Source organism: Centroberyx affinis, unplaced genomic scaffold, assembly GCF_046629955.1.
Source record: "Centroberyx affinis isolate AG114_WGS23_722 - 3 ecotype Tasmania unplaced genomic scaffold, CSIRO-AGI_Caff_v1 ptg000820l_1, whole genome shotgun sequence".
Lineage (NCBI taxonomy): Eukaryota > Metazoa > Chordata > Actinopteri > Beryciformes > Berycidae > Centroberyx > Centroberyx affinis.
The window spans coordinates 29353-101441 of NW_027279422.1; the positions used below are offsets into that span (position 1 = coordinate 29353).

A 72089-nucleotide genomic window follows, 5' to 3' on the forward strand; every position below is an offset into this window, starting at 1 on the left:
TGGTAATGTGTTTGACCTTTGGTCTTTGTCAGGATTAGAATTAATTTGACAATGCTAAAGCAATTAAATCATAAGCAGTAGGGAGTCTACACTGAGCTCGCCCCTCTATGCAAATCTATTATCCGTCTTTCCCCATTCGCCTCGAGGTGTGACGTTAATGAGGCTGGTCTCAGTTCACTTTCAATGCAGCAAGTGGATTTTCTTCAAAATTTGAATATTGAAGACCTTTTGGCAGAAGTGTCATATCCAGCCTAATGAAAAATAGCTCTATCATCAACATTTTGAATTGACCGCACTGAAACGGAATTATACCCAGCTTTAGTATTTTCTTTGTATGAGACTTGCAGAGTGTTTAACTGTGATGAGGTTAACAACTAGATTCACTTATCCTTATGTTCGCTCCTAAATGTTTTGCCCTCTTCTGTCCTCGATCTCCCAGTCCAAGTCTTTTTATGGCTCATAACTTGGTAAAGAGAAGAGTCTCCTGGCTCTCACCTATCTAGACACACTCTCTGTAAAGTCCTCTGAGACATGCTTGTGACAAAGGGCTATATAAATAAACTTGACTTGACTTGACTTGACTTTTATCCATGGTAGATTTATAATTTGTAGAGCCTACATTTTGAATATGTGATAAAAGATTTGGTTGGATCATTTGATTAACATTAACTTCCAAGTGCTATGTCCATTGTTTTTGAAGATTATTTTTTGGCTCTTTTGCCTTTATTAGACAGTTTTTTTTTGTTTGTTTTTTTAAGTTGAGAGAGACAGGAAAGACTGGGAGAGAGAGGGATGACATGCGACAAAGGTCCTGGGCTTGATTCTGAGCCACCAGGACACCCAATGTCCATTATTTTTTACATTTTTTTTTTACTTTTTTTCCCCCCAAACTAAATCCATTGAGCATACCAGATAAGATCAGAGAGGCTTTCCACTTTCACCTTGAGACTACTATGTTCTCTGGAGTTCGATCACTAGCACAGATGTAGTCTGAATTGGGGGCTTGATCTGGCTTTTTTGTGTGGGTTCCGCTGTGAAGTTCGAAAACAAGAACAACTTTCACAGTCCAGAGAGCTGTTATAAGAAAACAGGCAAAGTCTCTCAACTGACCCGAATCTGAACCTAGAAAGGCTCCATTAAAGGTGTTAGAGCAGGCTGGAGCGACTAAAGCGTGCGAAGGGGCCGGCGGAGGCAAATGGACCCAAATGCCCCCATGCATGCTGCATCTAAATGTCCTGGAAATTGATAGGAGAATACTGGGCTTTCTGACGGATTCCCCCGAATGAGTCTCTTCCCCCACAGAGGGGATGATTTAACGCTGAGATGGCTTCTGAAGAGGAGGAAAGGATTGTTTGAGAGCGACAGAACGAGCACCTGATGCTCGCCGCTTCCAAAGCCTCCAAACAGTGAGCGGACGTGTTTGGAGGGTGCAGAGCCCTCAGTCATGGTCGGGTAGAGAAAGGATGAAAGTGTCCCAGCCGTTATCCGCCTCTTCTGGCCTCTTCGGCTGGTCGCAGACTCACCCCGTCTCTCCTACTGCCTCCCTCACCCTCACCCCCGCCTCCCTGGACAACAACACCTCAACCACAGTCATAGGAAGCTACATTTCTCCCCGTCTATCGGCCCCACCAAGAGTCCCACCGCTTACCAGGTGGTGGAAATTGAAACCAAGCTTCCATCAATCCTCGCCAGCAGTTAGAAAAGGTCAACAACACCTGCAGGTGCAAATTATATTGAAGAACGAGTTTGAACTTTTGAGAGTGAGCTTTAAATTTCCTCTCAACTTATCATGAGACACAGGAAAGAGGCCGGTGATGTCAGGTCGACTTTTAGATGGAGTTTGGGAGCTTTAGTTATTGATAATGGAATAACTGCCTGTTATTCTAATCTGTTAGTCTTACATCTGTCTTGGACACACCTTTTGATTGTACGTCCCAAGGGCTTAGCAAAAACAGACCTAAAATAAACAATTGAATCCCTATCAAGATCAGGTATAGAGATATTGGTACAGGCATAGAATCTCATTGATATCCAAACTAACTTGGATTAAAAATTGGTTTAGTAAATGTCAGATTCCTCAATAATGAGTGGTTGACTTGACAGGAACCTCATTACTACCAATACTTATCACATTTTCCAGCTTGCAGAAACCTGGCTTAAACCTTTTTGTCACCTGGCGGGTGGTTTGCCCTCAGTTCATTTTGTTATGCTAAGCTTCCCAGGCAGATGTAACTGCTGGCTATCAGATGTCAACATCCATCGCCTTATACCCATAATACCTTGCGTTTTGGGGTCATTCCCTTTAATTGGTTCAGATTCCGTTCACTTGTTCACTTGGAAGAGGACAGAGACCTGCATTTTCTCACTGTATTTCCTCCTCCTCTCCCTGTGTTGGTCACGGTCCCGCCCCCATCACCTGTCACTCATCTTGATGAGCTGTCTACCTTGAAATAGCATCTATCCTGAGGCTGAGGTAACTGGCATCTGTAAAGCCTCCACAGGTGTTGAAGAAGCAGATGGCGAATGCAGCCAATCTGCAATAAAAGAAGCAATGCCAATGTTCACAACATTTTTTTAAAAACTGGTCTTGTCTGTTGCATGTTTGGCTTTGCTTTTCTTTTGTTTCTTACTGCTTTCCTCCATTGCTGTTGTTGCTGTGACTTCCCTACTTTGTGGCCGCTAGCCTCAACTTGATAGCCTCAACCCAGCCACAGCTAATGGGTTACGCCCAAAAATGTCCTGAAAATCATTGAAAAGCCAATTTCAGGCAAATGGGATATTTAGGCATGAGCACAGGATCAGACACAGACTGATAATGTATAAAATATCCTATTTATTTATAACCTATTTAGTTATTTTAATGTAAAAAAAGTTGCATATTGTGACTCTAAGTTTCCTGTCTTTTGACCAATCATTGGCTTTGACCAATTGCTAACTTTTCACTTTTTTTCTTTTTATAAAAACTGTCTGATAACTACTATTTTAAGGCCACATTACTTAAGAGGATGAACTCATTGCTCTAAATGTGTGATTTAAACACCAGTCTTGACAATGTGACTTCTACATTCACGGCTGTTTTGTAAGGGACAATCAGCAGCCTGGGAGGCTCACACCTGTTTATAAAGCAGCTTGGTAAGCAGATTGGAGGTGGATGTGTAGAAACAAACAAGGAAACAGGCTCTATGTGTCCTCATTACTGAAAGACTCCTTGGGGAAGGGAACTGCATGGTGATTGCTGATTGGGTAAATATATGAAGCCAATTAGTTTTTCATTGATTTTTTTTTTTTGTTGTGGAACCCTTTGTATTAAGGCTGTAATTACACTCGTTTTAGTTAGAGGTGAGACCATTTTGCCACAATGCACTGAAAAATGGATCAGTCCATTTTGTGTCCAACTCAACAGGGATTCAATTGGGAAACAAAAAAAAATCTTGAAACAAATAAACAATTTAATCTTTGGGACCTACTGTACAATTCCTGCTGTTCCAATCTCCCACTGTGGGAGCTATTACAGCCTACATTTCTAGAGTGGTGAATTTTTAACCCAAACTTCACAGCATATGCTGATGATTGGCTTTTGTTTAGAGCCACTCACCACATCTACAGCTCAGAGCACAGTATGTGAGTCCTTTGTGCTTTCTTCGACTTAATAGCGGCTCCAGTTTCAGAACGAAGGATAATGATCCTCTTGTTTCCCACGTCCGATACAATAAAAGAGGAGCCAAAGTGAGAGGCGGCTTCACAATCACAGCGCTGATACAAACAGACAAAACAAGAGCCAGTGTCTTGGCTGGCAAGCTGTGTTTGTCAGGTTGAGTGTGTATCGCCTCCTCGTTCTTTGTTTCCATTGACTTTTTCAGCCTTGCGCTCAATGATGTTGCCTTTTCCATCCCCTCTTCACATTAATAACTGAAAGATCATGCATCCCCTGCACGTTGTTTATATATTTTCCCACAAGAGCGTATTCATCGCACCAGGACCTTGCTGCAGCCTCATACCAGCACACACTCCCTCTAATTGAGACGTCACCTTGGTCTGTGTGATTAACGTTACAGCACAATAGTCACTTGTCCTTGAAATTAATTCCTTTCATAATTATAATTACAGGTCTGCGCAATATGCCCATGCATTCAAACAAGGATTGCAGTCATTGTATTCATAACCTGCAGCTAGAAAACCCAGTTTGGTAACATGCAGCATCTAACATTGTATGGCCCCGAGGTGCTACAGAGAGAGAGGAACTGGAGATTCATACTATATATATTCTTTGAATATTAGATGCTTTTTGCATAATGACTAGCCAAGTTTCAGGTTTATTTAGAGAGCGCTTCTACCAAACCTGTTAGTCACAAAGTGCCTTAAAGAAAACAAAGGACACAAATACAGGTAAAAACAAGGAAACAAAAACAAGAGAGTGAACAAATACATCACAAACCCCAAGAAATGAGGCAAGTGATTGTGCGTGTGTTTGTGTGTTTGTGTATGTGTGTGTGTTTATGGGCACCCTACCTGTGTGAGAGCATATGAGAATGTAAAGCAATACCAGTGCAGTCTGTGAGAGGAGAAAGTGAATAAAGGGCTGCAGGGAAGCAGATAAAGACTAACAAGTATTAAGCCTGGAAACTGTTCATTATCGCAGCTGCAAATGGGATTTTCTGAAGGGGGAAACAGGGGAGTGAGAGGCAAAGGAAAAGAGAGGAGAGAGCAATGAAAAAATGAAAGCCATTTGTAAAATTGTGAGCTATTTCCAAGCCTTTGGTCCTCTTCACAAAGGGAAATTGAAAGGAGATGTGCAGCTGTGATCCTAAAAGCATCCACAGCTCTTTGAGGCAAATATGAAATGGTCCCCCCCTTCTTCTAACCTGAGGCTGATTCACACACACACACACACACACACACACACACACAAACACACACACAAACTCACGTAGAGGCAGATGTCTCACTCCTGACTCGTAACTGGCAATCAAAACAATCTCCTAAATCTGTCTGACTTCACTGTGAACCTGTATGTTTTGCAATTCCACTTGAAGAACTCCTTTGTTTAAAAGCACAATCCTTAGTCTAAATGTGAGCACAACAAAATATGGCATCATGGGATTTCATTTCCTTTTAGGATGCTTTCACACCAAGCATGTTTGGAGCGGTTTAAACTCTGAGGCGTTTACTCCTTTAGTTCCTTTAGTCAATGAAAAAAAGTGCGAAAATGCATCAAAGTTAACTTTTCCATTATGGTTCAGACCAAATAGAAAAGGTGTGATCACACTCTTATTCTCAAATTGGTCGACAAATCTCTTGACAGGAGCACTGACAGGACAGTTTGACAGCTACAACTAAAACTTCTTTGTAACTATAAAAGGTTTACTTAGTTAAAATCCAAATCTTTAACAATCAATACATATGTCCTCCACAAAATATGTTTGGCCTTGCTGCTAGTGGATGATACACATATTTTGATTAGAATTTGACTTATTTTAATGTAATTTAACTATTGGCCCCTTTGGACGTTTACTACATTAAGGCATATAAAAAAGAGCTTATGTAGGCGGCTGGGTGTTCAGGGTTCATAAGACTACATATCTTTTATTTCACCCACCTCACATGAAAAAGTTTGGACATCCATCCACCAGATCAACTAGAGACTTAATGGAGGGTAAACCCAGCTTTTTAAAGCTGACATAAATCTTCATGATGTAAATTCATAGCAGCAGTTGCATCAAGGATGATATATGAGGATAGAGTCTTTTAAGAAAAAGAGTATAAACTACTGCTTTTCTGAAATTATAATTGATTTTTGTTAATTTTGATGGTTGTCTGCCTTATGGTCACCCACTGGAGATCACAGTTCACCCACCTTTTATTTTTACTGACGTTGGGATTATGTGGATTATGTGAGAGAGAGGGGCTTGGTGACGCATTTTGCTACTTTGAGTTTCTACGGGGGCATCCGAGGTGGAGGCTGCACTGCGCCTCCACCTCCCTCCACAGTAGGGATGCGTTTGTTTCCGCGATTAATCATCCAGTCGGCAACAAAGCCGTTTTGTGACCAAACGATATGATTCACCACCCCACTGCGCCCTTATAGAGTCCGCTTTGCGCATCGCCCGAGCGCACTGGGTCTCTGCACGGACAGTCAGTCTCCAACACAGCTGCGTCAAGCCAGCCAGAGATAGCCAAACAAGACCAGAAATAAGATAATTTGCCTTCAAAATAAAAGTTTTCTTGACACACGGTCCCATTTTTATATCCCTTTGGAATAATTGTGCCACAGATGTGATGGGTGAAAATAAACTTTGCAAAATAGTAGCCATAACTCCAACTTCTCTGGCTTAGGTTTTGCACTTGAGCCTTTTTATATTTTTCACAGTCATGTAGTTTGAGTCTTTTTTGTGTATTTTTGGTGGCTTGTACATTAATTTCCTTATTAAAAAGACATTAAGTGATCTCTGACCTTTATTGAACTCTACTGATGACCAGTAGTGATTGCAGCAACATTGACAGAAGTCTCACAGTAACCCCCCCCCCCCCCCCCACCACCCCCCACCACCACCACTACCACCACACACACACTCCTCCTCCTCCTGTCCCCTTGAGCTACGGTGGCCTGTAATTGAATAATAATCCTGCAGCGGAGATCCTACAGAAAGCTCTAGGCTAGTGAAGAGGTAATATATCACTGTGCAAAAATACTCTAGCAATAATAATACCGATAGGTCACTTGCCTCCTTGGGTTGAGAACGAGGCTTTTGCAGCTTTCGTAGCTTAAACGTCTTGCGATCGCTCGTACCACCATCCTTCACTGAGCAGTGGAAATGCAAATAGGTGGAGGAGATTGGGAATGTCTTAAAATTACAGTGTTATTGTACCAACAGAGTCTGGACCAGAAAGTGAGTTCTGAAGGCTGGAAATCTCAACACCTGGAGAAGTAGATGTTGAGTCATTGGTACTGATCACCATATCAATCCCCTCCAGAGTTGGTCATTATGTGGTCTGGGGCAGTAAAAATCTTACTTATTGACCCTTTAAAAGTATTATTATTATTTTCACTTTGGTAGCTAATTTGTATTACTGCTGTGCAGCTTGACCACTATGCACTGAGTTTCTCCAGTGGGTTTTAAAAAGGTTTCATATGACCAAAGGTGGCAGAAATAGCTGAACCCATAGAGGAGCATGGAGTCCCTCAACTGAAGTTAAAACATGGACATAATCGAAATTGGAGTTACAAGGCTTTCACATGACAACAGAGAAAACTTCGTCCCTGGGGCTTTTATTTTGAAAGGTGAGACAGGAAGTATTTAAATATATATTTTTACCCTGGCTGGCTTAACACGGTTCTCCGACAGTGGAGGAGCAGAGTGTTTCTGCGCTTCACTCTGGCCGGAGTGAGTCTGGAGAAGAACTTTCACCAGCTTTCCCCGGGGAATATTACAAACCATCTACCAGGACAATCTCCTATTTTCCAGCTTCCAGCGGAACAGTTTTACAAACCTGTGGGAATTTAACTTCACTCCGGAATGACTGGTGACCGATGTTAAAAAGGCAAGTGACAGCTAAACCTTCACCTTAGAATAAACTGTTTTGTTTTTCTCTTTATTTCCTCAAGAAAAAGAACTATGGAAATCCTATAATGACTTCTAGAAGAATATTATGCAAATATCATTACAAGTCCCTATAGAATATTATATGATTATTATAGTGATACTATAGGAGAGTAATTTACCATAAAGTACGATAAGGTGACTATAAAGTCAGTATTGAGTATTGCAGACACACTATAAGTCCCTATAGGAATATTGGTGATACTATTGGGAAAAACATACCACTAGTAATATAAGGTAACTGTAGCATCCTACTGTAAGTGTAATAGGCTACCACAGACAACATATCCCTACCTTTCATTGGAGTTGATGTCCTTCAGATCTAGTTTGCATGTTTACTTATCCTTGCCAGCTTGGTTACTCTGCCTTCAGAAGCACTGAAACCTCTATGCAGCAACAGCCAACTGCCAATTTAGTTTAATTACATTTAAAACAAATTTAGCTGGTTTAGCTCCTACATCCCCCCTTCCCCTCTCTCCATCTGATCTGATGCTTGTTGTGAAAACTGTCAGAAGAAAAAAAAGAACTAAGTTAACACTATAATACATTTTAGAAGGCTACTGTGCAAATTTCACCGCAAAACTATTGCAGGCTATAAAATCCTATGGGAATATCATGTGATAAAAGTAATATTATAGTAAAACCATAGGAGATTAAAAAAATACCATAGAATACAGAGACAGATAACGGGCTATATAAATTTTTGTGTGGACAATGTACTCACTAAAAAGGACGTAATTGTGTACCCGAACAATAAACCATATATAGCTAAGGAACTGAAGGACTGCATTAATAGGAAAAAGGCAGCATTTAGAAACAAGGACCGGGTTGGGCCACCACTATGAACTCTAAAAAAACTTTGGGATTCAATGAAAGCCATCACCAATACGGAAAGACATATTTCTACTCCTGATGACCAACAGAAAGCTAATGAACTGAACTTGGCTTTTACCTCAGGTTCCAAACCCATGATTTTTCCAACAAGTGAAATATTGTTTTAGACTCTCTCAAGGACGACACGAGCATAAGGCCTGAGGTGGATAGCTTTAAGGTGCAGTCACTGTTCCGTCAGTTATGCACTAAAAGAAATCCAGTGGACCAGATGGGATTTCTGCCTCCTAAAAACCTGCGCTGAAGAGCCTTACCCCAGCTTGGTGTCCACTCTTTCAGCGCTCACTGGACTCGCACACTGTTCCTGCAATATGGAAAAAAAAAAACTGTTATCACTCCAGTTCCAAAGAAGTCCTGCCCAGTTGAGAACAATGATTACAGGCCTGTAGCATTGACCTCAACTGTGATGAAAAATTCTGAGAAATATATTGTGTCTTTACTGAAAACTGAGGTAAACCCAGAGTTAGACCCTTGGCAGTTTGCTTATAGACAAGGAAGGAGCACAGATGATGTAGTCAGCAGCACCATCCGCTTATAGTCCTTAAACACTTGGAGGACACTAAGGCAGTGGTTCTCAACATGGGGTCCGGAGACCACCAGGGGTCCTTGAGAAGGTTCCTGGGGGTCCCCAGCAAATTGATGAATTGTTAAACTTCACCATTACCTCATTAACAAGAAGTTAACACAATTAGAGAATGTAGAAGAATAACTGTTTTGATCATAATTTCACTCTGCCTACAATACAGATAGTCATGTAATTCTGGACAAAATCATATCTAACAAAAATATTCTCAGACTTGGGTCCAAGAGACAAAATCTCATCAACTGGGGGTCTGTGGCTCTAATGTGGACTAAATTAGGGGTCCTTGATATGAAAAAGATTGAGAATCACTGCACTAAGGCATATGCACGCTTACTTTTTATTGATTTTAGTTCAGCTTTTAATACTCTTCAGCCGTATTTATTACTGGACAAATTGAAACAGATGAATGTAAATTATTTTATTATCAAATGGTATTTTTTGTGTGAGCTCCCCAGTTCTCTTCACATTATACACGAATGGGTGTGTGAGCAAAAACCCACAAAATTACATTGTGAAATTCTCTGATGACAACGCCATTCTTGACTTACTGTACAGAGATCAAGACACATCACTTTACCACTCCGAAATCAAACAGTTTGTGGATGGGTGTGATGCTCACCACCTTATTGTGAATGTGAAAAAAACTGAGGAGATAATATTCGACCCAGTCAAGTCAATTGGTGACCACAGTCCAGTACTCATTCACAATGTACCCATAAATCAGGTTCTTTCATATAAATATCTTGGTGTTCACATTGACAGTTCGCTCACATGGCATGTTCATGTTGAAAACCTTTGTTCTAGGCTACAACAGAGGATGTACTTTTTGATGGTGTAAATAGTAAATAGTAGTAATATAGTTCTTGTTAGTTCTTGTTCTTCTCTCGTAAAATAGTTCTTGTTTTATCAAATGATTTTAGAGAGCATAATTCGATATGGCATACAAGTATGGTATGGTAACCTGTCAGCACAGTCTAAGTCTAAGCTCGCACGTCTCATCCAAACGGCCATGAAGATCATATAGGGAAAAAAGAACATCACTATCTTCAGTCTTTATATGAAAAATCTGAATGACCCAACACACATCCTGAACCCAGAATTCAAGGTGTTGCCCTCAGGCCGACGGTTCAGGATGACAAATTGCAGACTGAACCGGTACAAGAGTTCATTTATTCCATCCTCCATCAATATATTAAATAGCAACAAGTAGGAGTACTATATTATTTTATTATTTTAAAGAACCACTGGTTGATTATACCTGCTTTTATTATTTGAAACTATTGTGTTTTTTATTACCTTTTATTATTTTAAAGAACTACTGTCTCATACTCAACATGTGTGAATTAAAGCACGTTTTGCATGAGTTTGTATGTATGATCTATGTACTTGCGTGCATGTGCATTGTGATGTTGTTGACAAATCTGTTGTGTGATGCGGTGGCTACACAAAGCTCAGTATACTTCTACTGATTAATATTTTTTTCATCTTTGTTTCAGTTGTTTCATTTACAAGTTCAGGTAGCCTACAGGTGAATGTTATTATTCTCAGATGGGAAATTGTTTGTTGAATGTTTGGTCATATGCATTAAAGGATGATGGACATTCACATGAAAAAAAACAACGAACAAAACACAGTATACACAGTAATCTAAGACAACAATTTAACAAAGTACACAAGTTAATTAGGCTATGTTCTGGGCCCACTGCATCAAACCCCTGTTCATTATTATCAAAATCAGTCTGAAAGTATGTTCAAATGCTGATCCCAGAGACCTTAGAAAGACATGTAATAATGTTTAATACATTTCCCCAATTCCCAGTTTCAGCAGAGGTGGAAAGAGTACTGGACTGTTTTATTTCAGTAGAAGTATTACTACTTCAGTTAAAGTAAGAGCTTGAACGTTATTCTAGCTGCTCAGAAAAATATACTCAAGTACTTAGTTACTTTCAAGCAACAAATGTCAAATCTAATCAGATTTTGGTGTCTAAAAAGAATGTATAAACATAAAACATCAAGAACGAGGCTTTTGCTCTCCTCTACATTTGCTCATAAATGTAGAGGACAGAAACACAGTGTAAACACTCGTATCAAGTACTGTAAAGGGAATATTTATATGTTTTGAAGTTACTTTCCACCTCTGGATTTCAGGCCTGAAACTTTTGCCTAATAGATGAGAGTGTAGGCTTTGTATTTGAGCAGAAACAGAAAGGGTTTGGGTGTATTTTGTGGTCTTCGACTTTTCCAGAAGTTACACTAAACCAAGAAAGTAGAACACGACTATGTGAACAGGCAAGAGTTGAGGACAGTAAGGAGATGTATGTGTGTGTCCATGGTTGTATGTGTGCATGAGCATGGATGTGGTCTACTTTTCATAGCTTGCTTCAAGCTTTCTTTCCCTAGATATCAACTTTATGATCATCAGAGGCTCATAAAAAGCACAACACCAGCTTCTGTCCCCAGTGAAATCTGTTATGGTTCTTAAAGGAGCGATGAGTCAGATTTTACTTCCCTCAGAGACTGTAGGAGATCAATTCAGTCAGTGATTCCTACTGATTGCTGATATAGGTTGTTGTGGTGTTTTTGTGTTTATTTGATAGTGCATAGTAGAGAGAGAGACAGGAAAGACAGAGGGGGACCTGAGACAAAGATCTGAGGTTGGACTTGAACCACTTTTACCAACTGAGCCTCCAGGATGCACTTGAGATGTTTTTTAAACATTACTTATCCAGGGAAATTATGTTGGACATGCATGCTTTTTTTCAGCAACGTCCTCCTTCACATCCATAGTTAGACGTGGCAACCTCAGTCTTCTACTGTTGGGACTGAGCAGCTACACTGGAAGGACTTAGTCGTAGTTGTTGAGGGAGGGGTGTATGTTTCTTTTTCACTTTCCCCACCCAGATCATCCCAGCCGGTCCATGGACTCAAACCGGCGACCGTCTGTTCACAAGCTCGTTTCCCTGGGTTCTACTTTAGTTGTTTGTTTCTGACTTTTGTTTGTCTCGAGGTGAGATGTTGTTATAAGTCTCTTGTGTTTTTTTTTTTTTATCTCACCTGCACAAATTAGTAATTTATATCTGTTTTATATCATCATATTTTGTCACTGTTTTTTTTAATCACTTTGCTTCTATGTTTATAACTAAACTAACTACACTACATCATATATAAGTAGGTCCACTGCATACTACTGTAGACTAACTTGCTTTAATCTTTCTTTGTTTTCCTGAAGCTCAGCAAGTAAAACATTCGAGAGCAAACAAAAGTGTGTGTATATGTGAATATATAGTTTGGTACAGTCTAACTATACTGTCATTTCAATTATTACCAATGGCATCTGTAACTTTAATCCAATACAAATCTGCCATGTCCATAATTCCTACAGTTATGGAAAGTAAAAAATGAATTGCTGTTTATTTTCAAACTCAGAGGTCTTGTGATTTCCAGTTCAAACTGACATCTTCTTCATGTAAAAATGCTTAACGACTTTGGTGTAGATCATGACATTTTGCATTTTGCAGGCTAATTTTGCGGAAAATCTCAGATCCTTTAAATGTATGAATGGTTCTCTGGAACTACACGCATAGAAAAAATACTTTACAGGACCACAAAACAAACCAAGTTCGACTCGTGCTTATGAGACGTTTTATAATGTGTCTTCAGTGCTCACAGCATCCAACAACATGGCCCTTATAGTTTCTATATGTCAAGCATCAGGAGGCACAGTAGCCTGCAGGTACAACACATGAATCAACAGCATTACTGTGTAGAACTGACAGAATGGACTGCTGCTGTTCTGCAGTGATGTAACGCAGGGAAACATATCATTTCTCTCCATGCAAACCAAGCTATGCAATCATGTTTGACATGAAAAGACGCTGTGGCCTTGACTTTTAAAATTCCATTCTTGTGATTTCTGTTCTGATGTGTTTGTGCTTCGCTCTGCACTGTTCTGTTCTGCTCTGTTGTGTTTATTCGGCTCTATTCTCTTCTATTCTACTGTGTTTTTCCTCTGTTCAGCTCTGCTCTGTTCAGTTCAGTTCCCCCAAATAAATAAATAATCCATTGTAAAGCTTTGCAACAGGGCTAGACACTATCCTCTCGCACATTGAATATAGTTTTATATAGTGTTTGAAGTGATGGGGATTTTGCATTCCAGGTCATGATTTTCTGCGTGGCGAACATTTCACTTTTGATGTTTGATGGAGTATTGGAGGCGATGCTACGACGTTCGGTCCAGCCTCTGTTAGATCTCCTCCTCATTTCCACATCACAGAGTGTCTCACACTGCATTAGATGGTCATGGTATTGAACAATCCTCATAACCAGACTAATTAAATGCACTGTGAAAATGCAGTTCCTTCACTTGAGAATAATTCTACCCAGTGCTTAATTTGTGGATCCTGGATCCTGGATGCTGGATCCTGTTCCTGCCGGAACAGGATCCAGCACCTCACGGTTTTGGACTACCTGCATTCCGGTACTTATTTGCGTGGACCCGGCACCTCTGGTGGCATGAAAGTTTTTTTTTTTTTTTTTGTCTTGCCATGTAATAATCCCAATAGTTGACTCTTCCTTTCCCCTCCCTTCCCAAAACCTAATTGGCTTATTTCCATATGAAGACAGGTCTCCCGAAAAAAACACTGAGAGACTTCAGCTCATTCAACACTCTGCAGCTCGGCTATTAACCAGAACCAGAGAGGAGAGAGCACATTAGTCCAGTTTTAGCTGCTCTACACTGGCTTCCTGTAACATTTAGAATTGATTTTAAGCTCCTCCTCCTTATATACAAAGCCCTTAATGGGCTAGGACCAAGCTACATTGCTAACTCCCTTGTTCACTACTTGCCTTCAAGAACACGGCGATCATCTGCTGCTAGTTTATTGGAGGTTCCCAGCAACAGCCGAAAGAAAATCGGGGATGCAGCCTTTGTCAATTCTGCCCCAAAGCTATGGAACACACTGCCTATAGATATCAGGGAAGCCAGCTCACTAAATATTTTTTAAAAGAAAGCTAAAAACTTATCTCTTCACTTTAGCCTTTAACTAGCTATGACTTTCCTGATACAGGCGCATAGTAATCACATCACATGAGTGAGCTGCACTGCAGAGTATGTTATGGTAAACTTCAGACATTGTCATGGCTAAAAGACAGTTGAATTTGCTGTCCATGTGTTACAGTTCTCTGTTGGGATAATAACATCTAAATTCATATTTACATAGATGAAAACAGAAATTATTTGTTAATTAATTTGTTAATTATTTGAGTGCAGACCTGTTAGTCCCACAGTTAAATGGCAATTGTGCATGTTATGTTGAGTGTCCAGAAATAATTGGTAATATAATTGGTTGACGTGAAGGGCAGTGCATTTCAAAACCAGCGCGGTCCATCTGAGTGTCGCATTTAGGCCTAGCTGCATGGCATGACCATGACACGTTTTATTTCTGTCATTTCATTATTCGCTGACATTGTTTCCTACGTTCAAAATAGATATCCTATGAAAGTATTTGAGCTGAATATTAATGCGTAACCAGAATTTGTCCACTACTTGAAGGGCAGGTTTGTAAAAACCCATCGATTTGGACAAAATGAGCATTATGTAGCCTATACAATAATCAAATATTGTTATAGGTCCCCAGTAGTCAGAGCTCTAAGGTCATATAGTCGGTCATTTAGTAATGTTTAGGCTGTCTACAGTAAGCTATATGGCTGTACTGAGCACCACCCTGCCTCCAATGCGCTTGTTGTCTTGATATTGAGGAACCTTTTCCCTCCACACTGACTCACGGGAACACAGACCCCTTGGTGTTCCGGGACCTCATCATTTACAAATTAAGCACTGATTATAACCGAGTGTTGCATAAGAAAGGAAATTCGACCCAGAGACTCACTTCTTTTTAAGTTTTAGGATCTTCCTTTAGGAGTTTTAGGTATCTTACTCTTTGTTATAGTGGACATTGAAAGACTTGGCTGTCTGATTAACAATAATACATCACTCTTAATGAAGCAAATTTAAGCCTCTTACTAAATAAGAGGCATTGTCATTGGCCACATTATCTACTGCAACACAGAGTCTGTTTATGACCTGTATGCAGTGTTTTATTTCCATGTTAAAAACCAGCCGAAAAGGTCAGATTTGGACAATTTAGGGCTTAAAATGAGATTTTGCTTTCCATTCCATGTTAACTCCAGGCTGATTGGAGTGAGACCACTTAAGGAAAATAAAATGCTGTTTGGTAATTATGTGCAGGGAGTTCACAGCACCTTTGAGGCTTAGTGAACTGTTGCTGGGTAACCAGGAAAGAAACACCTATTTAATTGATCACCATCTGCCTACTCAACACCCACTTGCTCTGTCGTTGATCAAATTCAGTGGATAACTGGCCTATATTATATGTACTGAGATATTCCAGGTGTTTCTAGCAATTAGAGTAATGTTAAGGCTTCTCTGCCTGTCACTACAGTGAAATCAAACACCAAACATAACACAAGAGAAATGACAGCTATTATGAGCCTTGGGGATGTTTGTTGTTCTGTCACATGCAAGTCCACAATAATCGTTTGAATCGAAAAACCCAGCCTCGGATAGGTACACTGTTAGATATCATCAGTGTGAGTGCTTTGACTGGATGAGATGTTTCATTCCAGCGTTCAGGTTTTTTGGAGTTGGATGCTTTTGGTAGTAGGTGGATATTTCGATGAAAAGTCCTCATAACCACAGAAACGACTTGTGACGAGTTCCACAAGCCGCCTCCTTCTGACGTTCACAAACTGTCCCATTAACCCAGTCGCCTGTAGATGTGTCATCAGCACTTCCACCCTCACACATACCCACACCCCCTCTCATCAAGTCCAGCCAATGAATGGAAGGTGCTTGTGTTACTGGAGAATATGCTTGTTACTCAGTCCTAACTGTGATGTTCAGTGCATTGTAGGATTTTATAATAATAATAATAATAATAGTAACTTTATTTATATAGCACCTTTAAAAACAGAGTTTACAAAGTGCGTTGACAGACAAAATAAAAATGGAATACTCAAATTATGAATTCAAAAGGCAATAAAACAATAATAAACAGGGATTAAGTTCATAGGAGGACAGAGGTAGAAAAGAGCAAACATTCAAGTAAATAGTTTAATCGTATGATGAAAACCAAAATAAATAAAATAATAGAAGAAAAGTAAGATTAAATTAAGATAGAGTTAAGATAAAAGATAAAAGACGTAAAAAGTCAATAGAAAGTTGATAAAAAGATCATAAAAAGACAATAAAAAGCCAGTAAAAGATAAAAAGACGATAAAAAAATGATAAAAAGATGACATCACATAAAAGCAAGTCTATAAAAATGGGTTTTAAGAAGGGATTTAAAAGAAGTCACTGATTCTGAAGAAATGTTGTAATTTGCTTTTTCGGTGAACTCACTTTCCCTCAACCTGCCTTGTGTACTTCTACTTCAGTTTGTGATTTCCCAGACTGACTTACTACAACGTCCAGAAAAGGGCCGTGAACTTATTTTCAATCGAAAGTGGGTGTATGGGCGTATATGTGTAGATATAGTAAGAGAGAGCAAGAGTTGCGCCCCCCCCCAAAAATGCAACAACGTCTTGTGGCTGCATGTCTTGTGGCCCGGAAAGATTCAGTTACTCTGCCCCCTGGTGCTGGAACCTCCTTCAGAAGGATGCCAAGTTAGATACTCTCATTCCCATAGGTGACTTTAAAGGCCTGCTCCAATCAATTAAGTCTGAAAGTTGCCCATGTTTCAATAATCCTCGTCCCTAGTTCTCCCAACCCATCCTGCTGTACTGTTCTCCCTGTTTCTACACCATGCTGACCACCTCCAACAAAAACAAACTTACCAGGATCACACATGTTGCCTCCAAAATCATCCACTCCCCTACACCCAATCTCTCAGACATGAATGACAGAGCCATCACACGCGTTGCACTCACAATAGTGAATGACACCGATCACCCCCTCAATCCATATTCCACACTACTGCCGTCAGGCCGTAGATACAGGACTCTGAAATGGAGAAGAGCGCGCTTTGGGCAGAAGTTTTGTCCCTTCCGCCATAGCAATACTGAACAAACTGCCTCGCTGACCTTGTACAGAGCCAGACTTATCTGTGAATGTGATATATGTGCTGGGATACAGACGGAGGAGGGATGGTATGTGTTTATGTATCTGTATGTATCTGTATGGTGTGGTTATCTATGTTTCTGTGCGTGTGCTGGCTGTGAAAACAAATTTCCTGTGGGACAATAAAGACTATATCTATCTATCTATCTATCTATCTATCTATCTATCTATCTATTCTATTCTGTGTCTTTCTCCTGCTCTTCTGTCCACCCTTGCCCTAGCTTTCTCTTTCCCTTCCTCCTCATTTTACTACAATAGGTCACGCTAAATGGATATAGCATAATGTGATACAGCTGTTGTACTTAATGTATGTATTATTATTATGTTATTTATTGTTGTGTCTTTGTCTTGTTGCTCTTTGTCATTGTTGTGTATTGGCTGCTGCTTTTGACTCGCCCCAGGGCTCCCTTGAAAAAGAGATTTCGATCTCAGTAGGACTCACCTGGTTAAATAAAGGATAAATAAATAAAATTTAAAAAATTGCTTTTTGGTCTGTTGAGGCTACTGTCAGTGGAGAAATTGGTCTCTCTCCTCTTCTGCGATGGATATCTCCCTGTATGATTGTTGAACGTCAGTGCAAAATGGTGAGTCTAGAAAGAAGCCCACGTTCTTTGATTCTGAGGGACTGACACCAAAACCTGAAGTTTACTGTTAATGTTTTAGATCGCTGAAACATCTTCTGTGATCAAACTTCATCGTAACGGAGCTGGAAATATCTTGGGGTGCAGAATTCTAGACCTTAAGACTAGAATCTGACTTTTGTGATAGTATGTCCTTATGTATGTATTTCCTTGTTTCTCTCACTTGTGATGGCATCAAACTCTGATGACCGATGGCGTGTAGGTCAGTTGTTTTGTCCATTTTAACATTATATTGAACACTAACTGAATCTTTTGCTGCCTGTGAGCCTGCTTTACATCCCAATCTGCAGTCAGATGGCTTACTGCCTGTAGGAGCAATACATGTTTGCAAATGGAGAGTACCTAATAAACCATTCACTGAGTGTAGGTTTTCTCCTTTCTTATCATTCAGTGTTTGAAGCTAATATAGTGTCTTGTTAACTCATGTGATGTTATCACACATATGAGACCAGACAGAATTGGAGGATCTGTCTTGATTCCATACACCTTATTAGGCTGAAACCAATCTTTTATAGAAGATGTCACGCAGGTATTTAGAGCATGCAAAGACCAGACCCAGTGCCCCTCTGCCCCTCTGCAAGGTCCCTGGTATCCCTTTAAAATTTCTATATATAGGATATATTTACCTCAGAAAACTCTGGAGATAAGCATTCAGAGGCTACTAAAAGTCACCTTTGCTGCCAGCTGTGGCTGGGTTAATAAATTCACTTTGCTGTGAGCTGCTGACACTGACTGCTGGCATTTTGGATAAAGGTCCATCCATCAAATGGCATCAAATCACTCAGGACTGCACTGAACATCATCTCAGATACGAAAAACACCACTTAACTATTTAAAGTTCATGTCTTGCATGTCCTACAGTCCATCCATTAGGCAAAGATTGTTTGCCTTGTTTCATATTCCTTTATGTCACCTCTTATCATTAAATAGATTTGAATTTCTTGTGTTATGTGTCACAAAATGTTGCTGTGGTAGATCGCATGAGGTTAGCTGTGTTACATCACCCTGCTGAGTTATGACACAGACTCCATTAAGTATATTAGATTATGTATAGTATATAATCCCTGAGGGAAGGGAACAATGTGCCTTCACAGACGCTACAATCACACCTATTGCGTAAATGCAGTCTCCCCCAGGATGTAATTATGTGATATACACACACCTAATTCCTCAAGTTCAACCCGACAATTTTCTGAGCGCTCTCTCAGGTGTCAGAGAGACCAAGCATCATTATATTTTCTTCCTTTACATCAGGGATCCAGGATTTTTATACATAACCTATTTTCACTTTCCTGCCAATCTGGTTACTTGGTAGCACTGAAGTCATATGGGGGGGATATAAAATCACGTTTTGACAAAACCGGCATATGCATGTGTCACATCCAGACGGCGGAACATTATGAATGTGTTAGGAGCGGACATCATTCACTGACTGACTCTGACTAATGCCCAGGAGGCAGCCATGTCCCTCACCATGTCTCAGTGCTGTAGGCTCAAGTAACACTATAATGATAACATTTGTTTATTGACATTTGTTTATTGACCTTTCAGAATCATTACAGGTTCATAAAGACAATTGTCATTAAAAACACTGAATTATTTTGCTGTTACAATAAAACATCAACACTAAGTAGACTAAAAAATTCAAAATGTTGCAGTTATCTAAGCTAAAATCTAATATCTCATATCTCAAATCTAAAATCCGCTGTCATTTAGGAGTCTGCACATATAGGGGATTGGTGATCTCCTGTATCTCTCAGTTCGACATCTTGGGATGGCCAGTTTGTTTGAGTTCCTTGTCTGACGACCTATGAGCTCCTCCCTGAGGGGGGGAAGCCAGTCTCTGAAGTTGGACTTTAGCAGCTTTCTGGCAAAGCCAAGACACAGTTGAGTGCGTCTCTCTGATAGAGTGCACAATGCGAGAGTGCAGAGAGCCTCTGTGTATCCTCTGTATACTCTGGCCAAGTATGATTTTACAAGCCCGTTTCTGCTAACTGACTTAATAATAATACCTTTATTTACATAATGCTTTTCAAAACAAAGTTACAAAGTGCTTCACAAAGGATAAGACAATAAAAGTAGAGAATACAGAGATTCAAATATTAAAAAAAAAACAAAAAAACAGGAACCGAATATGGTTGTTCCATTTCTGGTTCCACAAAGAACCTTTCAGACCAAGGTTCTTTAAAGAATAATTTCTACACTCCTTTGCTTAGACACCTGCATTGTGGTTTTGTTTATCTGCCCTTGTATAGCCTCATTTGCAATTGCACAATATATACTATGGAGGGGTTTGGTTATTTTCCACATTTACACCATCATCAACCATCCAGCAACTAAGAATAAAGACGAAAGATTCTTGAATGGTTCTTTGTGGAACCAGAAATAGTTCTTCTCTGACATCACTCCGAAGAACCATTTGCGGTTCGGACCTTTATTTTTCTGTGTGGCATTCAAATTCAAATTGCTCCCCCCAGGAGGAGCAATTTGAAGAACAAAGGGAGTCTACATAATTCAGGTAAAAGCAAGCCTAAAAAAAGTGTGTTTTTAAAAGCAATTTAAAGGAATGACAAGGTCATTCCACAGTCTAGGGGCCTTGATGGAAAAAGCTCTGTCCCCTTTTGTTTTCATCCTATAGATTGAGGACCAACCAACAAGCCCCTGCCTGAGGATCAACAGGCTGAGCTTGGGCTCATAAGAGATTAAAGGTCAGAAATATATGAGGCAGTCAGCCCAATGTGAGCCTTAACCTGCACAGCCAAATGGAATAAGTGCCGTTTCAACAGCAGCTTGCCCTGAGCTGCAGGAGGGAAAAGCGTTGGTACGGGTCATTTCATACCAATAATACCCAAGAGGGCATTTCTGTAATTATTGTATGACAGTGACGTAAAAGGTACAAATCTTGTAAAGCTTCATGGGAATTATCAGCTCAAGAGGAACGCATCTTTAGCCCCATGGGACAGATATTGCCTGGTGATGTCAAGTGATTTGTATTAACAGCAGAGAGGCAGAAAAATGGAGGCAGCAGTGGATTATAGAGGAAGGTTATGAATGCATTTGGGCACAAATTTCAGGTTTTGCTTTTCTAAATCAGGAACTAACGCAATGTAACATCTTGACCTTATGTAATTATATTTGGGGCATCAGTGATGTCAGCGAATGACATTCTCCTGTGCGAGGTCGGGGATTAATTCATTAATTACATGAGGTCCCCCACATAATACCGGTCCCGTGTGATTAGGGCTTTTTGACCAATCAGATGACTTAGTTGTTGGCATGTGGTATCCTTTGTGGTGCCTAAGCAAAAAGAGCAGGAGAAAAGGCATCCAAGTCAAAAGACAGTGCTTCATCCAGTCCAGTGGAGGGTTTGCCCAGGAATGCTGTTTAAATTGTAGATGAATGGTTGTCTTTTTCTCTGGCTTTAGTGTGGTTGTTCGGAGTGAGACAGTATCCAGATTATTTAGACAAGGAATCAAAGTAGGCTGTCAGCAATTGGACTAAAATCTGCGTGTCTTGCTCTTCCTGATGTTGATTGTTGTTCAGTTAGATCTAGTTAGGCTCATTCTCTGTGAAGTCTCTGAGACATGCTTGTGATAAAGAGCTGTAGAAATAAACAAACTTGAACTTTTGAACAGATTGAATGGACTGAAAGAATTTCCTATGATCGATGTGTGTTTTTTTTTTTGCATGGGACAGAAAAATGGTCTGCCATGTTCATTAAATAACTAGAAGGCACTTGATGCACTTGATGGACTTAAATTAAATCAGTTATCAGATTTACATAAAACAAGGACAGTACAGGTACAAAGTAATTTCCTGGTATACGTTATGTTAATGTGCTCATTTAGAAAAGCATTTCCATTTAATAGAGTGACAGAAATTGATTCTTAGTTTAGTTTAGTTTAGTTTATTTATATCAGGGACCATGTACAAAATACATTAATCTCAAACAAAGAGAGAAGATGCTTTGGACCAGATTTAGCTGCTAGCTCATTTCCATCTGTAGTCCCTGGCCAGGTGAAAAGAAACAATATAAAACCTATCATCTCCACTACAAATGGACCAACAACCTATTGACATCCACGCAGGCATATGCACACCCACACACACACACAATAGCACATTTCATAGGAATAAATACAAAGCAGAATACAAATATCAAAGTATTACATGCATATATCCAAAGATATAAAAACAGGTTGTCAAAATGTCAAATTAATGCTGACAAGACTGGCTACTTAAAATCAATTTTTTAACTTCACGAGAGAAAATATGGAAATCTGTGCAGGTTTTCAGATTGACAGGGAGCTTATTCCATTCTTTAATGGCTTTAAAAGAAAAAGCAGCTTGTGCAAAGGCAGAGTCTGAAACAGACCTTGAAGCTCTGCTCATTTGCTCAGAGCCGAGCTGAACAAAGTTCTTCAGCGGTGGAGGAGCAGCATTATGGATTATTTTATGCACTAAATGGACTTCTGAATACAACATTAGGACAAGTTCCCTTGGTTTTGTAAGAAAGGGGATGGACAAGTACCTCTCAAAAGGAAATGGAGTTAACATCAAGCTTTCTGGCATGTGTGTGTAGTGTAGTGTGCATGTGTCTGTGTGACTATAAACATGTGCTGTTTTCTGTGCTTCATATTGTTGTCTTTTCCTCTGTTGCCTCTTGAGATTATTTATTGTATTTCTGCTTTATTGGAGCATACAACAAATACAGGAGCAAGGCAATGCATAGGTCATGAACTGACTCAAGCGTATAGGACAGCAAAGAAAATTGCAATTTCTGTATCCCATTGTTTTGGTTTTTGTTGTTTGCTTGCTGTGCAGTGTGTTTATCTGTGTGTGTATGTGTGTGTGCGCTCATGCAGGAGGTAGGTGTGCATGTGCCTGCATTAGTATGCATAAGGTATACATCATTGTTAAACCAGATGCTCAAAAACGGTTTCATGTGAAGGATTCCCAAATAGCTCCGTATTAGACCTGTGATTCACAACCAAGTGCCATCGTGACTTCAGAACAGTGGTGGGGAACGTTACCTTTAAAAGTAATTTGTTACTTTGTTACTTATCTTAAAAATTAACTAGTTACGTAGTTACTTTTTATTAAAAGTAACTAATTAGAGTAGAATGAAGCTAAAGGAGCGCTGCTTTGCTTACCAAGTTTCAAAAAAGGCGCTCGTCTGAGTCAAGGTTTAGATATCAATAGACAAAGAAGGGAATACAGCTCATCTCTAGTGGCTGGGATGGCTGATCCTCCAAAAAAATTCCAAGGCAGACTTCTTTGCTGAATTTGTATGTGCTTGTATGGGCTACACCAACACGTTTCAACTATACAGTCTTCATCAGGGCATATAGAGCCAAGTAGAAGGGCTTGCTTATATAGAGCTACCTAGTGATAACAAAATTGGCACCAGGTGTGGCTCAATCAGCAGCAGAAAAGTGGGTGGAAATTCACTGACACTCATCTGTTAAATGTATATAGCAAATAAAGCAAATAGAGCTGCAGTTCACAAAAAACATCCCACAACCATTATTCAAAATATCTGAAAAATCCTTAGGAAAAATTCCATCTAAACTGGAGAAAATTCTTTATAATCTGGATACCCCAAAAGGCCAGTCACCTGTAGATAAAGGGGGCTGCAAAGCATACACAGAGAGAGAGAGAGAGAGAGAGAGAGAGAGAGAGAGAGAGAGAGAGAGAGATTCAGTTACAGATAAGGGACAAATTTGCAACAGCTTTTTCAACTCCTCCCCTCTTAGTCACTTCTATGGCCTCTATACCCACTATACCCACTGCCCTAAGTGAGTCTGAGTTACATCCATGGTGCTGTATATAGTGCTTTGCCGTTGGCTAGTCTTCAAAAATCCACAAGAGCAGTGTATAGGTAGTAGATCACATGGGTTGTGTTGCAACTGATAAATCCTTTAATTCTGTAGATCTTATTTGTGTGGACATCTTTGAACGTATTCGTTTGATGCATAGTGGCACAGTGGTTGCATCTTCCACACTTAAAGAAACCCTGTGGTCTTCGATCAAGCCAGGTACCTTTCTTGTCTCCTGGTAAGCAGCTGTGGACTAGTTTGTCTCCTATAGTGGGTGCTCTTTTGTAGCTAATGGGAACACATCTTGAAGGAGAGGGTCACTTTCTATGAATTCCCAATTATCATTGATGATCCGTTTGATTTTGTTCGCTTTAGTATTATATTGTGTCACAAAGTATAGTTTTTGCTGGCTGTTTTTTGGAGGATCAGCCATCCCAGCCACTAGAGATGAGCTGTATTCCCTTCTCTGTCTATTGATAACTAATTAGAATACTTTTACATTACCCACTTCCAAAACATACCATAGCAATCTGGCTTGTGCTGCCAAGTGTATTTTTGATCCTTTTTTAATTAAGCAATATTACACTTCAGTGATGCTTACGGACCTCGGCGCGTCGTGCCAATCATGATGGTAAAGCTCACCCTCGGGTGTAATATTGCGATTATACAACGGTTACCAACAAAATAAAAGATATAATCAAAATGTATTCATATTGTGGGGCAATTCGCTCTCAAAATAAAAAACTTTTTGCTAGTGTTATCTCCGTTTCCCTGGAAATACATGGGGTCTGACTAATAACTGGAAAACAATCAGTCACGTCAGTAGACTCCTATGTAATGGAACCTAGTTTACTACTCCAGCAAGTAGGCCGACCCTTAGTAACGACCTAGCAACAGAGACGATTTCTAGTCCCTGTTGAGTCAGCCAGCCAACTTGAGCTAATGCTTTCTAGAGATCGTGGGATTTCCCAAACTGAATATATACCACACATATAAACACAAAACTGCCTTGGTAGCTCAATCTTGTTGTAACTAAGATATCTGCTGAAAAAAAAAAATGTCCAGAGCGTCTAGTAACATCAAGGCTGAACAGAGTTATATTTAAATATATTGTATAATAATATATGGTGGAGTAGTATTTTTAGTGATGAGCACGGCTAGGTGTGCTGTCATGCAGATTTGATCACGTGCTATATGTCTAGTTGACCAGTCAGATTGCTTGGTTGGAACTACCTGATCTGTTTTTAAAACAATGAGCCAATCTCATTTGTATCAAGCATGCTGACACCTCTGACATCTGTTTCTGATTGGGGGATCTCATGATGTACTGTGTGCTTGTGCTAATGTGTGTATGTGTGTTTATGTTTGATTATGTGTGTGTGTGTGTGTGTGTTTCCATACCTATGAGAGCTAAATGTCCTCACAAGGATAGAAAGATGTGGAAAATCCTCCAAAGTGAGGACATTTTGCCGGCCCTCGCTTTAGGGTTAGGACTTGTGTTTAGGGTTCAGATTAGAATTAGGATTAGGTTAGGGTTATCATTCAGGTTAGGGTTAGGGGTTAGGGAATGAATGTAATCAATGTAGGTCCTCACAAGTATAGTAATCCAAGTGTGTGTGTGTGTGTGTGTGTGTGTACCTGTAGTTCTATCTTTGTGAAAACCTATTTGAGTTTTAAACCTTCAGATATTTTTGCAAAGTGAGGTAATTTTGGCCGCTCCTCACTTCTTCAAGGGGCTGTTTTAGGGTTCAGACTTGGTTTTAGGGTTAAGGTTAGAATTAGGATTAGGTTAAGGTTAGGGTAAGGGTTAAGGTTAGGTGTGTAGTGGTGAGGTTTGTTAAGGTTATAGGATTAGGGGATACGGAATTAATACAGTCAATGGATGGTCCTCATGAGGATACACTACGAGGATGTGTGTGTGTGTGTGTGTGTGTGTGTGAGTGCATTTTTTCCTGTGTGTATGAGTACAAATGTATATGTGTTTATGGATGCCTAACCCCGTGTTTTTTTAAGTTAAGATAAGATAAGATAAGATTGCACTTTCTTGATCGCCTAGGGGAAATTCGGTATCACAATAGCAATTGACAGAACAGTACCAAGGCAGTACAGGAAAGGTAATAAGGTAATAAACATAGTACAGGAAAGTTTCTGTGCATGTATAGGTATATTTGTGCCAGTATGTGTGTGTCCTGTTTACCTGGCTGCCTGTGTGTGATTGTTATCCAATTTCAATAAGCTACCACACTGTCTTATCTCTTCCTCCGCTCCACAGGAAGCCTCCGACATTCCCCAGCGATGGCTGTGATGGAGAACGAGACGTGGCCGCGCCCCACGTACGTCCCCCACTACCTCCTCCACGGCGACCCCTTCGCCTCCAGACTCTCCAAAGAGGCCGACATCGTTGCAGCCTTCTACATCTGCATCATAGGTTAGTCGGTTATCGTGGAGAGAATGCATTCACCCGCATCTACTCAGAAATGATTTATGCTGTCTTATCACTGAAAGAGAATTTAAGTGTCGCCACAATCAGATTGGATGCAGAAGGTCTCGGGGCGCTGTGTTTGCATCATCGCCTCACTGTGAAGTGTTTTTGCAAGTGGATGCTGATAGCTAGACGGTAACAATGACAGTTAATAAAAGGCATGTGGCATGAAATAAACACTTCAGATATGCTTTTGTTATTCACAACATATGTTTTGCGACACAACCTGCCTCAGTTTGCCATTAGATTGGTGTCAGAATAGATCAAAAAATTTTCAAATCAATTTCCCAGGTCATTGAGATGCAGTTCAATTCAGTGCTTCCCTTTATGTTTTTGTAGCAGTCATAATTAACGATACATTCATTACCCGTTTGGTTCCAGCTTTGGTTCTTGTGCTCCTTTCAGCATTAAAACAATTCCTCTTTGGATACTTTAGCATATAGATAAAAGCACAAGTGTTTTTTTTAAGTACACTAGTGCAGCGCCCGTTCGCACCGCTGCTGCACAGAGCGCCGTTCGCTGTTTATTCAAAGTTTATTAATATTGAATGTGTCGTGTGTCCAAATTGCACCAGATCCGACACTGCACTTCCTTGGGTCCCCAGCAATACACCCGCCAAGTGTGAAGTCGATCGGACGAACGGTTCTCGAGATATGCGACGGACACACAGACAGACAGACAGACAGACAGACAGACAGAGATTCCTTGCTTTATAGTATGATACTTTGGGGAAAAACTGCTCTATTTTTTATGTCATTTATATTTCACATTTTCTGTAGCAGCGGTGGTAATTTAATTCACTTGTTGAAGTTGCAGCCAATTATTCTGAGTCTGAGGGGAATTAAGTCGCCTGATATTAAAAAGATAAAATCTTTGAAAAAAAACCAAGTATCTTTGTGATAAATTATTCCAAGGGATCTGAGATCATATTTATCTTTGTCCTCCCTGATGCTTATTTAACCTTCTAGACAAGTTACACTGTGCAGCTGCTGCTAGAGGGTTTTCACAGTCCTCAACTGCAACAAACAGGCTTAACTTTGTTTCTGTCACTTTGCCCTAATTGTGTCTCTTCGTAATTTAGACATAAATTAAATCATATTTCATTTTTTACATTAGGAGACTTTGTTATCAAAATGAGCTACAGCATCTGATCTGTTGGAACAATGAAGCCTGTGGTTCACTTTTTTCCCACATATTTTTTATTTTGATATTTGTATTGGAAGAAAATGTATGAGAAATAATCCTGTAAGGCATGGGCCTGGTCTAGAATTCACTCTGGGGTCTAAAAGAGTTTAAAACTTTCCTGAGAGTCAGTCAGCGGCCTGCTGGTGTTGTAGACCAGCAGCTTACTGTGGTTTGACGCCACATGGCCTTTCCAGGCTGCTTGGGGCCATGAGAGACCACAGCTTGAGTCTGACACACACAGAATAGATTGATAGAACAGACCAATGGATCAACGTCTCTACACTCACAGTGTCAAGGGATCATGTTGGTGAGTGACAATTTGGATTATGATTATGAGGATGAAGCCTTCCCATGATCATAGATTATTATTGGCGACCTGCTATTGACGTTTCATTTAGCGAGCCCAGTTTTTCAGAAAGGTAAAATCTGACTTTTACGTATGTGCAATGAATTATGGTCATTGTAGTTCACTAACACTCTTTCGGTGCTCGGCAGCGTTAAATCTTGATTGTTTGAAAACGCTGTACGCTGTTTGTTTACCTGCGCTGTCTGCCCAAATATGAACATTGTATGGGAAACACTGGAAGTCAGTTATATTCGGGTGGATTAGTAGACACCAAATGAGATGCTTTGTTGAATTATAGGAGAGAAATTATTATTTTCTGAAATAAGCTGTATTTGTATGTGCTGTATTTTGAGTTAACTCTGGGGTCCTGGGGTCATTTTAATCCTGTCTGGATCAACGCGTGGTGTTTCACGCAATTACTGATTTGCATACTGGCTCACACTGGCGAGGTAGAGCAGCATGACTGTTTAGACTAGATGATTAAGGATCCCCATGGGGAAATTATCTTGTTGCAGCAGCAAAACTAATAAGATTCAGTAGGAGAAAAGACAAGTAGAATATAAAATGAGCAATAAATGGAAGAGAGAGTGCATTTAAGCACAGTTTGGTGCCAAGAAAAATAGAGAAAATAGTGGAAAAGAGTGCAGCATCTGCATCTGGCATTGTGTCCTTGGACTACAGTCCCCAGTAACTTCTTTAACATCTGGATAATTGATAAAAACATTACTGATGTTCATGGGCAAAATCAAATTACTGACCTCATCTGGTAATACTCATGCTGTAAGGAAAGGCCTTAGGTCAGGAATACAAAGGGTGTGATTGTTGAGGTCAAGCTTATTATTGATGGTACTGGCACACCCACAATCATGAAAATGCATGAATAAATCATTATCACATTAATATTGAGAAAACAAACAAACGATAAACAAACGAGACCATCGACGAGAAGACTGGCAGCCTCTAACAAACCTCCACTCTGCATTTTATATTGCGTGTCACCAGGTCGGATTTGGCAGGAAAGCGGCTAGATTGCTTTACGGCACAAAACAGGAACCATTTTACTTTGCAAGTACTACACAACTTTATAACACTTTCACTAAAGCAGTTATCGGCTCTTATCCTTCTTCTCTCTCTTCAAAACAAACGCATGGGAGAACAACACCAGGGAGAGGGAGGGGGGGCAAGTACACAAATCGTCTTTGCAACAGGCAGCAGGGTTTATGGCTAATGTTTTGTAAGGGAGTACAGAGGCTCTTCACGCTCCTTAAGCATCTGACCAGTTTTCCAAACAGCAGCAGAAGAGATTGCAATGAAAGACGGTTAAAAGAGAGATGGACAGCATGAGTTACATGCATTTTCAAGCAGCTAATGCATTAGCAGACTGAGCTTGTGTAATTCTTATATCCAGCCATAAATATAAACATTTATTCATAAATATATCACATTAATTCAAAACCATTGAAGTGGCAAAAGTAATTACCTTTTTTTTGCTATCTGTCTCTCAGGTTCAAACTCAACGGAATGATCTGGCTAAACTGATTGTGAAGGATCTGGGGGAAGAGTTAACAACAAGTCTGTTATTTGTTTTCTCAAGATCTGTTTAGGTTTATCCTCTGCTGTCTTTTGAGGGTTTGACTTTGCATGCATACTTTATCTGATTTTAATTGTATTTTTGCTCATGTACATTGTGGCACATTGTGTTTGTCTGGACTTTTATTAACCCACATGAAACATGACTCATTCCGTCTGCAATACACAGATAGTGCAGTTAATCCCCCAGATTGATTTAATCTGATTAGAAGGTAATATGGATTGATTTTATCTCACCAGCAAAGATGTGTTTTCCCATCTTGCAGGTCTGCTTTGGCCTGCTGATGTATGATGACTATCTTTAACTGAGGCTCGGTACATTTTCTATTTCTGAACAGAATTTTTTTTTTTATTTCCCATGTAATTTAAAAAAAAAAAAAAAGTTTTATGGAGCTGGAGCATCTTCAATATCTCTCCCTTAAGAAGTAATCTAATTTTGTAAATTATTTTTTGTAAAAATGCATTTTGGAATTTAATTTTGGTACCCTGATAAACACCTGTGAGCTGAAATGCTTTGGTATTTTTTATCCACACACCATTTAACTCACCATTTCTCTGTGCCTCGAACATCTTTACGAGGTTTTCTTCTCTACAGCTCCAAGATCAGTAAGTTAATTACTCCAAAGACAGACCTCCTTGTTTGTTGGTTAATGTAATTTTGTAATTACAATCTTAGGATGATCTCCTGTGTAATCATAAGTGACGGAGAGTGGTTCATAAATCGGTTCTAACACCGGGACTCCTGATGAACCAATTGTTTGGAGAAATTTCATTGATTTGGGTGCACTGGGGAGTAATTTGGACTGCACAACGGAAACATCAGCACCAGAGTCAACCAAAAAGGGCACCACTACATTTCCTACTTTCAGATCTAATTTAGCTGCTTCCTGTTTCTGCAGGTCTAATTTAGTATATTGACATAAGTTATGATAGCTTCAGTGTCTGTCTGTTCATCTGAGCTATGCTGTATACCTATCTGACCTGTCCTCGCTGTTTCCTATGGGTTAGCTGGCTGGAATCCTGGAGCATTCACAGACAGTCCTAAGGTTTGCATGTGGCCAGGATCCATCAGGTGTATACCCACGTCTTTGTAGGCCAGACTGGCGATTCAATTCAATTCAATTTTAATTTATTTAAAAGGGACAATGTACAGTTAAAACATAAATGTTGCCATTTGATGCACTATACCAGATTATAGCTTTAAGCTAATTTGCATCTGTAGATTCGACCGACAGTCACGAGCCATGTGGCCATACCCTTCACAGCTGTAGCATTGGGGGCGTCGCTGGTTAGGAGGCTGTGTGGGTGGCTGTCTTCCATAGCCTCTTCCTCCATGTCCTCGTCCTCTACCGCGTCCTCTGCGTGCTTCACTGCCCCGATTTCCAGCCTGTTGATAGAACATTAACTGTGCAGATTGGAGTTTCTTGCTTTGTTTCTGCTCGATGTCAGTCTGGTTCCTTTTCAGTGTGGCGGACATGAGCCCAGACTTCGCTGAGGGGTTTGGTCCCCCCAGGCGATGCACGTGGCCACGGTTTGGCGCTTCAGAGTTGAATGGAGGCCTTGTATCAACACATTCTTCAGCAAGTTGTCGTAGGCTTCATTATCCTGGTCAATACCAGAGTGAGCAGCAAACACAGATTTCCTATGGGTTAGCTGGCTGGAATCCTGGAGCATTCACAGACAGTCCTAAGGTTTGCATGTGGCCAGGATCCATCAGGTGTATACCCACGTCTTTGTAGGCCAGACTGGCGATTCGACCAACAGTCACGAGCCATGTGGCCATACCCTTCACAGCTGTAGCATTGGGGGCGTCGCTGGTTAGGAGGCTGTGTGGGTGGCTGTCTTCCATAGCCTCTTCCTCCATGTCCTCGTCCTCTACCACTGCCCCGATTTCCAGCCTGTTGATAGAACATTAACTGTGCAGATTGGAGTTTCTTGCTTTGTTTCTGCTCGATGTCAGTCTGGTTCCTTTTCAGTGTGGCGGACATGAGCCCAGACTTCGCTGAGGGGTTTGGTCCCCCCAGGCGATGCACGTGGCCACGGTTTGGCGCTTCAGAGTTGAATGGAGGCCTTGTATCAACACATTCTTCAGCAAGTTGTCGTAGGCTTCATTATCCTGGTCAATACCAGAGTGAGCAGCAAACACAGATTCCATTCTAACACGGTAATCAGCGGCAGACTCGCCATCATTCTGCTTGGTTCTGTAGATTTCAGGCCAACTGGTGCGCAGGGGAAAAGCGGTTTTCACAGCAAAGTAAAGCTCATCCATCTGGTCTCTGTATTCCTGGGAGCCTGGACCGTGGTTTGTGTCCCAGCTGGCTGGCTTGATGTTCGCCCATCTTAACAGGAAACACCTACGGCATACTGCTTCTACCTCTTCCAATGTAGAGTTACACATTGTCAACAACTGTTTCAATGCAACTTCCCATTTCTCACCTCCAGTTTTGTGGGGGGTCCGGCAGTTCTTTGGCAACTTCCTTCAGCTCATCAGGTTGCCATGGCCTGTAGACCACCACATGCGGTTGCCAGAAGCCTTGGTTTCCATCTGCAGGTTCTGGGCTGCGGGTTTGGGAACATCATCATAGGCATCTGGGTCACTGTGTTTGTCTCCTGCTTAGCTGTCATGCTGCGAGTCTGTGGGCAGTGAGAAGCAGGAGAGAAAGAGGCGGAGCCTGCATAGAAAGTAGGGGGTGAAGGCCCCGATGAGGATTCCTCCTTCTTGGGATCAGGCTCTCCCATTCCCGTAGGGGCGAATAGAGTCCAATGGGAGTCGGAGGTGGGGCCTGAGATGTAGGAGGAACTGAGGCTGCTGCCTGCAGGGCCGCATCATTGTCGCCATCATCCTCGTCATCACCACTTCCTGAGGATGGAGCTGTGCGGGGTAGAGCATACGGGGGAGGCAGGTCCCTATCTCTGTCCCTACTTCTCCTTTGAAAGCATCACAATAGCTGTGGACTTTTCTGCTTTAGTCTCTGCTTCTTGCTCCCACTTTTGGAATACATGCCAATTCACCTTTTCTTTACTTTTTCCTTTCCCTTTCTTCTTCTCCTGTTCTTCTCTTTACTCTAACATTGTCCTACATCTAGTTAAGCAATTCACGCTCAGAGTGCCTTTTATGGGGAAAATGCCTTCAGTGACATAGGGCCAGAGTGGAACATCCTCAACCATGCTTTTGCCCCATTTCTCTGCCATCACTTTAACAGGACCCGTTAGTGGGTCAGAAAGTTGTTCTAATTTTCCTAGTGCATTTCCCATCTCGCTCTCAGTTGTGGTTTATCCCTAGGCAAGAACAGTATAAAAGTTGGTGTGGCCACCGAGGGGCTCTTCCCATTTTCTCATAACCCTAGATGAGTGGACAATACAACAATATCTCTTATAGCAAATATTACTATATCAAAGTTTGTTTTTTTTACACTGAATATCACAATAAGTGGCTATTTTCTGAATTATATTTTGCTGTTGGCCACTAAATAGGTGATGTCTCTTCTCACATTTCTTTTTTACAATATACACTCTATTATAATCATATATTATTATTATTATCTATTATACACTATTGATTCTGGTATCTTAACAACTACTTCACTATACTCTATTATAGACCCATCACAGTTTTTCCTTTTTTTTTTCTTTTTTTTTAAAGAATTCACAGAAACTCACCACTTGCTCTTTAAAATGGATGGACAACCCACTGAACGCCACCCCCGCAGGTTTCAGGCGGGATCCAGACCTCCCTTTTATGGAGCGGATTTTCCCTGAGTGTCCCAGACACTCCTGCCGGCAGTTGACCCTCAGCTCAGTCTCAGACGGCGCTCAGTGCTGTGTCTATCCCATCCTCGTCGCCAAATAATGTAGGGGAAAAATGAGTCTCACCCTTGTGGGTCAAAATGAATGAGCAAAGGTTCAAGAGTCTTCCGTAGATTCTTTATTCAGACATGCATGGAGAGAAAACCTTAAGCACACACACTCAAGTGGGCTGCGGGATATTCTCTGACAATGGGTAGAAATGTCAGTTTCTTTATACACTTCAGTATGTATAGTTGCTTTGTTCATCCTTTTCTAAGAAATCAATATATGGCTAATGTAATATGCAAGCTTCAAACTAGTCAAAAGTTCTACAATACACCCTAACATGAAGTAAAGTCTATTCTTATATGATTGTCTCTAACAATGAACACTAGTCTGAGAGCTAAAATTCTAATATCCTATGGAAGTCAAGTCATACATGCACTCATGACAGCTTCTTCATGTGATTAGGACATGATCACATGAAGATCCTTTACTGAATACTCCATTGTAAGATATATAAGACAAACACACAATATCATGTTTTTTTTCCTACAACACACACACACACACACACACACACACACAAGCATGCACAGAGTCATCTATTCATCTGTCAGTGGGAAGGCTAAGTGTAGGTATGGCTACACGCTCATGTCAGCCATGGAATGTGAAAGGACAAATTCTTGGCTTTCAATGTACATTCAATTTCAGTTATCATTTGGTACCTGATGCATAGCCAGGCTTTTGTGCAAATTATCACTGCTTGCCTCATGTTTGGCAATGAGCCTCAATTTCCCCTATCCTCTGTTTCAATGTCAACGTTGCTCTTCAGCCAATATCATTATTTAACTCAGTGTTATGCAATTTGTAAAGAGGGATGACATGCAACTAAGGTCCTGAACTGGATTCAAAGCCAGGACATCGCGGTTACATGGTGTACAGATTATTAACACGATGTGTGCATGAAGCATGGTGACTGGTTGAACGGCTGCAGTATAGAGGCTTTGCAGTTGTGTCACAAATCTCCCAGCAACCACAACTGGCTCCATCGTGGAGGTGCAGTGGAGAATTTGCTGTGTGCAAATAACGGCTAAATACAACTGGGCTGGAAAAAGAGAGATACCTGAAAGATACGGTGTGGTGTGGTGTCAGCTCAGTTTATACCTAAACCAGTGATTTTCAAACTTTTTCATATAAGGGACCCTTAATTTAGTCCACATTAGAGCCACAGACCCCCATTTGATGTGATTTTGTATCTTGGACCCAAATCTGTGAATATTTTTGTTGTCAGATATGATTTTGTCCAGAATTGCATGACTATCTGTATTGTAGGTAGAGAGATAACAGTGAAACTATGATCAAAATAGTCATTCCTCTACATTCTCTAATTGTGTTAACTTTTTGTAAATGAAATAATGGTGAAGTTTAACAATTTATCAATTTGCTGGTGACCCTCTGGAACCCCCTCAAGGACCTCTGGTGGTCCGCGGACCTCACGTTGAGAACCACTGACCTAACTTAGTAAAGTGAGTGATAATAACACGACTGGCAACTGCTAAATCTACTCGGGGGCAACATGATGACTTTCCCTCCTGTGTAAACTAACTATGTGCGAGAATAAAAGATAAAAGTACCGCTTCATTGGGTCAGCTGGCCAAAAAATTCCACTGATTAAAGTATAGGTACACTACAGAAGTTTTAACTCTTATACAATACAATACAATACAAACAGCTGATGATTGGGGAATACTACTTATTAAAAACTCAGCATTGTTATTAGTAGAAAACAGAAAGGTCAGGTGAACCTTTTCATAAAGCCTCTTGGTTGGAACTACTGCAAGAGCCAAATCACAAATGGGAAAGCTGGCACTAAAACCACCCAAAGGCAGGACTGACATTTTTATTTAATTAACGACAAACACATTCCTTCATCAGACCATTGTCGTTCTCTTTTTTTTTTTTTTATTAAACATGTTCTTATATTCTCCAAGGACAGCCAATAAATATATGTGAACATGAACAAGCCTTGACATGCATGAAACCAGATGATCAAGATTATATTCTGTCATGACAAATTAGTGTACTGTTGGGTTGGATGGAAAACATGTATCTGTGTCATGGATGTAACTGTATGTCACTGTCTTCCGCCATGTTACCCTAAAAATTATGTATTCGATTACAGATAATTAGAGGAATACATTTAAAGTGAAAGTCAGAAATTCAGGAGGCCATTTAAGTAGAAGCAGGGTTTCTACATTTTTTTTTTTAAATGTGGCACAGAAGAACATTTGTGTTTGTACACAAACCTGAAATAAATTTCCTAGTAGTTTTTCACTTTGGTGTCTGTACCACATTATGTCCTGATCAAAGTCCAAGACCAAAAGCTTCACTTCTAGAAAGACACTTCTTGTCTTTTGTTTCCACTACAGTCAAATGATATGCTTGTCAAAATGTCACTAACATGCTGAATAGTTATTATGACATTAATGACAAGTCAGCATGTGCCTCTCACGGTCAGGGGTTTGTTTTCACACTGAGCTTTCTGTCTTTTTGTCTTGAATCTTTGTGGACAGACACACAGCAACACCATCGTTAGTCCATTGTGTTGGATGACAGCTTCTTCTGCTTTGACAATGAACACTTTGATGGCTGTAAAGTCCATTTCATGATGGGTTTGTTGTTGGCTGATTGAGTGCTCCAAGACATTCACAAAGTCACGAGTCACAAAGTGTTTACAGTAAACACGCAAACAAAAGACAAACACATGACAAACACAATGCTTCATCGTGTATGTGGTACTTATCCATACTATTCTGTAGGACTCAGTTCCTACAGAAAAGGGCATAAATTCGAATATTCTTCATGAATATTAGTTCAGGCAGGAAACATCAATGTAGTTTAATGTAGAGGGAAACTTCACCAACGGCAGCAGGACAACTTAAATACATAAATGGATATAAATGGATTTTATCAGCAGTTGATTGTGGTTTGTGTTTATAATAGATCAACTGATAGATACTGTGATACCCTTAACAGCATATCAAGCCTCAACTTCCTCAAAATACCACATGTCTGTCTCAATATCAAGCCTTATTAAAAGCTTTATTATATTAGAGCAACATTATCGTGGGAAAACGATGTACTGTGTCCTCCGAGGGACAGACGGAGAGGTGCTTTGGGGATCTACAATTCATTTTCCGCGAGTTCAAATTCCGTCCGTGGTTTTCCACTTCTGAGATCCGCATGGTTTGATGTGGGAATGTAGCAACAACTGTCTTGGCTGAGTGCCTCTATTTTTCTATTCAACTTATGTTTTTGCTCCCCGGTCCCCGGCACATCATATGAGTAAATGGAAATAAAGAGACATGTTGAATGTTTGGAATGAATTAGGGTTATTCAGCGGTGAGAATGTTCAGAGCTGATAAGAGAGAGAGAGAGAGAGAGAGAGAGAGAGAGGGAGGGCTTGGCGATATTGACAAAATCAAATATCACTGTATAACAATATTGATAATGTGGCTATATTTTGGGAATAATATTCATGCTTTCCTAAGATATTTACACTCAAGAAAAAATTGAAAATGAATGATCATTAGTAATCATTAATGTGTAATGTAATCAGTAATAAGTAACGCCCTAGCGTAGGTTCAATCAGGAAGACTACTTTTTCAGAAATCTATCCCCTCTTTCATTGGGCGTTCAAAGGCGCCCCAGGAAAAGACAGAGTGGGCTGTAAAGTCTATGGCAAAGCTGTAACTGAATGTAGGCCTAATTAATTAATTAATCTTACAAAATGTTTTAAGTCCCATGGTTTTATTCTTTTGCTTATTGTATCTAAAAAAAATCCGGAAAAGTAGCAAATATGGACTGTGAATGTTTAATAGGTTTGTCTTGTGATACAGTGAATTGTTGAGCGTTTACTATAGTCTCTCCTGATTGAAGTGCAGCAGTCAGGACAGCAGTAGCCTAGAGGTAAGAGGTTTACGAATTCAAAAAGCTTTATTGAATCAAACATTGCGTAAGCTGATTGCATGATGCAAACCGAAGGATTGCTGCCACCTTGATATTTTAACTGACTGGATAATAAATAGCAAATAAAAGGGTGGAAGGATAATTTGAATGAAGTAGAACCGGCTGAAGACAAACAACCAGAATAGAATCAGGCTTGTGACTGGAAGGCTGATGGTACAAATCCTTGGGGCAACTGTGTGAGGAAACTGTGTGGGGAAAGTGAATGAGAAATGCCATGCTGAAAAAGGGCATGTGTGCTCAGCAAACCCGCCGCAAGATAAACATAGGTTAGAAGAAAGAGGAAGGCAAACAACATATATAAAGAGAGAAACTCACTTAATGGTCTTGAAAAGAGTCTCCCTAACCTTAATACTGCATGGTGGAAAGCTACATGACAGTACATGGTTGACATTTTTATATAAGTAATAATGTCAGTAATGTCAGTTTTGTCATTAATGTCAGTTTTGCTACTCTCTATTGCAGATTGAGTATTGTAATAGTATAGTGATTCAAACTATAGTTCATGAAAGGTGTGTTAACAGTGGGGCTTGTGTGGTGGGTTAACAATGGCAGCAAGTGAGCCTGGGTCTCTGCTGGAGAAGATAAATATGCTTTGCAGATTTGATCACAGCGTGACAGAGTTTAAGATTCCCTGGTTTAATCTATTTAGGGGACAAATTGAGCTTTGCTAATTGAGTCTTTGTGAAGTTATTTAAGTTCTCTAATGCTCTTGTCTTGAAGTACCAGAAACACAGACTAGATATTTTCAGAGTTTGGCCTCTGTTACTGTTAGGGCTGGGTTACGGTGCCATCTTCGATTCTTCTTATTGGTCCGATTCTTTATCAATTCCCTTATCAATTCCTAGTGTATAAATTGTCAGGAGTCAAAAGACTACATATAGCTTTAATGGAAACTTTGTTTTGTTACTCAAGAAAGACATTGCTATGTAGACTTACTTTTGTCTCAGAATTACTTTTCAAAACAGCTAATGCACATTTGGCATAATGCCTTACTTGAAAGAACACAATACAAGTGAAACAATTCAAGTAATTGATTCCCATTTGTATTTACCACTTTATTGGGTCGTTCAAGCACGCTCTACCAGTAATAACAATATCTCCGACAGCATTTGTATTGCTACTGATATAATGGTTGGTGCGGTGTAGAACAAGTGCTGAAAATCTCAGAGATAATGAGATAAATATTGGACTTTTGGACTCACGGTGCTGAAGTTTGTCTTCTGAAGTTTGTCTTCAGCACCAACAGTGATGCTGCACAAGCTGTTTAGAGAAATTGTATTGCCTTTTTATTTGCCGTTTTTCAAACTCTAAAGAAACGGTCTCTAGAAACTTGGATAAGAGGTATCAATAGTGCGGTGGCTTATTAATTCCGGTGAATTAGGCAAGTTGGAACAGAGACTAAAGTGGAACTGGTTCTCGCTCCCCGGCCCTAGTTATTGTGCAGCTCAATGGGGAGAGCATGGCACTAACACTGACAGGGTTAGGGGATACATTTCCACGGTCATCCCATGCTAAAAATGTATTTGTTCACTGTATTGTAAGGCACTTTGGATACTACTATCCACCAAACGAATCCCTTCCCGCTGCTGTTCACTCCCATTCCTGTCTCATCGCTGTGTGTTAGGCCTATGTAACAGACTGTTGTGACAATCAAATGTTCCTCACACTAACAAAGGACACATACAGTCCAGAATGCCGTGAAAAGCAATTTAGTTGTCATGGCAAGTGACAAGTCAGTAGTTGCCTTGTCGAGTGTAATGAGCGGTACTTTTGACAATAGTGGGGATACAAAAAGATCAGGAGGGGGGCAGTGCCGGCGCGTGGGCGGGGCGCAAAATTTGTCCACACTTGTCTTAATTTGATTGTTACTAGGGTGACACTGGGTGACACAGCATAAATACCTTTATCGCGATCTACAAAGAAAGAAAAAACAGAGATAAACCTACTATGCTTTTGGAACACTGTACTCCTTGTTTTACTGAGACTGAGTTACAGCAGCAGGTTGAGTTCTACTCCCAGTCTATCTCCCGACCTGCTCCCCACGAGTAGCTTTAAGTCTCTTTCAGGGAGGATTTACTAAATTGTTACTAAAACTAAATTGTTTTGAATGTAGCGTAATGTATTAACCAATCAAGGGCGATGTGTGTGTGTGTGTCGGGTGAAGGTAAGATGCCTTTGCAGTTTATTTTCATGACTTTTTGCTGGGCTGTGCTTTTTGCATATTTACTGTGTTGTTTTTCTTGGCAATATCATCCAATATGGCAATTTGGCAACAAAATAGTAGTAGTTCATAGTAGATGATCCTATTTTTCTATTTTGCATGGTAACGTTGTGTGTGTGTGTTTGAGAGAGAGACAGAGAGAGAGAGAGAGAGAGAGAGAGAGAGAGAGAGAGAGAGAGAGAGAGAGAGAGAGAGACAACCGCCCCACCAGCCAAATAACATTGAGTTGGCAACCCTACGTGAAATAGTTGATAAAACGTGAAAACGTGTGGATGGGCGGCATTTATAGTTTTGCCCGGGGCGCCTGACTGGCAAGCGCACTGGAGGGGGGTAATTATCATGCTGTCATGTTTTTCTTCTCTAGTACTCTTTCATTCTGTTTCTCCCTCTGTAGACCTAAATAAAAACAGATGACTATCAGGTGAATTTTCAAACTGAAAGTGATTTCTGTTGTATTGATATATGCATCGTCTTACTTTCCTCATGCAAAAAAACAAACAAACATCTGAGGTCAACGTTTCAGTCACCTGCTTGGAGATAATTTAATGGCTGGAGTGTGTTGCTGCCATTGCGAATTGACTGCCTGGTTGCTTGTCATGTTTCATCCACAGCAGTTCAGAGTCACAGAACAGAGAAAACAGCGTTCGTTTACATTTAAAAGGAAGGGAGGAATCTGGATGAATCGAACAATTTTTCAACAGGTTAGACAGTCGCAACTACTGTGAAATAGATTTTAGTTTTAAGATTGAGAAACTACTCCATATATTCAAATTGCATCCAACAGCTTCATACTTACATACAAGCAACCTCAGCTGTGAGTAATAGGTTAAAATTCCCATATGATTCAGTTTTCATGGTTTTGTTTTCAAATATACCCTGGCTCAGGATAAGAATAATGTTCTTCATGTTGTTTTGCAAATACATGTAGTTTAGTTAAAAAGGTATTTATTGAATGAATGAATGAATGAATGAATGAACAGCAGCTCCTCCAATTCAAATGAAGTAAACCTGAAGTGTGGAGCACCAGTGGAGGCTTTCCAGTGGGTGTGTCAGTTCAAATGCTGCAAACTGGCTTGATTGGAAAGATTTTAGTGACTGTTTATTAAAGGGAACCAATCAAGACTGAGCCCAGTTGTGATGCGTTTAGTCACTCAAACAAAATCAGATGTTAACAATGTCTTTATTAAATGTCTTTGATGTATATACGTATATAGAGGAAAAAATGAATTCCTATAGTAGGGAAAACAACTCTGATGTTACACAAGTGCAAATAGTTGGTTCAATCTCTCTCTCTCTCTGTCTCTCTCGCTGTCTCTCTCTCTCTCTCTCTCTCTCTCTCTCCTGCAGGAATCATGTCTGCAACAGGAAATGGCTATGTCATTTACATGACCATCAGACACAAGACCAAGTTAAAGCCTCCTGAGCTCATGACCGTTAACTTGGCCATCTTCGACTTTGGCATATCAGGTACTTCTTTTGAATATGTGGCTCTTCAGTTGAATTCCTCTTCTCGAGCTATGTTCCTAAATATCTACAGGCCACCTAAATACTGTGCAACCTTTTTTGATGACTTTACAGAACTGCTGTCTATAATCTGTATTGACTTTGACTGTGTAGTTATTGTTGGTGATTTTAACATCCATGTTGACAATCCCCAGGACAAAGGGACTAAAGAACTGTGTTGTGTTCTTGATAACTATGGACTGACTCAGCATGTGACGGAGCCCACACACAACAAGGGCCACACCTTGGACTTAATTATCTCCAAGGGTCTGAACATTTCTAAGGTTGTGGTGACTGATGTTGCTCTCTCTGATCATTTCTGTGTTTTCTTTGAGAGTACTATCTCCGTGCACACAAATGTTCAAACAGAGGCAATCGCAAAACGGTATATCACTGAAAACACCAGTGATTTATTTATTCAGGCTTTCTCTTCCACACCCGCCCTCTCTTGGGTCTCAGTCAATGAGCTTGTAGATAATTTCAATTCTAAAATTACAAATGTTATTGATGCCATTGCACCCACTAAGGTGAAGGTTGTCTCTGGTAAGAAAAGATCTCCATGGAGAAATACCACGCTGGTCAGAATAGAAAAAAGAGAGTGTCGAAAGGCTGAACGCAGGTGGCGAAAAACAAATCTCCAGGTTCATTATGACATCTATAAAGAGAGACTTCGCATTTATAATTTGGAACTGAGAAATGCAAGGCGGTCCTTTTTCTCTGACATCATCACCAGAAACAATAATAACGCACGCGCCTTGTTTGCTACTGTTGACAGGCTAACAAACCCTCCTGTGTCAGTAGCCTCTGAACTTCTATCCACCAGGGCCTGCAATGAATTTGCCTCCTTCTTCACTGACAAAATTCAGAAAATTAGACAAGCAGTCAGTGCCTCCATATCAGGTACAGGATATGTGTTGTCCCTGTGTCCACTTCAAATCAATTCAAATACCATGACACAATTTTATCCGATCAACCATAAAAACCTGGAGGACATTATACAACATCTGAAATCCTCCTCCTGCTGCCTTGATATTCTGCCAACAGGCTTTTTCAAAAATGTTTCAAATTGTATGGCCTCAGACCTTCTACAAATTGTAAACATGTCTCTTCTCTCAGGTGTCTTTCCACAGGCCCTGAAAACTGCAGTCATCAAGCCACTCTTAAAAAAGAACAACCTGGACACGTCACTAATGAACAATTTTAGGCCCATATCAAACCTCCCGTTTTTAAGTAAAATCATTGAAAAAGCCGTTTTTCAACAGCTGAACAACTTCTTGGCACTAAACAACTGTTTTGATGTCTTCCAGTCAGGATTTCGACCACACCACAGCACTGAGACTGCCCTTGTTAAGGTCTTCAATGACATCCACTTAAACACAGACAGTGGCAGAATTTCAGTCTTAGTATTACTGGATCTCAGTGCTGCATTCGACACGGTCGACCACAACATATTACTGGACCGACTGGAAAACTGGGTGGGACTTTCCGGGACAGTACTAAATTGGTTTGAATCCTATTTAAAGGATAGGGACTACTTTGTGTCTATAAGTAATTACACATCTGAGCGGACAAAAATGACATGCGGAGTTCCCCAAGGCTCCATTCTGGGGCCTCTTCTATTCAACATCTACATGCTTCCACTGGCTCAGATTATGGAAAACAACAAAATATGTTACCATAATTATGCAGACGACACACAAATTTACATAACCATATCACCAGGGGACTATAATCCCATACAAACGCTGAGTAAGTGCATTGAACAAATCAATGACTGGATGTGTCAGAATTTTCTTCAATTAAACAAAGATAAAACTGAAGTAATTGTTTTTGGAGCCAAGGAAGAACGATTAAAAGTCAGTGCACAGCTTCAATCGGTAATGTTAAAAACCACAAACCAAGCCAGAAATCTTGGAGTAGTCATGGACTCAGACTTGAATTTCAACAGCCACATTAAGACAATTACTAAGTCAGCCTACTATCACCTTAAGGATATATCAAGGATTAAAGGACTTATGTCTCAGCAGGATTTGGAAAAACTTGTCCATGCATTTATCTTCAGTAGACTGGACTACTGTAACGGAGTCTTTACAGGTCTCCCTAAAAAATCGATCAGACAGCTGCAGCTGATTCAGAACGCTGCTGCTCGAATCCTCACTAAGACGAAGAAAGTGGATCACATCACTCCAGTTCTGAGGTCTTTACACTGGCTTCCTGTCTGTCAAAGAATTGATTTCAAAATACTACTGTTGGTTTATAAAGCACTGAATGGTTTAGGGCCAAAATACATTTCTGATCTTCTGCTATGTTATGAACCATCCAGACCTCTCAGGTCGTCTGGGACAGGTCTGCTTTCTGTCCCCAGAGTCAAAACTAAACATGGACAAGCAGCGTTCAGTTTTTATGCTCCGCATATCTGGAACAAACTCCCAGAAAACTGCAGGTCTGCTGCAACTCTCAGTTCTTTTAAATCAAGGCTGAAGACTTTTCTGTTTGCCGCTGCCTTTTATGACATCAACTAACTATTCAACTCTCACACTGCACTGTAACCTTTATTCTTGTATTTTACACCTGTCCTATTCTATTTTAGCCTATTTTTTGGGGTTTTTTATTCTCTTAGCTCTTTAATGAACTTTATTTTTCTTGGTCTTTTATTTGAATTTTATCGTTTTCATTTTGTCTCGATGCTTTTAATGTTTTATGTAAAGCACTTTGAATTGCCTTGTTGCTGAAATGTGCTATATAAATAAACTTGCCTTGCCTTGCCTTGCCTTACTGTAATATATTTTCGGAAATACAAGATTGTCAATACGAGATTGTCATGCCAATATTTTGAGACATAATCCATATGTGGAGAACTCCATCACAGCAGAAACATTGAAGTGTGTGATTATTTCTCATTTCTAATTGCAAAAGTCTGTGTTTGCATTGATAAGCATTGTTCTGTAATTCTGGTCCCTATAATCACACAGAAGATAAGACACAAAATAAGCCAAATTATAATTAACATGCTGCTAAATTAAGTACAGGCATTGCTATAAATTATGTATAAAGTTAGTAGGCCCAAAAGGTTTTGTAGATCAGACATGTGTATACTTAACAAAAGTACGGATGCAGCAATAAACGGTGGGTTTTCCTTCTATGATTATAATTTTGAAGAAGAGTCTAGCTCCATTCCTATGATGAAACCTGTTTGCTGACAGAATTAGGCAATAATTAATCTGTTCGCTTTCAAAGTATTAATTGCTAGACCTTTTATCAGGTGCTTAGTTCTAGATATTGGACATTTGGATGCCAGACCTTGGCATTTAAACTAAGTGTAATGGTCAAAAGTTTCATTCTAAAATGCGAAATCCACCATTTAAAATTGACACTCTTCTAAATTGTTGAAAACATACCATGGTACTTTTGAAAGAAGAGTATAGGCGAATTATGTCCTTAGTTGACAAAATGACAAAGCCTTTACAGACATACTGAATGATAAACTTCAGGTAATTTGCTGGTCGTCACATAGTACGGCTTCCTTCATTTAAGTGTAATAAGATCTAAGAACTGACCAGTCAAAGCAGTTAAGAACAGCCGGTCAAGAAAAATGATAATGAAACTAATTTTCATCGCTGATAAACTGCATAAAGCTGCATTAGGCTCCTCTTTGCATCTTATTCACTCATTCATTCAAGTTTCACATTCTGCTGGTAGCAGCTTTAAATTAAACGCACTGGAGGAAGGCATTTACCCAACATACTGATGTGGAACATTAAAAGTAAAAGATAATATCAGTTTGAATGTCAGTTTCTCTATCTGTTGATTCTCCTTTCATTAACTTTCATTCTTTGTTTCTATTTCACCGGTCCCATCCATTATGTGTATTGACTTGGACCTGTGGCCCTTTGATTGTTCAAACCCATAATGACTGTGACTCACTGTCCTGGGACCACTTTAAATTTCAGCATTTATTGACTTATTCCCTTATTGACTGACTGGGGACTAAGTATTTTTATTAACCTTTGTTGTTGTGATTGATCGCTATCATAATGTCAATAAACGATACCTTGTCATTTAGATTTTATTCTCAAAATTGCATTATGCCCATTTAATTGTTCAAAGCCATAATGCTTGTGACTCATCGGTCCGGGATCTAAAATCTAACCCTAACCCATCATTTACTGACTGGGAAATGAATGTGTTTCTTAACCTTTGTTGTTGTTACTGATCACAGTCAACACAGGTTGACCGCGATCAACGGTCAAGGCTTTACATAATAGAACAGAGTCTCCAGCTCTGGAATAAGGAGCAGACTGGACAACGACTTTATACTCTGACATTTATTAAAGAAAAGCTATGAAGATCTTGAGCGAGAGAAAACAACAGCAGCAGCCAAGGTGCGATGGAGTTTCTCCCACTAAAGCAGTGAAGCGGTCTTCCTTATATTTTCCCCTGACCTGCTGATAAGGTTTCCCTCTATCAGCCAGCTGCAATTCTGGCTTCCATGTACATCAATATAGAACTGTGTTAGCTTTGTTGGCCACTCTGTATTACAATTAATCGAAAAAAAAAAAAAATCTAAATCGCAATATGAACTTCTGCAATTTCCAAATTAATTGCTTAAAGAATTAATTGCTTAATAGAGAGGGGCGTCCAAAATGGATTTCTGAACAAGCTGTTTTAGAGCTCCAGGTAATCTTTGGTCCATGAATCAAATACAATATTGGTGAAAACCTTTCTGCATACTTAAACTCAGTAAATACTTTTTTTTTTTTTTTTTAACAAAATCACTTTTCTTTAAACATTTTTGAAGTTCTAGAAAATGTATGACAAGAAAGACTTGTGATGATATGAATCGCAGTTTAAATCGCAATTGCAATATTCTGTCAAATAATCTCAATTAGATTTTTTGTCAGTATCTTTCAGCCCTAGTCTGTACACAGGCGGTCATGTGTGTGCTGAAGCAAACAAAAGCCCAGAACGTTAAATCCCCCACAGTTTGGACCTACACATATACATGAGAGAAATACGAACTGAATTACAAAACTGACACCAGTTGGCAATGCAAGGCGAAGGCGCTTTTATCCAGTGCCAAGTATCATTCATTTTGTACTGGGAATTAACCCCCAACCCTGGCAGTGTTAGTGCCATGCTGTACCAATAGTGCTACATAAGATCCCGGGTGGTGCAGTATTAAAGAGAGACAGAAAGGCATGTTCAGAGGGGATAGAGAGAGAGAGAGAGACGAGACAGAGAAAAAGAGTGAACACATACATTTTAGAAAGCATTTTTTTGCAGCTAGATGACATTTTGAATAACTTGCAGCCATATTAGATTGATTTTTCCCCTTAATCTATCCATACATCAGGATTATTACACCAGTGCTTTAATTTTAGGTTTTTCAATTCTGTTGTCTTGGCTTTATGTTACATAGTGAGACATGGAGTTGGTCCTCTGTTGCCACTATCTGGACAAAAGAGGAACAGTTTCTCCTCATTACACTGTAATGCCTCTTTTCTCTATCTGTTGATTGAGTCCTGCCAACACTGAACTGTGAAAATTAAGGAGATTTTGGATCTTATTAAAACCTTACAAAACGTGTCAAAATCCCATTGGAATCGCTGTTCCCCGTAGAATTCAGCAAGACTTAGCCTAACCCAAACCGGTCACACCTCATTTGGATTGTCTAATGCTGATTCTCATCTTACTATCAAGTGACTATAATGGGTCACTGGAAAGTCTGCTGAGTTTCAGCTGACACAATACTGAGAAAAGTCTATTAAGGATCAGTTCGGATTCATCCAAGGGTTGGGGTTAAGGGGGAAACACTTTATGTTGATACTCAACTATCAGATGACAAAAAGTAGATGTGTTTCCTGCCAAACTGCTGCATCTCTACACCCTGACCACATTTTTAAACCCAAACCCAACCCTAACCTGTGAGTATATCACCTGAAACTCAGCAGACATTTTAGCAACACATTATAGTCACTTGATAGGAAGTTAAGTATCAACATTGTACTATCCAAATGAAGTGTAACCATCTCTGGATTTAGGGCATGAAAGTAACACAGCCAGGGTCAGAGGTTTCATTCCACTTCGAACAGCCATCCATGGAATTGTAAAGCATTTGTTGTGCCCCAGTGGTTGCCTTCGATATATATCCCTTTGGCTTTGTACATATTGGGATTTATTCGCATTTCTGTTGGGTTTCCGTTGGGGAATACTTTGGAAATGTGTTTGTGTATTTGTTTTGTGTGTGCCAATGTTATGCTGTGTGTTATCAGCCCATGTGGTTTCCCCCTGTGGCTACTTACCCAGTAATCATAGTCCAGCTGTAATCATGGGTCACAACAAACATGATTGAGAAGTCTCCTCTAACTCTCCTTCCACGCCTGCTGACATGGATGATGCCGTTAGAATACTAATTGAAGAGTTTAATTCCAAAATGAGTTAGCCACTGTTTGAAAATAGTGATGCCTGCTCTATCAAACTACTGGCATAAAAGTAAAGAACATCATGGATTACTGTTAAAAAAAAAAACACATCTAATTTGCTTACAAAATGGTTGTTTTCGAGGGTACATTAACTGTTTTTGAATTGAATTTGAATGAATCTCAGGTGGAAAAGTGGATTTATAGCATTTTGGAATCAAACCCTTAGATTTTAAACTTTGGCCCCTTACGTATTGCTGTTGTAGAAGGTCAGGGAGACTGGATGAGACATTTTTTTCTCAGTATTTCATTAAGCGGCGGCAAATTTTCAGCAGTGATTAATGTGTGTGTAGGGGAAACCCTGGACGTTTCCTGGAAAAAGCTTCAAAATGAGGGAGATTCCTGGGGAATGTGAATGTCGGCAGCTATCACCTGGCTAACAGGTCCAATTTGCTGAAATAGTTAAAGGAATAGTTCACCCAAAAATGAAAATTCTGTCATCATCTACTCACCCTCATGCCAGTTGAAGCACAGGTGAAGTTTCTTCATACAACACACAGGGAGGTTGCCAGCACAACTCCATAGCAGCCTTCTCCAAAACAACTGAAGTCAGTGGGGACCAGTTCTTCAGAGTTCCAAAAAGACCTACAGTATATTTACACCATCATTTAGTACAAATCTTAACTACAGCTGATTGATTTGCAACAAATAATGGTGTATAGGTCTTTCTATTCACAGTGTGATTGTTTGACTGTTTTTGTTTTGGAGCTCTAAAGAACAGGTCCCCATTGACTTCAGTTGTTTTGGAGAAGGCTGCTACCAAGTTGTGCTGGCAACCTCCCTGTGTGTTATATGGACTAACAAATTTCACCTGTGTTTCATTTGGCATGAGGGTGAGTAGATGATGACACAATTTTCATTTTTGGGTGAACTATTCCTTTAATACATTTTGAATCGTCGAATGAAAAAAACATTATTGCCTGATTTGCAGGGCTGCAATTTTCTGCTGTGATTGTGATATGTGAATGCTATGCAGCATTCAAACATGTAAACAACCGTTTGTATGTGTGTGTGTGTCCCCAGTGGGTTTTGTGTGATTTTTACGATTCCAAGAAAGTGATTCTTGGCTCGTCGTCTCTCTCCTGCAGTCTGGCCTCAAGACCTTTTGTTGTTTATCTCTTTATCCTGCTTGGAGCGTGCCACATGGTCGTCCTGCTCTGCAGGAAGAGAGCCCACATCGCCCACACACACACTCACACACACCACAAAACTCAGATATTCATGTCTTGACACTGCATGCCATGGTTCACTGCACCGAGGCGTTCACCACGTCTTTGTGTTGCTGAGGGTTCAGTAACCACATGACCCACGTCGTGTGTCATAACTGGGGCGTAAACCACCTTCTTTATGCAGCTTTTATCTCCTCACGTACAAAAGTGCAGTCTGAGATCCACAGACCGATCTCTTCTGACTGTTCCCAAGTCTACATTAAACTCAAATGGTGATCTAGCAAAGCAAGGCAAGTCAAGTTTATTGATATAGCACATTTCAGCAACAAGGCAATTCAAAGTGCTTTACATAAAACATTGAAAGCATCGAGACAAAGTGAAAAAGATAAAATCCATATAAAAGAACAGGCAAAATCAATTCAAGTAAAATAGAAAGATATTTTTACCCCCCTAAAGGAAACACAGAATCAAGCGGCGTTACTTCTTGGTATTGAGTAGTCACTCTCACACTGGTGACACTGTCAACCAGTATACGATTAAGTGTCCCTTACCTCTCCAAACATCAATCAATCAGCGTTTGCAGTCAGGTTCCTAAACTCTGGAACAACGTACTGGAGAAAATTTGCTCACTCTGTCTTCTTTTACGTCTCAGCAGAAAAGTCATTTTTATAAAATGGCATTTATTATTTTAGCAGTGTTATCATCTTGTCTGAAGTTTCAATCTGGTCATTCAGTTAATTCTCCGTTGTCCTATGTTTCTGTTAGCTGTATTTTTCTTTATTTGGTGTATTTTTCTTTATTTCATGTAAAGCACTTTGGAACTCGGCTTTGAAAGGTGAAAGGAAATAAGGTTTATTATTATTGTTGTTATTATTATTATTATTGTATTTCTAGAATAGAGTTTACGCACCTTTTTAACTTGAAATAAATCTTTATGATGTAAATTCTTAGTACTCATGCTCAAGTAGAATCAAACCAATCTATGTTATGTGAGACAGGATCTTTGAAGAAAACAAAGCATTAATTCATTGTGTTTGTTTACAGTATATTGGCGGCTGTTTGTCTGATTATGAGCTCATAGTTTACCGACCTTTTAATTTACCACTTCATGCTCATCACCTCCCCGCTTCTCCCATCTCTCCTGTCCCTCTTCACTGTATGTTGGGATTTTGTTGTGTTTAGTTTCAGATATGTTTGTCGCTGTATCTTAGGAACATCAAAACAGTTCCCTCTGAATCTGATATCATCTGATGGAAGAGGAGAAAGGGGCTGTTGTTATCGACAATATTTATTTACTGTTAGGGCAAGACCAGCAGGTTTAACTTTCAAACCCTCTCAGTGTGCAGCGGCTCAAGCTTGTGGCATTCAATTTAACTGCAGTTATAGGTTTTGATTCAATCATAGTCTGTTAACTCAAATGGTTAGTAGGTTTAGTCATGTTTTCATCATTTTTTATGTCGTCATGGTGGCATCTGTCTGTGCGGAGACATTCTTTTGAACACCGTAACTCAAGAACAACACTTGATAGATACTTCGTATAGAGTAGATGACCTGATTCGATTTTGGAGCACCTTGCTGCATACATTTGCATATTAATGAGGAAAAACGGATTCTCTTAAAACTATTATAACTCCTTAATACTTTAAGATAGGGTGTTCATAGTAAGTAAGTAAAATGGCATGATTTCCCTTCTGCATTGTAAAAGAATTTAAAAAAGAATTATAATGAGAACATAAAAGGTCTCAGAAAACTGATTTGAACCACTTTTTCCACTGTTCATAGTAATACCAATGTACTATGTGAAGACAAGTATGTTGACATAGAAATATTTGCTAGTTAATAGCAACAACTAATTTTAACTGGTTATGTTGTATGATATTTGATCATGGTGATTATGGTGGGGCATTAGGCAGCTGAAGAGCCTGTTGTGTTCTTCTTGTCATGTCCATTTCACTTATATTTTCATTCTGCCTTTTAACATCTATACTGGCTGCTATAGGCCGACTAATTGTTTCTAAGTAGATTCCAAATTACTAATTCCTAACTTGAGGACATGAAACGCTGATTATGTGTGAGAGTAAGCATGTACTGTACATTGTTTCTCTCTTTACAACATGACCAAATACAACTTAATGTAAAGCAATGTCTTTGTTGCTGAAAATTTAAAATCATTTAAATTGATTGTGTCTAGTTTTAGTCAAGACTTAATCACTATGTCTGATTTTTAAAGGATAAGGCTGGTGTTTTTTAATGCATTGCTTACCGTCAACAAGTCCTATGAAAATAACAAAATCAACAACGGAAGTCATTGGCTCCAATTGTAAGCTAAAAACCTTGAAATACAGCTCACAAAGACATAGTTTCAATTTTAAAAATCACTAACTGTTACCACGAAAAGTCAGGCTGATGTAGTTATTACCAAATCAAATTCAAATGGGAACAAATTCTTCATTACGCCGGGGACTATTTTCAGTGCTATGGAACTATTTTCCTGAGATCGCAAACGTGTTTACAGCCGGCTTATTAAGTTGTTTGAGGAAAAAGTCGGCTGGCCCGGTGCATCATGATGATGAAATATGTTGCCCAGAGCAACAGCATGGCTCTTTGACGTGTTTTTAATTGTTTTTTTAATACAATGGAGTTCTATGGCTGCTGGGACATGGCTGCATTGGGCACCGGCTACATGGACGAGACTTGTTGGCAAAACAAAATCATTGCTGATTTTGTTATTTTCATAGGATTTGTTGACCGTAAGCAATTCATTAAAAAACACCAGCCTTATCCATTAAGTCCTTTGTTTTATTTGATTGCTGATTCTCTGCTTTACTGCTTTTTTCTTTTAATATTTTCATGAACAAATCTAAAGCATTTTTTTGGTGATATATATAACCTGCACAATGTAGAAATATATATTGATATTATGTTTCCTCTCCTCCTTCTTCTCCTTCTCCCTCTCCTCCCATCTTCCCTTACTCCTTTCTTTCTTTCTCCTCGTTACCTTCATCATCGTCGTCATAACCCGGTTCTTTCTCTTCTTTCTCTTTGTCTCTCCCTTCCTCCTCATATTCAACCTCCTCCTTCTGTTCCCTCTCTTCCTCTGTCCTCCTCATCTTCCTCCTCCTCTACCACATCCACCTCCTCCACTTCTCCCTCCTCCTTCCCACCTTTTTCCTTCTCTTGTTTCTCCTCCTCCCATACTCCTCTTTGTCCTCCTCCTCCTCTTTGTCTTCCTGCTCCTTCTCCCCTTCCTTCCTATTCCTTCCCTTCCTCCTCCTCCTCTGTCTCCCCATCTTCATCTTCCTCCCCCTCCTCTCTCCCTGTCCTTCCAGTGACGGGGAAGCCCTTCTTTGTGGTGTCCAGCTTCTCGCACCGCTGGCTGTTTGGTTGGGAAGGCTGTCGTTTCTACGGCTGGGCGGGCTTCTTCTTTGGTTGCGGGAGCCTCATCACGATGACCGTGGTCAGCTTGGACCGCTACCTCAAGATCTGCCATCTCAGATACGGTACTTCAGAGTCTCCTGAAACAACTCTCAATTGTTTTCATTTCACAAACACCTACAGTATAAAGACAATAAACAGTAAGCCACGGATCCCCATTCGATAGAATTTTCTCCCAGGAACCCCAGATGGGAAGATTTTTGTTGTTGATTTGTGTGTTGAATTGTATACACAAAAATCTCCATCTTAACAAGTCATTTAGTCTATTATTGAGTCCTAAAATCCCAGTTTTCTTAAAACAAGTGAAGAAATCTGCCAGTGGGCTTAGATAGTTTTATTTGTTTCCAATGCAAATAAACTTGTTTCTAGAATTTTGTAGAATCAAGTGTCATTTTCTTGATAGTAATGCAGTGATCCGCCTTATTCTGACTTGTTTCAAGATACTATAATAGAGACGTAACGCACACCAGAAATATGTTGAGAGGTGCTGATCACTGAAGGTCAACAGGAGAAAACAAGAAAAGGTGTGTCGCACACTCTAGCTCCATAGAAAATACTCTATTGGATAACGTTTCAGCCTTCTTCAAGATCAAGAGTGCTGCTTGTTTCAACATACTGAACATACATAACTCAATTCTAGAAATTCTCTTAAATAAGTGAAACTGCATTGGAAACAAGTAGGGTTATCTCACCCCACTGGCAGATTTGGTCTCTTGCTTTAAGAAAAATAAGATTTGAAGACTGAATGAGACTAAATGACTTGTTTTCTTGATGTTTTTCGCAGTGAACCTGCCTGCAGTGTATGTGGGAAGATAACAGTGGTGAGAGTGAAACCTATGATTAGAATAGCATAGTACATAGTATATATTCTCTAATTGTGATAATTTCTAATGGAATTATAGTGAAGTTAACCTAGTCCTCATTTTGATGGAACCCCCTCAAGGACCTGTTGGGGGCCCCGGACGTCACTTTGAGAAGCACTGGACATAAATTATGGATTGCTTATGTGAAATGGGGCCTGTCTCACACACACACACACGCACACGCACACGCACGCACACACACCCCCTGTTTTTATTGAAGATGGTGCGGACATATTATGGTATACATGGCATTCATATCACATAGCTCATTCCTTCATTCCTATATTCATACTGAATGTCACCAGGCCAATAAAGCCAAACACTGGTATTTCAGTGTGATCGCCTAGTCAGCAGAAATAGCTGGCGGCAGCGGCAAAACAAACCCGACCCTAAATATGACAGATGAGCATCACTGCTGCTGAATGCAGTTTAATTTAGTCAGCCATAGGTAATCTAGTTTACATAACTTTACCCATTCCAAGAATTCATGAGTAATTGACATGTCATGCACCCCGATGAAACAGCAACATCAATCATGAATATCTAAATGGCTTTTTTATGAGTTCCTCGAAACTTAACATCTCGCGTGATAAGGAATTTAGATATAGACTTTAAACGTTGCTTTTGATGTATTTGGCCATTGAATTGCAGAGTGCTTATTTGTCAGATTCTTTATCCTCCTTGTGAGTTTCTGTTTTAGCTGTCGGGCGGTTTTCGCTGCTGATTTAGAGCAGGCGGGTTGGGAGCCGCCGCCTGTAGGGCCCGATTTAAAAAAAAACACATCACTTCAAGCGCCCCCAGAAAGCATATGTTACTTGCAATTTGAGTTTCTCACCTCTTTCTGTTCAGCTACAACAGTTTTTGTCGATAAGATTTTACGTTACAATTGGCTGATGCTCTTATCCAGACCAACTTGGAGGAATTCGTGGATCAAACCTGTGAACCTTCCTAATCCTGGATGGTCTGTCTAACCACTAGGTCACCCTCCTGCCACAAACATGATGCACTGCAAAAATCTCCATCTTAACAAGTCATTTAGTCTATTATTGAGTCCTAAAATCAGAATTTTCTTAAAACAAGTGAAGAAAACTGCCAATACGGTAAGATTTCACTTGTTTTCAATATAAATAAATTTGTTTTTTGTAGAATCAAGTGTAATTTTCTTACTTGTTTCAAGATAGTGACACTCATTTCTAGAAAATTCCCAAAACAAGTGAAACTGCATTGGAAACAAGTGGAGTTATCTGAAAACATTGGCAGAATTGTTCTCTTGTTTTAAGAAAAATAATATTTAATGGCTGAATATGACACTAAATGACTTGTTAAGATGGATGTTTTTTGCAGTGTGTGTTCACATGTGTGTGCATATGTATTTGTGTGTGTGATTGACAGCATGATATGTATTTGCTATTCCACATTTCCATTCATATACATATATCTCCCTCCACATCTCTCTCTCTCTCTCTCTCTCTTTCCTCCACTCTGTTTTTTCTCTCTCAGGCACCTGGCTGAAGCGCCACCATGCCTTCCTGTGCCTGGCCTTCGTCTGGCTGTACGCGGCCTTCTGGGCCACCATGCCCCTGATCGGCTGGGGCAGCTACGCCCCGGAGCCCTTCGGGACGTCCTGCACCCTGGACTGGTGGCTGGCGCAGGCCTCGCTGTCCGGCCAGACCTTCGTCATGGCCATCCTGTTCTTCTGCCTTATCCTCCCCACCTGCCTCATTGTCTTCTCCTATGTCATGATCATCTTCAAGGTCAAGTCCTCGGCTAAGGAGATCTCGCACTTTGACGCCCGCATCAAAAACAGCCACAACCTGGAGATGAAACTCACAAAGGTGGGGGTTTGGGTGATGGGCTGGGAAAAAGAGAATGGGGGGAAGTGAGAGTGATGGAGAGACAAGTACTGTAGAGGGAAGAAGAAGCTTTAAAGGATAAATTTGCAGATTTTGGACCTATATATAATTTCTCTTATATACCTGTAGTACTGTAGGACCCACAGAGAATATTGGCTTGTGAGTCAGCTGTCAGTTGAAATGGCAAGCTCTGTTGCCTCTTGCTGCTAACAACAAGTCCAAACTGGGCATGTCAAATATCTCCAAAAAAGTGTTTGCAGGTTCCAGTAAACATGACACAATTCCGCACACTTTCACTAATCAGGAACTATTTTTCTCTGCTGCAGCACAGACTGCTGTGGGGTGAAAGTGCGTTACTGGCGGAGTGATCTAGCTTGTCGTACGGTCAGGTCAGATTGTAAACAGTAGAGTTTGGTAGAAGACTATCTACTGAGTGGAAATGGTGCGGTTTCTGGGCTGTGAATATAAATACGTTGGTTGGTCGCCATATGGTTTTCACAGACTGGCATCTTTAGAGATATTTTGACAAACCATTTGGACTCATTTTTAGCAGCAAACTCGCTGTTTTTCAACTGACAGCTGACTCTGGAGCCAATATTCTTTGCAGGTCCAAGTACTACAGGTATGTTAGAGACAAATTGGCCCAAAATCAAACTTCATACAGGACTCTCATACAGGAAGGTTCTTATAGGGCCAAATCTGTGATGTACCTTGCTCTGTGTCCCCCCAGGTGGCGATGCTGATCTGTGCGGGCTTCTTGATAGCCTGGATCCCTTATGCAGTGGTGTCAGTGGTGTCGGCGTTCGGCAAGCCGGACTCGGTGCCCATCCCAGTCTCCGTTATCCCCACCCTACTGGCCAAGTCCGCAGCCATGTACAACCCCATCATCTACCAGGTCATCGACCTGAAAAACCCCTGTGCAAAATACTCCTGCTTCAAAGTGCTGAAGAAACGCAGGCATTTCCAAAAGTCAAGGTAGTACACAGTGTGTTTGTTATTTTCCAGTTTTAAATTTTTCCATTATTTAATTTATTTGATTAAATCAGGATATATGAATGGTAAAGACATGATTGTGTCTAGTAAGTAAAAGCAATAAAAGAAACAACACTCAGAAACACTGGGAAAGAGTATGTTTTAGATTTCAAAGCAACTTCAATTTTCATAGAGAAAACCTGTGATAAAGTCTGTGAAAGACTTATTGAAATAAAATTGTCCATTTCCAGTGTCCATTGAGTGCTTTCCAAATTTTAGAACCATTCTTGAAGAGTTTATTACTGTATATTCATGTATATATTGTACAGTAAACATGTGCAGAGATGAAGTTCAAGATAAAGCCATGAAACAAAAGAATGAAGCTGTAGAGCAAACATGAATCCATAACCTCAATTTGTGATGCTTAAAAATTGACTTTGGAAATTTTTACATCGTGGGTATTAAAATTATGAAACTATGTACACATACACAGCTTACCTTGCTCTACATTTTTCAGTGTTGTTGGACAAATACACTGAAACATACACACATAAACACATGCATGTAAACAGACACAACAAATTCAACAACTACTCTGCTCTTCTCCGTTATGAAACAGAGTTATTTCTCACCCTCAGTGGCATCTTCTTCTTCTTCTTTTTCATCTTCTTTCTCATGCTTTAGACATGGTGAATTAAATATCATTCAAAGCATTTAAGTGTGGTGCTGTTTTTCATCAGGGCGTCAGTGAAGGCATTCACAGAAAGGGGCACAGTAACGTCTGTAGCTAATCTTATGGTAATTCCTCAGACAAGATGCACATTATTTATTATTTAATGGGTTCTCACTGTAGGCCATGAGAATATTCCCTCAAGTAAAGTCTTTCATAGGCTGAACACTTTCAAAGAAATTGATTTTTTATAGGTTTACAGAGCAACAAACAACATAAATACAAATGACAAATAAGGGAGAACAAACACATGACAGAATTTAAGCGTTGAGGCCAATTTATGATTGCATAAAACATGTTTGTGTGTGTGTGTGTGTGAGAGAGAATTACAGTATGTACGCTCTCCCTCTATGAACTATGAAGTTCTTATTTCCTCTTTTAAATACACCCTCTGAAGTTGGCAAACTTATAAAATTCACTGTTACATAATGAACAATTATAATAATTTCACTGTCCAGATTCTTGAAAATATCTTTGACTCTTTTAATTTATTATTCATTATTTCTTAATTTTAGCATTTGTTTATTTTATTGTCTCTCCTAATTTTTTCTGTTTTTTTTTTTTTTTATCGATTGCAAAAATTAAACAAATTTGTGTGGTTTTAAGTGATGTCATACAGTGAGGTCCTACTTTTACCCTTATTTCCCTCTTGTTTTTTTTCTGCTGTAGGTTTTACACCATCTCTGGCTCGTTAAAGGACAGACCATCAGCCAACGAAGCTCACATCGAGATGTGAAGCAGACACTGGACTGTGTGACTCTCTTGCTCCTCTCGTGATTGGACAGTTTGCCTTGTTCCCCCCCCCCCCCCGTGCCCTGCACCTACCCAATCACACGCTGCCTGCCAACCGCTACAACATCATCAACCGCTCACCTTTGTTGCCGTTGGTTACCGAGCCTTGCTGTATGTTTACGCCCATGCTGGACCTCTGTGTGCTCCCCACCTTCTCTTCCTCAGAAACACCCTTGTTCCCCACAAGGTTTTCCTTAAATCTGTGGAGTCACATTGTCTTTACAGTGGTTACGACATACAAAGTGACGTGTTGCGTAGGCTTCTTGCTAGTTTTTCAATATCACACGCACGCAAACTCTGTCTGTGCTATGACAAAATGACACAAGTGTTTCTGAGTAACTACAGTGTTGTTTTCAAAATGGAGCTTGACTCCGGTTCTGAAAATTTGAGCCAAACTTGAAAAGTTTCTAACCGAACTCGAGCCGAGTCCGAGGGTGGAACTTTTTGTAAAACCCTGCTAAAGCCTGAAATTGCTAAAAAGAAAATCTCTAATGATAAATTTAATATTTTAAACAATGTGAACCTGAGCCTGATGCAAACTGAAGCAATTCAATAAGAAATTCACACTGACCTGACCCATGCCAATTGGGTCCAGTCGTGTCCCATTGAGTTTGGGCGCGACTGTCAAGCTCAAAGCTGTATTTTTACTGTTTGTACAGGCTGTTGTGTCCTTCATACTCCTACACCTGTGGCATGTATACAGCAGATATTTCAAAAGCACTGAATGACATCAGCTCATGCACTCGTCAGCAGCCGTGAAACGCTGCACCCTAGGGAGACGAACGCGACTCGACTCAAAGAACTCAAGGCTTCGACGGCCCTTTTGCAGCGGCGATCAAAAGCTGGCTCATAATCTTTCTCTTTCCACGAGTGTTCACAAGAGAGATGAACGAAGGTTTGAGCCTTCACAAGAAAAAATAGGACTTTATATAAGCTGATGCACAAGTTGCATTCGGTGAGCACAAGTAAATGAACCAAATGTTTTGCACGGACGCACATATTTAAAGGCACACACACACACACACACACAAAAACACAGAACGAGTACAGTTTGTCCTGTAAAATCATTCTATATGCACTGACATCAGTTCATGTCTAATGATGTTAGACTCACAGAACGGATCGTTCCAGAGAAGTGGACGGACATACAAGATTCATTCAAAGAAGCAAACTGTATTTCATGATCCTCCTCCCGTATGTTTCATGAACCAAAGAATTCACAGTTCTAGCCATGGCTACAGGAAACGCTACGCTGGATTCAGGGAAAGGGAGACGTATATATATATTTTTTTTTGCCATAGTCAGCAATCACAACAACCTTTGCAAGACGCATGAAAATGAACATTCACTTTGGTTGAACCTTTTCCCTTCTTTAGCACACCTGAACTTCTTTAGCACACATGAACTCTGCAAGTTCATGAATGGTCAGCTGCTCTGGGGATTTACTTTTGGTATGAAAACCCGGTCTAAAAGTCATACTTTCAACACATACAAACATGGCAAAGAATAGTGTGGTAATATTTCATATCCTACTTTCAAGGCATAAATTTGCCTTTTTGAAGTTATTGATATTTAAGCTGGAGCCTGAATGACAGCTGGTGACAGCTAAAGTTAGACGCTGATTTCACCTGAACTCCTATGGAGGTGTGTTTGCTATTAAAAGAAAATGTTCCACCACAGTCAAATATCAGCCTAAGGTGTATAACAGGATGGGACAGATAATTACAACACTGATAAAGTGAAATTCACAACCAGACAACAAATCAGTTGCAGTATTTTCATCAATAATTTTGAACCTACCTCAGTTATTGAGCAATGTTAGAGCCATCAGTCACAAAGTTAACACACAGTACAGCAGAGTGAGAAGCAAATTCAATCAGATGATGTCTGAGCGAAACAATGTGAATTTATATTCTTGAGATAGATGCTAATGAAATTTCTACTACAGGACCCTGACCATGACGTCACCCTGCTGCCCTGATTTACATGGAATATTAAATACTAGTTTTTGAAGAAGAAGAGAAATCGGTTTAGTTTTCAGAATGAGAGGTTTCTTCATCTCAGTGACAGTTAAAACTAGGATGGGTTTTCCATACAGTATGCCCAGTTTGAGTAATATGCAACAAAAATTTCAAAACAATTTGACCACACGATTTTTCACAAATTTTGGTAATACGAGACTTTTTCTAGTGAGGTGAAGTGATATTCCCGCTGCTGCTGAATTTTCTATGTCTTCGTGTGTCTCGCTGGGCCCTTTGTGAACACTTTGTGCAGGGCTTAAAGACCAAGGCCAGGTGCCGGATTTCCGGCATCTGGACGTTTTAGATTCACAAACTATTTTCGACAAAAAACTCCACGTGGGTTTTTGTTTTTGATGCGTTTTATCCAATCATATTCAGTGAAGCAAAGCAATATTTTACATTTACTAATGGAATGCGAGCAAGTTTTTTTTTATCCAATGAACAGCAAGCTACTTTCTATCACAATGTAGCACCGATTCCGTAGTGTAGCACAGCTGAAATTAGCCTGGTAAGACCATCCTGATCACGTGACCTCACATTCTGTTTCGCTCCACGGATCAGTCTGGACTTCTAGCCGCCCACATCGATTTCAGTGGGCGGGAGTACTTGCCTTGACAGACAAACTCCTTCAGCCAATCAGCTCGGCGAAAACGTCTTTTCCGCCGAGAAACTCCGCTAGTGCATACTCTTGTTCTTGTTTAATTGTTGTTATTGAGTCTATTTCTGTAATAACTGCACTTATGGCTGTGTTTACTCTACTAACGTTAACGTTACCGCTCGTTGCTTCGGGAGACGCCATTACTGTGTTGCCAGCGGCGGCCTGTATTTCACGTCATCAACTACGACGCAGTCCCTGATTGGCCCGGTTACATTGTAATTTCAGGAAATCGATGTGGGTGGCTAGAAGTCCAGACTGATCCGTGGAGCGAAACAGAATGTGAGGTCATGTGATCAGGATGGTCTTACCAGGCTAAGCTGAAATATGGAAGTTTATGAAAGCTGGTGGAGATACACGCGTCACTGAGACAGGAGTAAAAAACAAACGGCGATAGGCATGGATTGAATAAACGGGTGGAGACGGGAAACCGTTTGACTCTTGGTGCGACAAATTAAGGGAACCAGGTGTTTGTTCTGCACTGTGTGCTCAACCAGCAGAAAGAAAAGTGCTCTTTCCACATGAGGTAAATCCCAGACACAACGCCGCTATGCGCGCACTCCGAAATCTGACCACACCGGGAGCGACAGTTACAGCTGCCGCTCCAGCAGCAATGACAGACCGGAACGTGATCTGTCTTTCACAATTTACAATCGTCATTCAGCATAAAAATGTGGCATTGCTTTGGTTGTTCTCTACAGAGCTCCCCAGGGGTCACCTGGTAAGAAAAAAATAATTGATGTGGAAATCACCGCTTGGTAAACCGAGCACGGCTCCATGCGCTTCTGTGCGCATGGATTAGTAAACCGTGCCCTCAAATTGGTAATCAGTGCACACAGAGTCCTAAACCATGCCCGCGGATTAGTAGACCGTGCACACGGATTTGTAATATTTATATTGATAACGTCAAACAGGGACACCACAGGGGCCCACAGAGTTGCATATAAAATGTAATTAACATGCTTTTTTCTACAAGCATGATTTATAGGGAATAAATGGGTTTCATATTGTCACCAAAACACACATTGAATCATAAATTAGGCCTACTGATGTGATTAATCAATGGTTATGGTTCACATATGGTCTAGATGCCTAATGGCTATTACAGCTCACTATATGTGTGCCAAGCTGTGTGTAATGGCTCTGGCCTCTTTGATGTTATCAACGTAGACGTATTACGTATTACAAATCTGTGCACATGGTTTATTGATCCGTGGGCACGGTTTAGAAGTAAATTGTAAGAAAACCTTGCCCACTGATTTCCGTATCATTTTTTTTTTTTTTTGGTGACCCCTGGGGGGCTCCACAGTTATCCTTATTGCACTAGGTTTATAATAATTAATAATTAATTGATTAATAATGCTGTGTGTTGAATATTCATTCATTCAGCACAGAAATGTGTCAATTGTTTTCGTTATTGTTGTTCGTTATTGGACTAGTTTTATAGAGAAATAGAGAAATAAGTGTAGTGTGCTGACTACACCCCCCCCCCCCCCCCCCCCCCCCCCCCCCCATCAGTCAGGAACATTTCAGGCTCAGAATGTTTTTTTTTTGCTTTAAGCCCTGAACTTTGTGTCACATTGAGCATCTTTTTGTTTTCCTCCTTGGTGTGTCAGCGCTCACCGTGGTGCAGAGGTTGAAGCGTAGGTGTTTGGGCGTGTCCTGTCACTGTGTTAAGCATGTGACTCGCCTCTGTTATGACGGCAACCGTAAGTCAGACACTCTGTGGACTTACCATCAACCCTTTAGTCAATTCTGTATTTATCCACTGGCAATACAATATTTCATCTCCTCTCTCAGCATTGACTATATCTGTGTTGTGCACTTTCTATTATCTTTGTCCATATCTGTTCATTTGCTCATTGTCTTTATCGTCTTTAAGATATTTGCTTTTGTTTTTGGTTGAATTTTTGGTGGAGTGATGTCATGTGATCTGACTTGTAATCATTTGACTGATGTCAACGTAGAGCAAAAAGGACACAAGTATTTTCCAGAGAGCACGCTGTATTGTTTACGTTTAATCAGGACTGACACAACTGACCTCGTTTATGCACAAAGAGATGCATTATAACTCGGCATGTGGTCTGTTCGCTCTCAGTTCAGGAAGTTAAAATCAAATCTGAAGTTTGATTAATTTAAATATACTTATTCATAGTAATTAGCAGAGTGAATATAAGCCACTTCTTAGGTCTACATCTATAGATATCTGGACTGAGTGCGATGCGGCTCTGGCCCAGTTGTTAATGACATGATGGAGACTAAAACGATGTCCTTGTTCGGCATCAAACTGAATCTCAGGTATTGGTTGTCAGTTGTTTGGTCTGTTGCTTGTCTGTCTGTCTACTTATGGCTATTTTTTGTGAGTGTGTCTGTCATTTTGTCTGTCTTTCTCCTTTTTTCTCAGTGGATAGGATTCAATCAAACACACCTTTTCAGCGTTTACACTGTTTTATTCTATGCCAAAATCTGCTTGAAAATATGATTATATTTTGTTTTTGTTCAGTCCAGAAGCATCCATAGCGCTCCCTGTGGGGAGTGCAGAATATTCATTTTCTTGTTATGACTTCCAAAATGTTTTTTTTTGCATGTGATAGTCAGATGATTCATTGGCCTGAGGCCAGTCTGTGGGCCGTGTAAAACTGTAATGCATGATTTGTTAATCACCATACAAACAACAATATTATGCCTCAGCGATGACATGATGTATAGTCCTTTCTCACATCACTTTAAATAAAGTAAAATTATCAACAGCATTCTGAAAATAGGGATAATTTCACAAAAATTGTACACATCACAGACATTTGGCATTATTTTTTTCTGACATTTGTACAGTGATTTTCAGAAAATAAAACCATTTCTTCCAGTTTCACTTGATTCTTAGATGGCCAAAAGATCCATCTGATTACCACATGACAAAACAGGAGTTATCCTTTAATATTCAGTTAGACAGGTAAAAAAAAAGTCTCACTTTTTGTAATTAATGGTCATTTACCTTACTGTATAAAAACATTGCTTGAATATTGTGGTTCGGTTTAGACTAATTGAATCAAAATGTTTTTACCACTGGAACTCTTTATAAATCAGTTGTTATGAACCTACTGTCCCTGGAAGAAGAAGTTGTAGCTTGAACCTTTAAGCAGAGTCTCTGAGGTAAAGAATGACTGAAAGAGTATAAATGATGAAAGTATTGAATGGTAAATGGTATGTGAAAGGGAGAAGGAGCACATAAACACTCACAGTAGTCAGGTTTAATGGGTTATCTCAACATTTTGAATTTTAATACATACTGCAGCACTTGTCTAAAAGTGCTATAATGATCAGAATCTGAATTTTTCTTCATCATGCACTTGTCACATAATGGGGAAAAGGTTTCAGCATTTGTCAATCAGCCACTCTAATGCATTGGCATGTGGCTGCGTATCTGTAGGTTTCGAACCGTTGCCTTCGTATTGTGGCAAGTGACTGGTTAAAAAAATAACCAACTAAAATTCAAAATGGCAAAGTATCGGCATAAGAAACACTGCTTTTTGCCCTGTGTAAGCACTTCCCGTGTCGCACAGTTTCCGCCACTGGTTGTGATGTTCATGGACAAATCCCAAATTTAACAGAACTTTATAGTGCTGAACAAACAAGAACATACATGATATCGGATTGGATTGCAAAAACTCTACTCTAAACTATTTAAATAAACATAGTTAGGCATGGCATCAAGGGTTGGCTAGTTTAAAGCCGTAATCTCACACCTTTTGTCCAAAAACACCACTAACGATGAGATTGTGTGACAAGTATGTATTGACTGTCGCATCCCAGTGAGGTATTATTGTATTTATTTGAAGTACCACATGTTGCATACTGAGTAAATAACACACTTCTGTAAGGAATATGTTTTAATCCCCTTATTTTGTACTGAAAAAAAGTACAGCACTCCATTACAAATGTGTTGTGTTCTGTAAAGTCTTGGATGAAAGTGCAAATAAAGGTGCAATAATGCACATATATTTAGATGAAATATGTTGTTTCTTTGTTGCAGTCCTACTTCAATGCATATCTTACAGTGTTCTTCTCTTTAATTTCAAATCGAAATTAATCGAATTTAAAGACATTACAGTATCCACTGAAACCAATAATGACATAAAATATTAGGCTATAAGAATTAAATAACTGAATTACCTTCCATCTGACCTGAAAATGTTACTGCAGTAGTATCAGTTACATGATGGTATACAAATTACAGGGTAGCTACTGTGTAATTACATAGAAATTATCAGGAAGTAATTTCTCGTAGTAACTATTTGTAATTATAATTTATAATTTATCAGTTAAATGCCGGTAATTTCTGGTGATAACGAGTAATTATTAGCTTGATAACAGAACTGCATCAATGTAGTGAGTTGTACAATCATTACTGAATAATTGCTATGTAATACTCTTTCCAATACCTATTATGAAAGTACTATATAACACCATGGGAACTGTATACTGCCAAGTAAAGTCAGGCTTGATACCTCAATATTACACTGATTTTACTCTTTAGAGTTTTTAGTTTGACTAGGTTTTAAACACAAAAGTAGGTGATTGGCGGTGATTACAAGTCAACAGCCAGTGTTGTTGGTTGATTATTCCTATAAAGTGATGTGCATTAAAAAGTGAACTTTAGTTTAAGTTGATGGGGTGAAAAAGCTATGAAAAATCTCTAAGAAATACACTCTCAAAATGACTGAAAAATCACATCCAGAGCATTCAAAACTGTTGCCTAACTCTTTCACTACCCATTTCACTATATTCTGTAGATTGACTAATTTATGATGTTTCAAATTGTTCTCAGTCCCATTGACTCGTAAGAACATTGTTATTAAACGCTAATAACTTCTGCTTCTACATTTTCAATAGCCAAAGCACTGCGGCGAGTGCCTGCTGCACTGGAAGGCTTCCCGCTTCGTGATGAATCAGGTAGACTTCTTTAAAAAAAAGAAAAAAAAAAAAGAAGCTGCCTAGGTCTACTGGTTGAGTAATTGACCAGGCAATATTGGATCAATAGACCTCTTGTGGCCGGCGGAGACAGAATCTTTAAACTTCATTAAATGCACTACTGAAGGACGCAGAGCTTTTTAGCCGGCTATTTAAATGTCATTCTCCAGTGACCCTCACTCCTCTGACACCAAGAGGCAAGGCCGCTGAGAATATGAAAACGCTGTTAAAGCAAAAATCCACTCCTTTTAATAGGATAGGCATATTCTATCTCTGTGATTTTGGAGAATGTAGGGGGATTTTACAGCCATGAGCAAGCCTTTCTTACACCGAGAGAGAGAAAGACTAGTCAGTGTTTGAAAACATTCAGACATGTCTCGGTTTTCTGGATTCTAGTTTTGGGAGTAGGCAGATATTGAAGGAGCTGCATGTGATTTTGGTTTTAGGGTGGATTTTCACACTATGGACAGCCTGAGACTTGTGCTGCTGCAGCACCTAGTGGTGGATAATGGGAAAAACTATGTGAGAATCCTCTGAATATGAAGTAAATTGAAGTTCATTTGATTGCAGGACTGTAGGGATTATAATCACTTGATTTAGCAGAATGAGCATCATGGAAACATTCAAAATGAATCTGAACTGAAGATTTGATTAATAATAGAGAAGGCTGAAAAAACATAAAAACATGTTATTGACTCACAGGGATTCTGACCTTTCAGAGATCACATGCTGTAAAGGAATGTGTTTTTTTACACACCAAATGTACAAGGTACACTTGGTGTGCAACAACGCTAATCTAATAATTTATTTCATGCTCCTTATTATTCCTGTTATTCTCTTTGACTGTATGTGAGGCGCTGTAGCATGTGTGTCAGTACTGTGAAACTGCACCAACGTCATCAAGACTAATTCCTTCAGGATGGATTTAAACAGATTAATGTCTTTCGATGCTGAGGTTTTTTTTTGTTTTTTTTTGGTTCTTCTTTTTGAAGTGACAGTCTGCAATAGAGAGAAAAGTCCTGGAACACTTTGATTAAAGAAACAGCAACTTTGATTCACTGCTTTCATTTTGTGGATGTAATTACTTTTTCTTTCAGTCACCTCAAACAAGAGAACGGTACATTTCTTTTGTTTACATCTTCCTGGCCGAGAGCTTCTTTCTGAACGGCCCTTTACTATTGAAAACAATTACTTTTTGTTGTTTTCTTAAATCATTCTTGTGTATCAAGTGGTCTTGACAGGCCTAAATGCTCTAAGATGTTGGCACCAATCATGGAAGTACACCAATATGGTGCAAATTGTACATTTGTGTATTCAATTACTGTTCACAAACTACTGTTTAGACAGAATGAATCCTTCATCAACTGCATTCAATGACAATGTAGTTAATAACTTGCTGTAATTGGATTTCACTTCTAAATTTCACGTAGATTTCTTTCTTCAGTATATCTCACTTTCTAACAGCCTGCTTACAGCTAATAAACATTATTTGCTTGCAATCTACACCATTACTTCCTTATTTCTTATTCCTGTCCACTCTATACTTTGACAAAGCCGTCATTTTATCATCAACAGTGCTGCTAAGGAGTTCATGTCCCACCTCCTCTCCCCTCCTATAGAGTTATTTCGAAGTTTGCTGATGGCACAAACGCCAGATAGAAAGTGATTTTCCTCATGAGCAAAAAAAAAGAGTGAGGGAAGTGCAATGCTGCTTTTTCCTTTTCAGTATTGGTAGCCTTAACCAACATCATACACTCACAGAGCACTTTATTAGGAACACCATACTAATACTGGGTAGGTATCAGCTTTCAGCTCAATGTCAACCGGCTACCAACGTGCCATCTGCCTCCAGGTTGGTCGTGTTGCATTCTGAGATGTTTTTCTGCTCACCACAGTTGTAAAGAGGTTACCTGAGTTACTGAAGCCTTTCTGTCAGCTCCAACCAGTCTGGCCATTCTCCTCTGACCTCTCTCATCAACAAGGCGTTTCCATCTGCAGAACTGCCACTCACTGGATGTTTTTTGTTTTCCACACAAAATCCCAGGAGATCAGCAGTTTCAGAAATACTCAAACCAGCCCGTCTGGCACCAACAGCCATGCCACGGTCAAAGTCACTGAGATCACATTTTTTCCCCATTGTGATGTTTGGTGTGAACATTAACTGAAGCTGCTGACCTGTATCTGCATGATCTTATGCATTGCACTGCTGCCACATGATTGGCTGAATGGATAATTGCATGAATAAGCAGGTGGACAGGTGTTCTTAATAAAGTGCTTGGTGAGTGTATATCATATTGTATTATATCATGTCAATGTGCACCAATAATAAAACTGAATATTAAAACCATAGGGTAACATCTGAGATAAACACATCACTTTAGGTTTGTACTACAAAAATAATCAGGTGATACAATGCAACTAGACTTTACATTAGTGAGTAACATTCCTAACCCTGCATTGGGCTTTGGTCACTGAGAATACCATTGGAAACACAGTGTACTGCCCTCTAGTGGCCAACTATATGAACAACATAAACTTGACAGTATAGGTGATGACCAGTACCATCCTGATGATTATTGTGACTTTAGCAAGACGTTCAACGTTTTGGGTTGAGCCGACCTACTCTCTGACCTTTGACCCCTCTGATGAAACACATGTGTGCTTCTGCTAATTACACTGCATTGTTTTCCTTACATTAATTTTAGCAGATATGGCATTCATCTGAACGGCCATGTTTACTGCTGATCATCACTGATGGAGGTTGCCCACTTGATATCAACAATGACTTGACAGTAAAAAATGAGTAAAATTGAGGTTAAATATATTTTTAATGGGGTTAAAGAAAAATATAAAGTTTTCTCAAATAGAAATATTCAAGTAGCCCTACCTCAAAAATGCACTTCAGCACAGAACATATAACGTTTTAATAAATGTACTAAAAAAACAGTATAATCTGTGACTGAAACTACCTGGATCTACTTTTCCTTGTTTATAGATGTGTTAGAAGCAGGATTTTTAGACTAGGTTTACAAAATTAAAAAAAAGGAAGTGGCTCCTCAGAGTGGCCAGTTTTAGTGGTTGACAATTCATGAGCTCCTATTCAGAGACAGTGTACTGTGTGTGCACTGAAAAATGAAAATGCCCTACCAAAGTGAAATATCACATAAAAACCACTGTTGAGCAGAGAAAAACCTCTAGGGGGAGCAATGGCTCTTCCTTTGAAAAGCCAGCCAGCACTACAGCATGTAACTTCAGCATCACAAGTATGAATGTCTGCTATAAAATCTCAGAATTTATTTAACACAGTCTGAAAAGGGAGATGGTGTTTTTTTTTTTTTTTATATATATATATTTTTTGCAGTGATAGATCATTTTCTCATATTCGCTTTCCTTCGGAGAATCAGGAACCACTCGTTTCAGATTTCATAAATGGAAATGGTCTGTGGAAATATCATGGTCATATAATTATGTGACACATTTGAACCAAAGCTCTTCTTGATGTCCTGTGCATCTTTCCTTCCTTCCCTCCTCCCTCCATCCACTCATCCCTTCCTTCCCACACTTGATTTTTTCCTTCTCTCTTTCCCTTGCTCCCTCCCTCTCTCCTTCCCTCCATCTATCCTTCCCATGTCTGCACCCAAAAAGACACACACACACTCTCTCTCTCTCTCTCTCTCTCTCTCTCTCTCTCTCTCTCTCTCTCCCCAACATCATCCTTTTCACCATTTTGTTCTCCTGCTCGTCTTGCTGTGTGGGAGGCAGGGCGGCTGGAGCTGGAGCTTGGCCTTGCACAGATACAGTAACACGCTCTGAAAATAAACGGTGTGAACTACAGTAGATGGTTGAGGTGTTGGTGGTTATGGTGACGGTGGCGGCGGTGTCCTTGGCGGCTCTGTAGTGTAGTAGTGATGGCTCCAGTAATAGTGGAAACAGGCGGCTGGCTGGATGATAAGCAGCAGATAAAAATCCAGGGCTCCCATGAATATTTCATTTTTCTTGAGAGATGCAAGCAGGAGTGGGTGAGAAGGAGTGTGGTGAGTGGCAGAGAGTGACAGAGAGTGACAGAAAAAAAGAAGGAGAGAGAGAGAGCTACACTACATAAGCCTAAAAAAAAAGATAAATGCAGAGATTCAACAGCATCCTCTCCTCTCTCTGTCTCTCTCTTTCTTCTCGTCTTCCTGCTCCTGCTCTCTCTGCCTCCAGCCCGCCGTGTGCCAGATGGACTATTTTCATTATCTGATTGGGATTTGTAATTAGTGGCGATGAGCTTCCCTGTAAGGTAATGAATTTGGAATCAGATGTGGGTTATGTCATTCCTATGGCTAGGTGTCATTATTGACCACACCGCACTCACTGCATTAACCCATGGGCTTTAGTCTGAGTTAACTATCATATGGGAAGGAAAAATAAAAGTCTGATTCATTATCTTAGTCCAGATATTTGTGGCTCAAACAGTAACACTGTTGTAATGCTGTTGCTGGTTGAGGTTTTGAGGTTTGAGGCTTTGAAGATTTTGCTTTATACTTGTATCCTTTACTTTCCCAATCACTGTAACCTTTAAGATGATTTAAGATGCAGTGATATGACATCTGAATGCCAGACTTAGTGAGATTGAAGGGTTTCATACCAAAAGGAGACATTCCCCATTTCAAAGACTGGACATTTTTTTTCAGAGAAAATGATTGCAAGAGAGTGAAATTCAGTTTTTTATCATTTACTTGTGGAAACTTTTCTCACTAACAGTGCCGTTTTGAAGAACGGAATCATCTGCGTGGTTGAAATATTAACATATTTTCCAAAATGGATGTAATAAAGCCTCGTGAATTGACACGCTCCAATTACTGGTCCCATTTTTGTCTTCGTTTAGCAGAACAGACCCAAAGCCGAAAGTCGAATTACAACCGGCCTGTCACCTGCCTTTGTGAGGAAAACCACTAATATTTGGACAACCCCTGATTAACAGACTACATATGGCTGTGTCGCCAATACCAATTAGACTGAAATCCCATTTTCTTTTCGGTCTGAGGAAGTTACTGATAATTGAACTGATAAAAGACAGTGCTTGCCCCAAGACTACCAATAAGAAAAAGAGAGGGCATCTGTAGTCTGTAAACACGTAAGTTGGAATATGAGGAGTGATATTAGCAGGATTGATTGAACATGGCCGTGTGTACGCTGCCTCATGCATCACAGGCTATAACACACGCCGATAAATGTGAATTCATCAGTGCCGGTGATGCACTTCAGCACGACGAGGAAAAAGAACGGAATGGGAGGCAGGAAAATATAAATTATATGTATTATGAGGAGAGTGAATTCATTAAAAGTGCAGGAGGCCCTTGGGCGCTGCTGATACACGTACATCAGACCTTAGAAGATTAGCAGAGTCTTTGTGATATGGCAGATCAGATTAAAAATGTGTCTCTTTGTGCTGTGTTTACGTGTGTGTGTGTGTGTGTGTGTGTGTTTGTGTGTGTGTGTGAATTAGTGTGTGTGCCTAAAGGGAGCGAAGCAAGCTGTAAGCTCAACCTGCAACGAGGCTTTCTGGCCTTTTATCTCTTCCTGCAGAGCAAAGTGTTTAACACACACAGACAGGGGGTCTCACACACACATACACACACACACACACACACACACACACACACACACACACACACGCTTACATGCACATTGCTTCCCAATTGTAGCCATTCCTGCAGGGCGTTAGGGAGGTGGCAGAGCTGTGTGTGTGTGTTTGTGTGTAGGTGCGTGTGTGTGTGTGTGTGTGTGTGTGTGTATGTGTGTGTACCCAATCATACATCAGAGACAGACTTCTCTAGAGACAGATCTGATTCGGAAAACGCCGTCAGACAACAAGCAAGGAGAGAAAAGCCTCGCTCTCCATCTGGAAGCTGAGGCTCAGTGTGTGTGTGTGTGTATGTGTGTGTGTGGCATAACCTTAACTGTCCTCTATCATATATTACCACTGTAGTGATAGCCATTTCACCTTGTGTCTATATTGCATTAGTACTGTAAACAGTTTTAACCGTTGCCACCGATTATCCATCTATCCTGGGTGAGTGCTGCAGGATCTTCTGAGCAATTCCTTTTGAGCTGTAAATTAGCTAATATATTTAACATTTCGCTGTTTTTTTTTCTTTCATGCCAACAATCACTTGGAAAGAGCTTTTTCAAATTGAGTGAAATATTGTTGCTGTTGAGTGAAAACCTTGTAACTCCAAATTTTGGTGGTTTTGTGGTAATGATTTAACTTACATTGAAGGATTACATGCTCTTCTATGGGTTCTATGATCCTTGGGCTTATGAAAACCTTTCAATGGATAACCTGAGAAATGCATCGTTGTCAAGCTTCCTGAACAGTTTGGAGATACAAGGTTTTCACCCAACCACAGCTGTATATAATTTTGGAAGAATACTCTTCAAATGAGAATCATTTTGAACAGAAAAGGTGTATCGTTCCTTGTCAAAGCCTCAGATTAATATCCCTTAGATTTGTATCGGAAGTGGGAAATATAGGCTGTAAAAGGTAAAAGTGGCCTGTGACATTATACAGATTTTCTCATGGAAACATAGTGAGTCAGAGTCTGAGAGAAGAAAGAGAGATGACTGGTAACTCAGCACTAATGTAGGCATCTTATAGATGCATATGGGCCATGTGGGTACTTGGGTACTGCAGTCTTCCTGCTGGCTTTACAAAATTAATGAGTGTTACCATATCTATTGAAAACTGAGATACTAGCTCAAATATTGAAAAGCAGTGAGAAAAAAGTCCAAGGCACTCTAAATCCAGCAAGGAGGGAGGAGACTAAATATCAACATTTAAAAAGCCTTTATTGTCATAGCTTAGATTAGAGCCAACGCGTTTTGACCATAAGGTCTTCATCAAGGCATCTTGCCCAGATGAAGATGTTATGAAGTGATGGAGTGCCTTCGACTTTGTGTATCATCATCAATCTTAGAGCTAGAATCTCAGTTTTCTATAGATTTTATTCCTATTCCCAATGAGCACTTTTAACCCTAAGGACTTCACTATGTCTCCCTAATGATTCTTTACATTTTACAGTTCAGTCACATCAGAGACAGTCACATATATGTAAGAGTCAACACATAGCTAAAAAAAACACAACATAAAAGATTTTGTTCACTTGTGATATAAAAATACATGTTCTGAATGAGAATGTACCAGCAGGAGATGAGCGTGTACTCTGCTGTGTTTACCATGCTTTTAGCCTTTATTCATCCAGAGAAGGTTTGCTGAGCACACATTGGCCTTTTTTTTTTTTGCGCCGCCCTGCTTCACATTTTAATCATTTCACACTTTCTGCCCAGTAGAACCGT

The 72089-nt window shown here is 39.9% G+C and overlaps 1 protein-coding gene across 2 annotated transcripts; it reads left to right on the top strand.

The window, feature by feature from the left end:
- The first annotated feature begins 25964 nt into the window (after positions 1-25964).
- Positions 25965-57051, top strand: opn5 (opsin 5). 2 transcript variants are annotated; one of them, XM_071520681.1, is made up of 6 exons: positions 25965-26097; positions 40659-40778; positions 51792-51962; positions 54261-54595; positions 55344-55588; positions 56985-57051. In XM_071520681.1, exons 1-6 carry the CDS (start codon positions 25965-25967, stop codon positions 57049-57051), a joined length of 1071 nt encoding a protein of 356 aa, XP_071376782.1. The 2 variants fall into 2 exon arrangements, with proteins under 2 accessions (XP_071376782.1, XP_071376783.1); XM_071520682.1 differs by having other exon boundaries at positions 55344-55591; position 56985.
- The last annotated feature ends 15038 nt before the right edge of the window (positions 57052-72089 follow it).

Excerpts from the sequence above, each read along its gene's own strand:
- opn5 (XM_071520681.1), top strand. The coding sequence starts at position 25,965 with ATGGCTGTGATGGAGAACGAGACGTGGCCGCGCCCCACGTACGTCCCC. Across the intron at positions 26,098-40,658 it reads CTTCTACATCTGCATCATAG|GAATCATGTCTGCAACAGGA; the intron begins GTTAGTCGGTTA and ends TCTCTCCTGCAG. Across the intron at positions 40,779-51,791 it reads CTTCGACTTTGGCATATCAG|TGACGGGGAAGCCCTTCTTT; the intron begins GTACTTCTTTTG and ends CTGTCCTTCCAG.